The sequence below is a fragment of the Mustela erminea genome, chromosome 1, assembly GCF_009829155.1.
Source record: "Mustela erminea isolate mMusErm1 chromosome 1, mMusErm1.Pri, whole genome shotgun sequence".
Taxonomy (NCBI): Eukaryota; Metazoa; Chordata; class Mammalia; order Carnivora; family Mustelidae; genus Mustela; species Mustela erminea.
The window spans coordinates 182973695-183045783 of record NC_045614.1 but is presented as its reverse complement, the minus strand read 5'-3'; positions in this window follow the sequence as shown (position 1 = coordinate 183045783).

The following is a 72089-nucleotide window of genomic DNA, read 5'->3' as shown; positions in this document are numbered from 1 at the left end:
GAGTCACTGGATTCTTTTCTTTCAGACATCTGAAGAATAATGAAAGGTGAAATAGAGATAACTTCTGCCCATATTCTATAGATTAGAATTTGTCTTATGGCTCTACCTAGATGCAAATGTGGGAAACATGGTCTCTGTCTAGAAGTAAAATGTAATGACTTGGTAAAGGCATAGCATGGTCTTTACCAATATCTTCATATTTTATTAACACTAATCCCCTAATTCACATGATTTTAGTTATTTTGATGTAACATATTCATTATTTCAAGGAGTGTGAATGAGGGACTTCAACAGAGATGATTTCATAATAATCATTCATTCTCCTTAGGTATGCTCCTTTGATCTGTGCAACAAGTTACAGATTTTCATATTTCTGATTCAAGAGTGGAAAATACCTTGTTCTGTGCTTAAGTGTGTTCTGTGTTTCAAAGGTGAAAGAGAATGAGATGAGAAGAATCAGTGATAGTTATCTATCCCATTTACTAAACTGACTGTTAGCTCTGCAACAGGCAAAGGGGTTTTTGAAAAAGCTGTGTTGTGTCACTATTATTTTGGATGAACACAATATACCATTTTATCATCTCACTATCTGTAATAATGAATGTAACACCCAAATTTTATAGAGAAATATTTAAAAATGTATTTTATTTGATGATATGTATAATGTATCATGAAGTATAGTTTGATCCTGCTCCTAAAACTAACATTGAAACTCAAAACTTGAACAGTTTCTTCTTCTAGAAAAGGAATTAATTTTTGGAACATGGCTAGTAATTCAGAAACCAAACAGTTGTCAGTTGTGGAAAAAGAAATCAAGAAGACTTAAAGGAGTTGAGCATCTAACTATAGTAAATTTGAATTTGATACAATTCACATGATTATTTGGATATTTAATTGTCACAATGGGAATTTATCAGATTTAGGTTGAGCTATCAAAATGTTTCTTCTTTAATATTGATTAAATGAAAATTAGCAATGATTTAATTGCTATCTCCCACTGACAAGACTTCCATTGAATTAAATAACATATAAAGAAATATGAGTATTAAAATGAAGAAAAATGAAATTAAATATAAGGAGCTTTATAAAAGGTCAAATGACTCATGAGTTTAATTACTGGCTAAAACATCATATCTTGGTTCCTGATTGAGGGATGAAGCTATAACCAAATTTTCTCTTCTCTTCCTTTTCAAGAAATTCAAAATTAACAACAGTTACAGCATGTTTGGCAGTTATGCTTCCCAGACTATCAGTCTGTTTACAATTATGTTAGGCTATTCCAATATGTACAGGCTATTTTGATTGAACTGTCCAGTCAGAGCAGTCCATTGATTTTCTCAAAGCACATTTTTGACTACAGTTTGCTTAGACTTCTGCTACTTCTACTATTTAGATTTTGGTACAGAGCAGAAACATGTAGGAAAAAGAAACAATTACAGTGTTATGTGAAATACATCTCTTAATGAATTCACATAGCTCATTCCATTGATTTAGGAAGAAATGAATAAAGAATACTAGACCTGATTTTGTCTAACATTAAAGTAAATATTGTATCCCCTACTTGTCAACCTGTTGAGTTCACTACACCCAACATCTGTCTGTGGTAAGCTTATAGTTCACTCTTCTCTTAATAGTGATCTGAATTATTTAATACCACAGTTGAAGGATGAACAAGAAAACATCCAGATCCCTTTCAGTTAGTACTTATTTTTTCAACTTTCTCCTACCCCACCCCCCACAAATCTTCTTTAGGGGCTAACTGTGAGACCATATGAAGACATTAGTTATTGAACATTGCACTTATAGCATTAATAATTTTCTAAGCTATTAAGGTATATGCAGTCCTATGGAAGATAAAACTCTCCTTTGAAAACTAAACTTTTACAGTATTAAAAACATCCATGAAAAGTCCTCTAAAGCTTGTACTGCTACATATTTTCACAATAGAGGTAAGATTTTTTAAATGTACAAAATTAGATTAAATTTCAAGATCTAGTTTACATATAGGAAGTACAAATGAAGACTAAGCATTTAACTGTACTCCTTACACTGTGAAAATTACATATGAAGTAGGATTGGAAACTCAAGATCACAAAAGAATAAAAATGCAAATAGTTTAACCTGAAGTGGGCCTTTACATGTACACAGTAGGCAGAGTAATCTAGAGAAAATATAATGATCAAAAATTTCCTCATTACTGCCAGAATAGTGGTCAGTGTAGTTAAGTCTTCTGTCTTCTGAGTTCTCTAAGTTGATTCATTAGACACTGCTTCTTAAGTAGAACACAAATTTATACCTTAAACCTTAACCTAGCAGTGTAAGCCTGATACCCACAGATGTGGAAGTCAGGACCGGTTTCAAGGTACAAATGTCCTAAGAATTAGGACAGTTACAGACACAGCAGGAGAAGATCAGAAAGATTTTACTTTACATTATGATCACATCCTAAATCTCATTCAGGCAGACGTTGTGGTTTTCATTTTACCTTATAATTTAAATTAAAATAATGATAATATGTTAACATTATAATGCCTTATATAATATACACATTAAAAGCATGGATCTTCTTTAGATTCATCTCCTTTCCATGTCCTGAAACTTCCAAAGGAACTCTGTCAGCCAAGACATAAAGTGAAATTGTTCCCTCATCATGATTTAAAATTTACCCAAAGAATATATCATTTGTATTTTTTCTCTTTTTCTTTTCTTTCTTTCTTTCTTTTTTTTTTTTTTTTTTTTTTTAAGTAACCTCTCTGTCCTACATGGGGCTTAAGTTCACAACCCCAAGATCATGAGGTGCATGCTCTACTGACTGAACTAGCTAGGCATCTCTGATATTTTTTAAATATGTGTCTTTTTTCATCTGATCTCTTTCTGGTAATAATATACTATTAGTAGTAGTGATAATAATAGATAATACTTATAGATTGCTTACTCGTGACAAGAGTATATAATACTGCATCACCTGTGTCCCACTATTTTTCACTGGCCAGAGCTATACAAGGTTGCAAAGAAGAATAAGCCTTTTAAAGAAATTTCCTTTTGTTCAGCCATTCCTTTGGAAAACATCTGCATCAATCTGCAGAAGAACTAACCATTAAGGACTATTGATTGGTTTAACTTTGTGTATAGTCAACAAGGAAGTTGATTGACTTCTAAGACATGTAGGTTAATGATTGTCTGTGAAACAGGTGATACCCAATGTCACAATCTCAACCTGTGAATTAACATTCTGAAAGTTTGGATTCCTGAGTTAGTTATCAAGGAAATTATTATGTGTAGTGTCTCCTGAGAGGATTATAGTTTTATTTATGACACTCAATTCACAAGCTTTATGTATTTGTTTAGAAAGTCCCCACAAAAAGCCATTAAAAATCCTATCCCTAAAAAGTTAAATGTGTCTACATTTATCTAGCCAACTTGTGTTGAATTACTACAAAGTACTGGGAGTTAAAATCTGTTATAAGCATAAATTTAATATTCATGCAAAACAATTTAGCTTTTGCTGTCTGGAGCCTCTCCATAGCACAAGAAGAGCCATGCATCACTGTACAGAGTGTGAAGAATGTCTCCATGGTTCCTTGAAATTAGATACACTAAGTTAGCTTCCATGTATTGAGATGGGGCCATTGTAGCAAGTGAAGAAATGTACCTCTTTTTATAGCAATATAGCAACTGCAATAATTTTAGGTCAGTAAACAGAGTCAGATTCAGGTATCAAAGGTAGTCTAATCTCATCAGCAGATAAACACGTTGACAGTTGATAACTAAAGAATATTTCACTGTGCTCACATCTTTCCAAGTGGAAATATAATAGTGTTATTAAAATTGGAAACAAACTCACTGGCCAAGAGTTCTATGTGATGGAAGCAAAACATGTTAATTTCTTGATAAACTGAAAATGCGGGATATAAATCCTTTAATTTACATTTGAATCTGGACCATTTCAAAATGAAGAAGGAACTTAAATTTATAAATACTTTCAGAGATACCCACTAACTCAGAGTACTTCAGGATATTCACAAGGTAATTAAAGAACAAAGTGATGTACATCTTGATTTTTTTGTGTAAGAAACAATAGACAAATTTTATACTGAAAAATATTTTATTTCAAAAGATGACTCTTCTAAAACTCTATTATAATCTTTCATCATAATGAAGAGCCACATATTTTTGCAATGTCTTCTTTATGCTGAAATATTGAGATTTTCAGTTTGGGCTTATTTATTTAAAAAATCCAGGACATGAATTTGAGGAATCTGGCTAGGATCCCAATCTAACTCTAATACTCTTATTTTTTTAAGATTTTATTTACTTGACAGAGAGAAAGAGATCACAAGTAGGCAGAGAGGCAGGCAGAGAGAGGGGGCAGCAGACTCTCCACCGGGCAGAGAGCTAGATGTGGGGCTCAATCCCAGTACCCTGAGATCATGACCCAAGCTGAAGGCAGAGGATTAACCCACTGAGCCACCCAGGCACCCCTAACTCTAATGTTCTTTGTATGGCAAGTATATCTGTGTACGAACCACATACTTTAAAAATCATTGAAAAGTGCAGAAAGGAAGTTTCATTAATTTTTTTCATAGTTTGGTTTAAAAAGTTTTAAAAGTCAAATGTTAAAACAAAAATAAAAAGAGATAAACAGTATGATCCATGTGTTTCTTACACTAAAGCCATTATAATTGAATCATTCTGTTCCCCTTCTTCCATTGAGATTATTATGGCTCCATATTATGTAAGCAAGTGAGACTAATAATAGCATTCATCCTCATAAGCATGCCATTAAGACAGAAGATGACAGTGGGAGCAAGAGAAGAAACAATACTATGTATAAATCACTCTGACCTAGAAGACTGAAGGAAACACAAAAATAAACTGTAAAAACAGGACTAGTAGCAGTCTCAAGAGATGTAACTGGGATGGGTCAGCTATCAGAAGCGCATCAGAGTGGCATGGCTTTTAAAACAATTGTGTGTATATATAGGGTACATCTACGAAACATCTCAGGGGGGAAAAATCTAGATATTAGTCATTAATAAAGCCACAAAAGTTTGCATTAGGCTTTCTACTAACCTCATAATTGAAAGAAACTATAAGAGTTCATTCCCACCCGGATTGATTCCATCTAAGTTATCCCATACTACCATTTTGGCAGCAAAATTGGACGGACCAGTGAACTGCAGTATACGGTCGTATTGATGATGTCAGATTTTAGGTGTTAGCCACTCCAGGATGTTATTGCATGACCACAGGATATATTCATAATCTTATATATCTTTTCAGTCCTGTTTCAAACATTATTTTTTTAAAAGTTTTTATTTATTTATTTGACAGAGAGACAGATCACAAGTAGGCAGAGAGGCAGGCAGAAAGAGAGAGGGAAACAGGCTTCTTGCTGAGTAGAGAGCCCCATGCAGGACTCGATCTCAGGACCCTGGGATCATGACCTGAGCCGAGCAGAGGCTTTAACCCACTGAGCCACCCAGGCGACCCACCAACATTATTTTATGAATGTTTTCTCAATGAACTTTTTTAAATTTTCGAAACATTCATATTGTTTGCAAAAGTTGGCCTGGTATAATAGATAGCAAAATCTACATCTCGAATAACTTTTTTAACTGGTGGATTTCAAAATCCATAATTAATTTGCTAAATGTATTAGTTGAAAATAATTACAAATAATTATCAAAAAGGTATGGCAAAGAAATGATGCTTGCCTTTTGATGGTTTAGGGCAGGGGTCAGCAATTTTTTCTCTAAAGGACCAGATAGTAAATATTTTCAGCTTTGAAGCCCATACGGGTCTCTGCCTGCTATGGTCTGAATGTTTGTTTTTCTCTAAAATTCATGTTTGCATTCTAACACTCAGTAGAGTGGTATCAGGAGGTAGGGCCCTTGGGAGCTGATTAGTGCTCTTAGAAAACAAATCATAGAGAACTTGCTATCCCCTTGTACTATATTAGTATATGGAAGGAATCAGTGACCTGGAAGAGGGCCTTCACCTGACTGTACTCTGTTCTCAGACTTTCAGCCTTATAAACTATGAGAAATAAATTTATACGCTGTGGTATTTTATTATAGCAGCCCAAATAGAGCAAGTAACTGACACAACTACTCAGCAATACCATTGTGTGCAAAAGAAGTCATGGACAACATGTCTTTTCCAAAAGAACTTTTTTTATAAAAACAAGCAGTGGGCCAGGTTTGGCCAATTGTCCTTAGTTTGCCCACCCATAATTTAAGAAAAGCTGAAAATAAAATAATAATTTAACTATGTTTCAAAGTCAAATTTACAAATGGCAAATTTATCCTCTACATAGTATGTTGCTTTCTTTCTAATAACAATATGGTAACTATTCCACTGAAATATTTTAAGTTCATTGTCTAATAATTTCTTTTAACTTTTTCTTAATTAAAACACAGATATATAGCCCAAAATAAAAATCCATAATATTTGGTAATACTGTGCTGATCTAAAGTGAAAAGATACACAAAGATTAAAGTGTTTAGGAATTAAACATATAGTATAAGTCGTATAAGTCATATATAAGTTCAGGTGTATACTAATGTTCAGGTATAGCCATACATATTATCACCCTAGCTGGAAGCTACTTAGGTTGAAGATGTTGTTCTTGAAAATGTCACTGTAGGTATATTTGTTCACCAGAATATGTGTTAGTTATTTAAACCCCTTCCAATTCTGTGCACTAGCTCATGCTGTGATGTTGCCATTGACGTCAGAATTTCAGAAGTATATAAAGATCTAGTAACCTTTTTTCAGATCATAAATTGTAATCTACTTACTAATTTCTAAATGATTGTAAATTGAAAGAATTCTCATTCAGGATACTGATCTTTTTTTTAAATTTCATTTTGACATTTAATGGCATAAAAATAAATTTATTTTTATTTCTGTTTTTAAGGGAACTACTCTTCACTCTTTTGAGGGGCAGAATATTTCACTGTGTGTCAGAATTTTCTGGTGCTCCACAGTAAATGGAAATTGTCATTCAATTAATAAAAAGTGTAAAGAAGCATAAAATTGTAAAAGTTACCATATAATGCATGATTCCCCTGGTTTATTCTAGTGTTCTCTCGTGGAATTTAGAATGATGAGCCCCTTATTTTCCTCATGTCACTTTTAGAGTCTTTTGTTGGTATTTTATTCTCTGTAAGATTTTTCCTGGTTATTCATTTTCATCAGCCAAAGTTGGATAGAAAATGCATTCTTCCTCTAACTTCTGGTGATGTAGTTCTCTGCTTATGCAGCACTGTCACTTTTCTTTATGGTATTTGTAGGTAATGAAAGCAGTTTTGTAAATGTATCTTCAAGGGGAGCAGACTATGCCACCCCAAATATGCCATAGTAGCATGTGGATTATTTTGAGCTGATGGCAATCAAATCCCAGCCAACTCAAGAAAAACTTATACCTCTTCCTTAACTACCTACAAGAATTTATATAGGGGACCTACACCAGAAAAACAGAGATGTGATTATTAGAGATAACTTTTTTATCTGGAATACCTATCTGCATGGCAAGGCAAACTTTTAATTACCAAACATTGCCCTCTCCCCTCTGAAGGAGCAGGCCTATATCCCATTCTTTAGCTCAGGATGGCATATAAGTTTTAATTTCCTGACTTGCCCTTGGGCTTCATATAGTTATGGGGCTCCCATATGTACAAAGTCTGTTTAATTTCCATTGATCTGTTTTAAGTCAGTTTAATTATAATACCAGACAAAGAACCTAGAAGAGAAGAAGGGAAAATTTTTCTATGCCTACTATCTCTGAATTAAAGGTTCCCTCCTGGGGCGCCTGGGTGGCTCAGTGGTTTAAGCCGCTGCCTTCGGCTCAGGTCATGATCTCAGGGTCCTGGGATTGGGTCCCGCATCGGGCTCTCTGCTCGGCAGAGAGCCTGCTTCCCTCTCTCTCTCTCTGCCTGCCTCTCCATCTACTTGTGATTTCTCTCTGTCAAATAAATAAATAAAAAAAATCTTAAAAAAAAAAAAAAAAAAAAAAAAAAAAAAGGTTCCCTCCTGAAAGTAGGAAATTTAGTTTTGTAATTCTCAGACTTTTCTAAAGGCCTAGGTCAGTATAGTTGGGGTTCAGTAGGGTAGCTACCCATTGGCAAAGATAGCTCTTTAAATTTTATTTTCTTGGGCGCCTGGGTGGCTCAGTGGGTTAAGCCGCTGCCTTCGGCTCAGGTCATGATCTCAGGGTCCTGGGATCGAGTCCCGCATCGGGCTCTCTGCTCAGCAGGGAGCCTGCTTCCTTCTCTCTCTCTCTCTGCCTGCCTCTCAGTATACTTGTAATTTCTCTCTGTCAAATAAATAAATAAAATCTTTAAAAAAAAATTTATTTTCTTGAATAACTTTACATAGGAAAAGCATAGAGGTGTCCATATGTAGAATGAATGCATGTGTTCTAAACAAGTTGAGTTTGTTTCAAATTCCGTTTGTCATTAACTTCTCTAGAAAAATTTAAGATGTTTTAGCCAGATCATTTGTATTAGAAAGGAATTATTATGATGATATCCTGAATGATAATATATATTAAGATGCATTGCAGTTTTATACTAGCAAAGAGTTTCAGGCCCAGTTTAACAGCTTAAGTTTTAATTCACAACATTTTTAGTAGTTGCTCAATTCTAGTTTATCCCTGTGTCCTATTGGCCATCACAGTTTCCCTCAAAACTATGGAATTTTCTCAGGTTTGAGGAACTCTTGATTTCTTCTGTGAATTATCGTAATTTCTGATACACTCATTTTTTTCCTGCTTGGGTGTTCTTGGAACTTGAAGATTCACAAAGCAATATCTAAACTTTATCATTAAATTTATCTTCTATAATTTGCTCTAAAAGTTTTTTAGCCCAGAAAATAATTATGTTAATAAAGGAAAAGAAAAAAACCTTCAGAAATACTCAAATTAATTATTTAAGTTATGTAGGGTCAGTCACAAATTGATATTATATTTAGAAAGCTCTTTTTAAAAATTCCATTAAACTGAATAGTTCAGAGACATGGAAACCTAAACTCTATTGTAGCTAGGGTCCTGATATGGTTCATGTTCTACCAGTTAGTTGATTGACATGTTGGCTGGAAGAGCTGAATATCACACAAATAAAAACCCATGCCTCTCAGGATGAATTCTTTATTCTAAAATCTTAGAGCATTTTCTATAATATTTTAATATTCAGTAAGAATTAAAGTAGGATTATACATATCTAGAGACTGAGGATATTTTATTATTTTATTTTATTTTATTTTATTATTATTATTTTTTAAGATTTTATTTATTTATTTGACAGACAGAGATCACAAGTAGGCAGAGAGAGAGAGAGGAGGAAGCAGGCTCCCCGCCAAGCAGAGAGCCCGATGCAGGGCTCGATCCCAGGACTCTGGGATCGTGACCTGAGCCGAAGGCAAAGGCTTTAACCCACTGAGCCACCCAGGCGCCCTGGATATTTTATTATTTTAAAGATTTTATTTCTTTATTTGAGACAGAGAGAGAGAGAGAGAAAGCACAAGCAGGGGGAGGGACAAATGGAAAGGGACAAGGAAACTCCCAGCTGAGCAGGGAGCCTGATGTGGTACTCAATCCCAGGACCTGGAGATCATGACCTGAGCCAAAAATGCTTAACCCACTCACTCACCCAGTCACCACAAGACTGAGAATTTAATTCTAATTTCTAAACAGTATGGTTCAAAGATAGAGATAGTTATTGGAATCAAATAAAGTATATATATTTTACATTTCACATATTCCCTTCAAATTTGTGTTCACATCACATTTAGTGGTAATAACCTTCTAATATTTGTGTATGAGAGCGTTTTCTATTGACTTTCAGTTAATTTCAAGCTATTCAAATTTAAAAAATATTCAGCTTTTATAAATATAAAGACAACTTTTATTAATGCACTTAACTTTGCCGTAACATCAGACTCATGCTCAACCCACAGATATTTTTTTTTTAAGATTTTATTTATTTGTCAGAGAGAGAGAGGGAAAGAGAGCGAGCACAGGCAGACAGAATGGCAGGCAGAGGCAGAGGGAGAAGCAGGCACCCTGCTGAGCAAGGAGCCCGATGTGGGACTCGATCCCAGGATGCTGGGATCATGACCTGAGCCGAAGGCAGCTGCTTAACCAACTGAGCCACCCAGGCATCCCTCAACCCACAGATATTGATTTAAAATTATTTTGCTGTTTACTTGAATTTTATTAATATTTTTGATTTTAATATATCATCAAGATTAAGAAATTCAGATATAATAGCAGTAATTCAGATATTTAGCAGAAATTTCTCTCTAAAAGAATTCTATTTATAAGTATTTTCAAAATTTTCAAATTAAAAAGATGCCTTGATGTGCATTTTACAACAGAGAAAAACTCATGATGAATAATATTGGTTCACTCTAATACTTAACTGAAAATAATTAGAATTGATTATAAAATTATAACTTACAAGAAATTCCACTGGTTCCAAGTAGTAAATGCCTAAGCAGAAATACACATGGAATCATTTCAGACATTCTATCAGACACTGTAACAAAAGCTAAATGTGAGCCTATAATTTTTTAAGTCAATGCTTAATGAAATTATTGTGTTGATTAATTATATATATTATTAAACATACTGACTCTATATATTTTATAGACATGTATTTTTATAGACATTTAGACTATTTTATAGACTATATATTTTTATAGACTTTTTTAAAACATGGAATATAAAAGTATTGCTACAAGATGCATTCATTCATTTACTCAACAATATACTTGTGAATTTGCAATTATTAAGATTTTTTGATGTATTATTATGGATAAAAATATTTAGAATAAACACACACATATAGTAGTCTCACTCTATGGATTATCACACAAGGGGGAAAGGTAAAAGTAAATACACGAAAATAATATACTTATAATAAGTGCTCTAATAGAGCAAAATTTGACTCAGATTTATCTAAAAATGCAAACTTAAAGCCCCTTCCTATCAACACAATGTAATTTTACTTAAAATAAGTATTTATGTTTAAGAAGAAAAAAAAAAAAAAAAGGGTGGCTGGGTGGCTGAACTGGTTAAGTGTCTGCTTCAGCCCAGGTCATGATCCCAGGGTCCTGGGATCCAGCCCCTCATTGGGCTTCCTGCTCATCAGAGCTTCTGCTTTTCCCTCTACCTGTGCCTCCCCACACCCCCGCTTGTGCATTTTCTCTCTCGCTCACATAAATAAATAAAATCTTTAATTAAAAAAAAAAAAAAAAAAAAGACAGGCTTGGGCGCCTGGGTGGTTCACTGGGTTAAAGCCTCTGCCTTCGGCTCAGGTCATGATCTCAGGGTCCTGGGATCAAGCCCCGCATCGGGCTTCTGCTCAGCAGGGGGCCTGCTTCCCTCTCTCTCTGCCTGCCTCTCTGCCTTCTTGTGATCTCTCTCTGTCAAATAAATAAAATGTTAAAAAAGAAGATGACAGGCTTATATCATTGTAATTATCATTTCAAATTTTGACTCTCTACAGTGCTATACTTAATCTTTCTACACACATCATTATACCATGTTCTAAGATTTTTTTGTTCTATTATCCAAGTTTTGTGATTTTAACGTGTTTAACTGCGAGGTTTTTCTTCCCTATATATATCAAATTCAGAGAGAAGCAGATAATAAATTAAATATCTCAGACTAATAGGAAAGGGCACTTCAGTGCAGTCCTAAAACAAGATCCAACACCTGTCACCTACACACACACACACACACACACACACACACACACACACACACATTTATATACTTACACTACACATACACATATGCATTAAAGCCTTCTTTTTGAAGGGACTTAACTGCTCTGCATACATGGCTCATCTTGAATAAGCATTAAAAAATAGATTCAATGTGGGGGGCCTGGGTGGCTCAGTGGGTTAAGCCGCTGCCTTCGGCTCAGGTCATGATCTCAGGGTCCTGGGATCGAGTCCCGCATCGGGCTCTCTGCTCAGCAGGGAGCCTGCTTCCCTCTCTCTCTCTCTGCCTGCCTCTCTGTCTGCTTGTGATCTCTGTCTGCCAAATCAACAAATAAAATCTTAAAAAAAAAAAATAGATTCAATGTGAGAACAAATGAGTAAATATTCAATGAAAACAGTTACTATATGTAATCAAAGTGTGTATGTGAAACAGTGGGTCTGAGTTTTTTGAAGGAGAAATTCTAGAATCAAGCTTAGTCAAAATACGAAATACTTTGAAAATCATAAAAATTACCTATGCAAGTTCTCTGTGCCATATGACCAAAGTGGAACTTTATAAAAGATTAGAGTGATAGCAGTATATAAGGTAGATTGAAATCAGAAGTAATGTAATCAGGCTGCTTATCCCAAGGCATAATATTATAAATAAATAAGTAAGACTCAAAAGAAACAATGAAATGGAGAAGGATTGGTATGTACCAAATAAGTGGGCACATCACTAAGGTTTTTGGTGAACATTTGGTCAAAAATTAAAATCCATGCACTTAAAAACTTTGTTTCTTGTATAGTTTTCTTGTATAGTTGATTTATTTCAATGCACAATATAAATTTATAAATCAAGGATGTTCATCCTGGGCACTATTGACATTCTGAGCTGGGTGCCAGCAGCGCTTCCTGATTTGTGACAATGAAAAATGTCTCTAGACATTGCCAAATGTCCCCTTGGGAACAAAATTTTTCCCAGTTAAGAATCTTGCTATACACTAATTTTTTTCTATTTTTTTTAAATTTTAATACTTAAACTATCCATAATCCCTCTTCACCAACTCTCTCAAATATCTAGTGGCTTCTTAAAACACATATCTTTTTTTCTCACTCAGAGATATATTTGCCAATGGGATTTGGCTGATCCTGGGGGGACTTAACTGGAGCCAGTCAGCCTGACTCTGGACTGTAGCTCAAGCTCAAGTATGCTTCTTGGAAGTGTTTTATATTAGGGTCTAGATTTAAGGGGCAATCATGGTGTATGTTTTTCTCATTATAATGTCAAGAGCCCAGCAAGACAGCCCAAATATGTATGCACATTTGAAGCTTTCACTTAATGTTGAGTCCTCTAACATCTAGTTGGCAAAAATCAAGTAATGTAGCTAAGACCTAGGGAAGAGCAGGGATATCATTCTTCCTACCATATAGCCATGGGAAAGGTATGGAGTAAAGACTTGGAACCAGCATTCAATCTGTTACATCTACCACCTAATCAAATAATATGTAAGGCTCTATCGTAGATTAAACCAGTTAATTCACTTCTATAATATTACATCACTGTATACAATTATTTAAATAACTGTTAATATATATTTATATATAGAACATATATGTATATATATATATCCAACACTAAATTGAGAGCTTTTTGGTGCCTAGTCCACTGCTAGACACATATATGTTTGAAGAATAAATATGGGGAACCTGGGTGGCTCAGTGGATCGAGTGTCCAACTCTTGATTTAGGCTCAGGTCATGAACTCAGAATAGTAGGATCAAGTCCTATATCTGACTTTGTGCTCAGCACAGAGTCTGCTTATCCTTCTCCCTCTGCTCCTTCCACCACTCACTCTCTCTCAAATAAACAAATAAATAAATAAGTAAAACCTAAAAAAATATATATATATATGAGGAAGATAATCATCACCATTATTTGAAAGTTTATATTTTTAAATTGTAAGTAAGACCTTTTAAGACATTGAGTAAATAGCATTGTATATATAACATTAAATGCCATTATATTAAAAAGAATCATGTTGAATATTTTTACTAATGGAAAAATCATAAAATGATGAGCCATTCTGTAATTTGTGGACAATTATGTTGTATGTGAAATGTACTAGTAACACATACTGCTACTTGGTAAGATATTGATTCTAATAATTACCTTGATAAGATCCTTGCTTTCATCATTTTCACTTACCTTAGTAAATTAAACCTTCTTTTATATATATCATTAAATAAATAGAAAAGAAATAAATAATCCTTACAACTTCTCTCCAAATACTTTTGACTTATGTGTACTACTTGCATGACTCATTATTGCTCACAAAATCTAGTTTCTCTGTTCTTCTTATACATCTATTGTCTCTTTTCTTAATAATTCTATAAATGCCCAGCTGTTTGGAAATCAAAAACAAGTGTTGGAATGACAACACAGCATGATTTTATATAATGAGTAAAGATAGTATTCAAATACAATGTCATTTCTCTTTGAAAAGAGAATTAGAATTTGAAAAAGTGTCTAACAAACTGAAGTAACAACTACTCTATTTTACTTTATTAGATAAGTCAAAAAGGTAACCAACAAATCTAAGCATTAATGTAGTAGAATTTGTAACTGAAAACTAACAAATAGCTGTAGGTATTTAATCATTTGTTCTTTCCCTGTGGTTATGTTCAATAATATATTGGGTTCACAAACTTAAATATACTGGGTACTTCATGTTTTGCTTTATATAAATAAGCTTACAGCCAGTTCCCAGCAATAAAAATAATACTAAATATTACAGACTATGTTTTAAAAATGTTAGATACTATTTAGAAAAGATTCACATTCCTTCTGGAAAAAAAAGATCAGTTTATTTCAGAAGACTTGAGAAAATTGCCACAATAAAATATGAATATAAACACATACTTTCAGTCATATAGGGATCTCACAGAAAAAAAGAGGCAAAGACAAAGAGGCAGAGAGAGATGTTTCTTAGGCTATATCTATTCATCACAAAGACCACAGCTTTTTAAAATCCATAAGGATTATGGGCAAAAAGAAACAACTGTAACTTATCAGTTCTTATTACATACCAACCATATTGTTCTTCTAATACCTATAGTCCTCACAATAACTCTTTGAGGTAGGTTTTATGATGGCTGGTTTGTGTGTTTAGTTTTATATAAGAAATGGGAATTTAAAAAAAAAAGAAATGGAACACAAAAAAGTAAAATGGCTTATTTTCCAAGTCAATAAAAAAAATAGTTTAAACTCTGGTGTCCAAGTTAGTTTGTCTCCAATGCAAATAATTATTTTTCCTATACCATGTTTCTTTTCCCTACATTGTGAATTATTTTCTACTTGGAATTGTTTTATATCCAACAATCTCTTGCCTGTACTTTCCTCAGAGAATAGGTCTCATTTACAATTCCACATGCTCTATTGCCTGCCGTTGATCTAATTCTTTGACTTGAACTCTGAAAAATATTCTTGAACCTGTGTTGTTATCAGATCACAAATCAAATCCAAACAGATGAACATCCCACATAGATTTAGCCATCTTTTCTATGAACTCTAGTAGGAACAACTTAAAAAAAAATTCTTTTTTAAAACACCTACATCATTGACTGGAAGGCCTCCAGTAAGGAATATACCATAGAACCAATACACAGAAATTTAGTTTTTACCAACACAATTACCTTTCCAATGAAAACTCCTCTCCAGAAACTTCCTTCTTATGCCCTGTACCCTTCAAGTCTCAAATATTTTACTTTTTTTTTTTTAAAGATTTTATTTATTTATTTGACAGAGAGAGATCACAAGTAGATGGAGAGGCAGGCAGAGAGAGAGAGAGAGAAGCATGCTCCCTGCTGAGCAGAGAGCCCGATGTGGGACTCGATCCCAGGACCCTGAGACCATGACCTGAGCTGAAGGCAGCGGCTTTAACCCACTGAGCCACCCAGGCGCCCTCAAATATTTTAGATGTCTTTTCTCAGTTTGCCATCCATTTTCTTTTATTTAATGTACCTAATAACTATATATTTTTAATTATATGTTTAATAAGGGGTGTTGTGCACACACATACACACATAAAACTGTAAGTTGGATGTAACTGGTTATTATAGATATTATTATAAATAGAAAGTTTTTCTTATTGTCACAATTTTATTATATTAATTAAGGTTACCCATCTTCCCTGATCTGCTAGTAAAACACATACACAAATGCTTAGATATCCTGCCATTCTTTTGATTCTATTGACCTATGGCCTTTCTCAGATTGTGAAAAATAGGAATCAAGTAACTTCTTGGATATATAATCAAACATGTTTCAAAAATCTTCTTTATCTGGCTGTAGGGTAGTATTTCTTTAAAAAATAAAAATTAAGTCAAATTTCTACGCTAATTTCACTAATATCAGAAATAATTTCCTTATGGAGAAATAAAAATAAAAATAAACTATTGGGACTAAATCAAAATAAAAAGCTTGCCCAGCAAAACTTAGTCAACAAAACTATAACACAATTTACTCAATAGGAGAGATATTTGCAAATGCCATGACCAGTAGTTAGTCTCCAAAATATGTAACAAACTTAAACAACTCAATGCACACGTAAAAACAACCCAATTAAAAACTGACAGAAGACATGAACAGACATTTCTCAGAAGAAGACATGCAGATAGCCAACAGAAACATGAAAATATACTCAGCATCACTTATAATCAGAGAAATGCAAATCAAAACTACAATGAGATATCACCTTATATCCATCAGAAATCAAAAACACAAGAAACAAGTATTTGCAAGGATGTGGAGAAAGGGAACCCTTATGAACTGTTGTTGAGAATACAAACTTGTACAGCCACTGTGGAAAACAATTTTGCATGTTCCTCAAAAAGTTAAATAGAACTACCCAATGATCAAATTGAACTACTGGGTATTTACCCTAAAAATAAAAAAAAAAAAACAATAATTCAAAGGGATACATACACCCCAATCTTTATAGCAGCATTATTTAGGATAGCCAAATTATGGAAGCAGCCCAAGTGTCTGTCAGCTAAGGAATGGATAAAAAATGTGGTGTATATATCCAGTGGAATATTATTCAGCCATTAAAAAAAGAATAAAATCTTGCCATTTCAACAACATGGATGGAGCTGGACAGTATAATGTTAAGCAAAATAAGTCAGAGAAAGACAAATACCATATGATTTCACTCATATTTGGAATTTAAGAAAAAAACAAATGAGCTAAAGAAATAAAAAAGAGGGAGAGAGACTAATCAAGAGACAGACTCTTTTACAGCAAGCAAACTTGTGGTTACCAGAGAGGAGGTCAGGGGATGGATGAAACAGGTGACAAGGATTAAGGAGTGCACTTGTTGTGATGAGCATTTGGTGATATATGGACATATTATATATATATGGAACCATGTATATCTATATCTATATCCATATCTATATCTATATCTATATACATGGAACTATATATGTATAGGTCAATCGCTGTATTATACACCTGACATGAATATAACTCAATATGTTAACTATATTGAAATTAAAACAAAAACTTAATAAATTAAAAGAATAATAATTTCCATGTGAAAACACTCTATGGGATATATCTAGGGTCTAGGCAAAGATGTACTCATATTTTTCCACAAGAAAGTAAATTCTTTTAGGAGGATTCCATTAGGAGGGCATGAGCTGGGGGATTAATTTTCCAGGTCTTTCCTCTCCATTACATTCTAAGGAAATCCTCTTTGTTTCAACAGCTTGGTACACCATGTAAAGTACCCAAGAGTCATTGTCTATTTGAGCTACATTTGCTCCAAATGGCAGTTATATTCATGAGCTCTTAGCCTGCAGATTTTTCTTAGTTCTATTCTTATCATACAGAATTATATATCCATAAACCTGTTTCAAGAATGACGACAAACAAACATATTCAAAATAAGTAAAAATATTTATCACCAACTGAACTACACTAAAGAAACTGCTAATGTATGTACTACAATGAGAATTAAAAATAACCCCCCCCAAAAAAGGTGTGAAAAGTTAGTCATTAAGAATAACAAAGAGGCGTGCCTGGGTGGCTCAGTCAGTTAAGTTTCTGCCTTCGGCTTAGGTCATGATCTCAGGGTCCTGGGAAGAAGCCCCACATCAGGCTCCCTGCTCAGCAGGGCGTCTGCTTCTCCCTCTCTCTGTTCTCATTCTCTACCCACTTGTTCTCATTCTCTCTATCTCTCAAATAAATAAATAAAATATTTTTTTTAAAAAAAGAATAACAATAAGTAAGACAAAACCAGATAAAATGTTTCAATGAAAATTAATAATGTTAATAATTGGGATTAAAAAAGAATGCAAAACTAAAACACTGAAAAAATAGCATATAATTCAGAAGATTTATGTACTTTTATGAGATAAAATTAAGCAACTGAAGTTATGAATGGAACTGTTATTAATGTAACTCTGGATGGTAAGATCTTGAGTGTAACTAATTTATAAAGGAAATTAAGCAAGCAGGATTTAGAGTAGTATATTATTTTCAAATCAGAAGGTAGATAACAGATGAATAAAAAATTTAAAACAAAAAATTACTAAAAATAAAGAGCAAGCAAAAGACCAAGAATAGCCAAAAGAATATTGAAAAGGAACAAAGTCAGAGGACTGATACAACAAATTTCAAGGCTTTTTAAAAAGCAAAGGTAGTCAAAACAATGGCATTAGTGAAAGAATAGATAAATCAATGGAACAGAGAACCCAGTGAGTGTTCACATAAATATAGTCCATCCATTGATCTTTGATAAAGGAGTAAAAACAGTAAAAGAGAGAAAAGAATATTTTTTTCAAAAAATGGTGCTGAAAAAATTGAAAATTCACATACAAAAAAAATGAATCTAAACAGAAATCTTACAACATTCACAAAAACTAACTCAAAATGTGTCCTACTTGCAAGTTTAAAGAATAAAACTGTAAAACTCTTAAAAGATAACATAAAATCTATTTGATCTTATGGATCGTGATGACTTTTTAGATACAGCACCAAAGGCAGGTTCAGTGAAATAAATAATTTTAATTTTATTAAAATTAAAAATTTTTGTTCTAGTGTGTGTGTGTGTGTGTGTGTGTATATATATATATATATTTTAAAGAACTCTTAAAGAACTCTTAGAATTCTTAAAACTCAATAGTAAGAAAAATGAACATTATTAAAAAATGGGCAAAAGACCTGAACAGACACCTCATCAAGAAGATACACAGTTAGAAAGTAAGCATATGAAAAGATGTTCCATTATATAACATCAGGGAATCACAAATTTAAATCGTTACTACACACTTATCAAAAAGGCCAGAATCTGCAATACTGACAAACTAAATGTTGACAAATATATGGAACAACAGGAATTCCTTATTCATCACCAGTGGGAATGCAAAATGTTATAACCATTTGGAAGAAGTTTAGCAGTTTCCTACAAAACAATTTTACCATACAACCCAGCTATTGTGTTTCTTGATATTTACCCAAAGGAGCTGAAAACATGTCTACACAAAAACCTGCAAACAGATGTTCATAGTAGCTTAAGAAGCAATGTAGATGTCCTTTAATACATTACCAGGTAAACTGTGATACATTCAGTCAATAGAATAATGGAGTAATGGAATAAATTATTCAGTCAATGGAATAATATTCAGGGATAAAAAGAAAGGAGCTATTAAGCCATGAAAAGATATCACAGAAATTTAAAAGTGTATCACTAAGTAAAAGAAGCCAATCTAAAAAGTCTATATGTGTAAGGGCCTGGTTGGCCAGAGGGAGTCATTTTGTGTTTATGTAGTGAACTTAGATTGACCCCACCCCTCCCAGAGGAACTTACTTGCAAAGCCTAGATACAAGGGCGGGTCAGGCCAGGTAAAGACATCCAATCAGTGGGGCGCACATATATCTTCTAGGGTAAATTGAAATTCAATTGGCCACCCGTGTGTTACCTAGCAGTTTTTTTCTGTGTGTGGCAGACCTAGCATGATGGTGCAGTTTTCTCTGTGTATTGCAACCTCATTGGCCACCTGTGTATAGCCTGGCTAAACTACCTCTATAAAAGTACGTCTGTGAGGCTGGGAGGGGTCGCCTCTTTGCAAGAGATGGCTGTGACTGGTCAGTTTGATATCTCGATGATTGTTGCGAAATAAAGCTTTGCTTGACCTTTGCTTTGTATCAGTCTTGCTCCTTTGATTACGGACCCTAACATTAGAGGGGGCACCCAGACCAAACGATGAGAATTGAGCCAGCATTGGAATTTTTGGGTAAAGCCTCTGGAGGCATTGGGATCTTGGGTATTGGGATCTTGTCTGTCTGGTTGGAGCTCCAGGGTACGGCCCACCAGGGAGAAGCTTGACGCAGCCATGCTCCCCAGAGCTGGAGTGGATACAGGGCCACACCATCCCTCTGCTGATAGATCAACAGGGGGTTCGAGTCCCCCTGGGCAGATGGGGGATTCAAGTCCCCCTAGATGGTCAGGGGGTTCAAATACCCCTGGTCTGTCTCTGGGTGTTCGAATCCCCATGGGCAGTCAGGGGATTGCTGGGGGATTCAAGTCCCTCTGGATGGTGGCCATGGGGTTCAAGCCCTCTAGATGGTTGAGGGGTTTGAGTCTCCCTAGGTGGTTGGGCAATAAAGAAAGCCCCCACCAGTGGCAGGTTCTGGTTAAGAATCATTGGGCCTGCGGTTGTCTTTGCCTGGTTCTCTTGTTGTCTGTTGTGTTGTTTGTTGTATTTGGAGAAATGGGACAAACGGGGAATTCCTTGCCTTTTCTGGCCTAATGTGGACTACCTAGCCCCTCCCCCTTGCTGGTGGGAGAGCATTGCATCTGAAGTGGAGATGGTTATTTGTCTGTCTCAAGGTTTTAATGGGTAATTGTTAAAGTGGCTTCCAAAGTCTTTGGTAATCTGAAACTGTGAAAGGTTGCTTGAATGACAAATGGAATTAAATTTGTTGGACATCAAGGTCTTAACCAAATGGGATAAAATACTAGAGAGTTGGCTGCTGGAACTGGGTTTGTGCTTTTGAAATCTGCTGGTGAACACGTTTTGTGCTTAACTGATTCATAAATTTGCCTTCTAAGAATTCTCTTGTAAAATGACTTCTGCCTTAAAGGAAATTCATATGGAAAGACTTTCAGAACAAATACTGGTCTTTGATACATTGAAATCCTGGTACTGAAATGGGTAAGAATTTACAGAAGTAAAAGCTGCATTTGGACTAAACCAGAATTATTAACATGGGACTAGGTGAACTGAAAGATTGTAATGTTGTATCTCTTGATGTTTTGTCTTATTTTAAATATTAATGGTTCTTTAATGTTTGCTCTTCCAGACTAGGGAAACTTTTTCTTAAGTTATCTATAACTTACAGAGATAAAAATATAGTCATTTGTAAACAAATCAAGGTATTCAACTCTTTCCCTCTATCTGAACCCTATGAAACCAAAAGGTCTCAACAATTATTCTTTCTTCCATGGCAATCAGTTATTTGCATAAGTTCAATAAGAATCTCTTCTCCTTGTAACAGGACACCATTGGAAACACTGGTTATTTTACCATGGCATTGACTGGAATGTCATATTTGAAAAGACTCAGATATGACTAGACAGCTTAAAGGAACTAGGGTTGACTTTATAAAACCTGGAACCGTAAAGCCCTTTGGAACTGTTGGCCTGATACCTTGCTTACAGAATTCCCAGCAGCCTCACCAGGTGAGTAAAGGATGTTACTTCCTGGCAGGTGCAGGAACCTCAGGATTCTTTGGGGGCCTCAGGAAAAGGAATTTGCCCAAATCAACAGGTATTGTAGGCAGGTGTGATGTCAAGTATGTAGCTTGGCTTCTGGCCTGGAGAGGCTATTATAAGTTCAACCTAGAGATTCCTTATGAGAAGTTCCAGCAAAGCAGATTCTAAAAGATTTATATGATCCCTCACTGTTCTTGCTGAGCTTATGTAAATAATTAGGTCAAGCTTGTTAAAACTGGACTTGTTTTTCAAATAAATTAGTCCTGATTTGGCTATCTCTGAAAACGAGGGCTATTTTAGAGAGTAGAATTATGTTTTAATAACACACCTTTATAGATGTTAAATTCTAGATTCGATTGTCTTTAAATGTTTGTTTACTTAAGCTAGACAACATGAGGTAAACTTCAGGGAAGTTGCACGATAGCTCATTTAGATGATCTTGCTTTGCTAGTCAGTCAGCCCCAGATATAGGAAACTTCAGAAAATTGAAGGATTTGAAGGGAAGAATCTGACTGAGTTAGTGGGAATAGCAGAAAAGTTGTTTAACAACAGGGGTGCACAAGAGGATGAAAAACAGACCAAAAAAAAAAAAAAAAAAAAAAACTGGTTAAGGTTTTGGCATTACATGAGGTGGGGAGGAGACGGGTAGGGGATAGTAAATGGAAGGAAAAGCCTAAGCACAGAGAAGGCAGGCGGGAAGACTTAGATTCAGATCAGTGTGCTTACTGTAAGGAAAAAGGACACTGGGCCAGGGAGTGCCCCAGAAGGAAGACAGCAACAATTGCCATCAGAGACTGAAGGGGCCATGGTTCAGAACGCCTCCCTGAACCTTGGGTAAAAATTGAAGTGGAGGGGAAATCAGTTGATTTTTTTGGTGGACACAGGAGCCCAATTTTCATCATTACTAAACCTATGGGAAAACTATCTGGAGAGGAAGTTTGGGTACAAAGAGTAAATGGCACAGAGACATAAATGGACAACAGAAAGGACTTTAAATTTGGCCTCGGGAGTAGTTAAACATCGATTTTTGGTCCTCCCTAATGCTCCATATAACTTGATGGGAAGAGATCTCCTCCACAAGTTAAGAGCTGGCATTCAGTTCTTGGAAGGAGGCATGACTGTAACCTTGAGACAACCCACTGTACAAGTGCTTATGGCAGCAGTAGATGAATACCTCCTTTACGAGCCAGTCTCAAAACCAGAGGAGACAAAGGCGGGGAGCTTTCTCCAAATCCTACAGGAAGAGTTTCCCGAGGTCTGGGCAGAAGGGAAGCCCCCTGGCTTGGCCAAGGAACAACCTCCAGTGGTGGTACAATTAAAGGTGACAGCTATGGCTGTTCATGTTTGGCAGTACCCCCTTCCCCAGGAAGCAAAGGAAGGGATCAGAAAACACATTAACCACCTCCAAGGAGATGGGATCCTAGTTCCTTGCAAATCTCCATGGAACACACCTTAGCTGCCCGTCAAAAGGCCGAAACTGGGGAGTACTGACCCGTCCAGGACTTGTGGGAAGTTAATAAACAGGTTGAAGATATCCACCCAACGGTGCCTAACCCCTATACCCTACTCTCCCTCCTGGGCCCTAGAAGAACTGTGTATACTATCTTAGATCTCAAGGATGCATTTTTTCGCATGTCTTTAGCAAAGGAATTCTCAGCACCATTTTTGCTTTTGAGTGGTCCAACCCACAGGAAGGATTCCAAGGTCAGTTCACCTGGACAAGACTTCGCCCACTATTTTCGACGAGGCCCTACATGAGGATTTGCATAAGTACAGAACTTCCAACCCAGGAGTCACTCTGTTACAGTACATTGATAACTTGCTAGTAGCCACTGAGGACTATGAGTCATGTTTGTGGGGGACAAGAACTCTCTTACAGACTCTGCAGGAAAACGGGTATCAGATGTCAGCGAAGAAAGCACAGCTCTGTCAGAGCCATGCCACTTATCTAGGCTTTGATCTCCACAAGGGAGTGCGTTCACTGTCTGAGTCCAGGAAACAGGTGATCACCTGATACCCCCGCCCCACCGCGTCCCAACAAGTGAGGGAGTTTCTTGGGATGGTGGGCTATTGTAGGCTGTGGATACCGCGGTTTGCAGAGATTGCCCAACCTCTATGAACTGGCAAAAGGAGGGCTCACTATAAGAGAGTGGACAGCTGAGTCAGAAGGAGCATTTTGGGAATTACAAACAGCCTTACTGAGTGCCCCAGCATTGGCCATCCCAGATGTTACCAAGCCCTTCTACTTGTATGTGGATGAAAAAGCAGGGATGGCCAAAGGAGTTTTAACTTCGACTCTGAAGCCTTGGCAAAGGCCAGCAGCCTATCTTAGCAAGAAACTAGATCCAATAGCAGCTGGGTTCCCCCTGTGCCTCTGCATAATTGCTGCCATGGTCAAGGATGCAACTAAATTGACTTTGGGTCAAAATCTCATCTTGACCACCATCCACGTTATCGAGGGCCTTCTCCAGACTCCACCCGACTGATGGATGATGAACACCCGAGTGACAGGGTATTAGGCCCTCCTCCTCAACAAACCAAGAGTGACCTTCCAGCCCCCGGTGGTGCTAAATCCAGAAAGGGGCCTATTAACAGCAGAAGGAAAAGGAATTAAAAACAGAGAAGAAATATTGGCTCTCCTCCAGGCTATTTGGGACCCAAAGAGGTGGCTGTTATGCATTGTTTGGGACACCCAAAGGGGACTGATCTGATTTCAAAAGGAAACCACTTAGCAGATCAAGCCACAAAGCAAGCAGCCTGAGAAACAGTGTAAAAACTGATTACACTCCCAGCTCCAGCCCTACCAGAAAATCTGAACTATTCAAAAGAAGATTTAAAGTATTTACAGAAATGGGTTAAATTGGACTATGAAGGGACTGGGCTAAGACTAAAACAGGAAAAGTAATTCTTCCTCGAAGACTAGGTAAGAAGTTAGTGGACCAGATACATCAGGGTACTCATTTGGGGATACGCAAACTCAAGGACCTTATAGGCAAGCAATTCCAGTTTCTAAATTAGGGCATATGGTTCAGGATGTAGTTGATATATGTGCTCAATGCCAGGCAGTTAATGTGGGAAGAACTAAAATGGGAAGAGGGAAAGGAGAAAGAGGTAAGGAACCAGGAATTTATTGGGAAATAGATTTTACAGAAATGAAACCTGGAAAATATGGGCACAAGTATATGTTAGTTTTTGTAGATACCTTTTCAGGCTGGGTAGAGGCTTTTTCCACCAAACATGAGACAGCAGGAGTGGTAGCCAAAAAGCTACTAGAAGAAATAATTCCTAGGTTTGGGCTGCCTCTTGCGATCGGGTCAGACAATGGCCCTGCATTTGTGAGTTCAGTCTCACAGGCATTGGCCAAGGCTGTGGGCACAAATTGGAAACTACATTGTGCCTATTGGTCCCAGAGTTCCGGAGAAGTAGAGAGAATGAACCAGACTCTTAAAGAGACCTTGACAAAACTAATTCTGGAGACTGGCAGTGGATGGGTAGATCTCCTTCCTTTCGCCCTCCTCAGGGCACGATGTGCATCCTGTTTGAACAGGGTGACCCCATTTGAGATTGTCTTTGGGAGACCCCCCCCACCATACTTGGCTACAAGAGGTTGCCCTAACAGAAATGACTGATCAGTCTGTACTCCAGTCACTGCAGGCATTATAGTCTGTCTTAAATAAAGCCCATGCAGGGATCCGGACTACCCACACTGGTACAGAGACAGAGGTGGAACCACATCCTTACCAACCCAGGGACTTGGTTTGGATACGTCACTATCAAGTGGGGAACTTGGAGACTCACTGGAAGGGACCATTTACTATTATCCTGACTACCCCCGTGGCAGTAAAAGTAGAAGGCATTAGAGCCTGGGTTCACGTGGGTCACGTCAAATGAGCTGAGAGTAAGGATGCCCCCCAGAGGTGGAAGTTGCAGCCGACAGACCCTGCTGACCATGGACTAAAGCTAAGACTAAAAAAACTGTGAGTTCATTGTTGCTCCTATTGTTACCTGTTTATGTAAAGTATAGGTAGGAAATTAGGAAAAATGGAAAAGGTTCTATGAAGCGGTAAATTGCTAACTCATCAGCCGACTGTGTACTAGTGTCATTTGTACAAAAGAAAACTAGAGTGATAAAAATGTTAGACTTACATGCTCAATATAACCCCTTACAACCAGAGAACATAGAACTGGCTGAAAAGTCAAGGATTTGACTAATCTCCAAAGAAAAGGGAGGAATGTAAGGGCCTGGTTGGCCAGAGGGAGTCATTTTGTGTTTATGTAGTGAACTTAGATTGACCCCACCCCTCCCAGAGGAACTTACTTGCAAAGCCTAGATACAAGGGCGGGTCAGGCCAGGTAAAGACATCCAATCAGTGGGGCGCACATATATCTTCTAGGGTAAATTGAAATTCAATTGGCCACCCGTGTGTTACCTAGCAGTTTTTTTCTGTGTGTGGCAGACCTAGCATGATGGTGCAGTTTTCTCTGTGTATTGCAACCTCATTGGCCACCTGTGTATAGCCTGGCTAAACTACCTCTATAAAAGTACGTCTGTGAGGCTGGGAGGGGTTGCTTCTTTGCAAGAGATGGCTGTGACTGGTCAGTTTGATATCTCGATGCTTGGTGCAAAATAAAGCTTTGCTTGACCTCTGCTTTGTATCAGTCTCGCTCCTTTGATTATGGACCCTAACAATATGTTCTATGATTCCAACTATATAACATTTTTGGAAAAGGAAAAACTATGGAATAGTAGAAATGTCAGTAGTTACTAGGGGTTATGGTGGAAAGAAGGGTAAATAGGCAAAGCACAGAAGATTTTTAGGTCAGTGAAAGTACTCTGTATGATATCATAATGGTAGATACATGTCATCATACATTTGTCCAAACCCATGTAATGTGTAGCACCAAGAGTGAACCTTTGATATATACTATAGACTCTGAGTGATAATTACATCTCAATGTAGATTTATCAGTTGTAAAAAATGTACCACTCTGGAGGGGAAGTTGATAGTAGGAAAAGACACTGCAGAGGGAGGGGACAGGGAATGTATGGAACTCTCCATAATTTTAGTTCAATATTTCTTTGAATCTAAAACTAATCTAAAAATAGTATGTTAAAAAATAAAGGGGAGCAGAAAGGGGAGAAAGGAACATAGAAAAAGCAGGAGAAGGGGAAAGTAAAAGATTCTTTAAAAATCTAAATAATTGACAAACCAAAATAAATGTAAATCCATAGAATTTATCAATTAAGGCAGATAACGTAAGAATAAAATAAAAAATAAATCCATTAAATAATATTTGAAAGAGGCTCGCCCAAATTCTGAGATAATAATAATAAATGGTAGGGGCACCTGGGTGGCTCAGTGGGTTAAAGCCTCTGCCTTCAGCTTGGGTTGTGGTCTCAGGATCCTGGGATCCAACCCTGCATCGAGGTCTCTGCTCAGCGGGGAGCTCGCTTCCTCCTCTCTCTGCCTGCCTCTCTGCCTGCTTGTGATCTCTGTCTGTCAAGTAAATTAAAATAATAATAATAATAAATGGTAAAACATTGAAAGTTTTAGGAAGAAAGATAAAATTTTAAACACACCAGGGTATGTTAAAAAATAGATTCAAATTAAAGATATTGGATTATTTTCCTACACTGTGTAACAAATTACCATAAACTTAGTTGCTTAAAAATGCAATTTATCATCTTACAATTTTTTTATGGATCAAGAGATTGGGCCCTGCTTCTCTGGATCTATTCAGAATACCTTCTAATGTCATGTAGGACAGTGATCTCAGATGAGTTTTATGCTTATCTGAGTTTTATTTTATTATATGAGTTTTGTGCTTTTCTTCTAAACTCCTATGGTTTTCGGTAGAATTTATTTATGTATTTAATTAATTGATTACTAATTAATGAATTAATTTGTAGCTATAGAATTGATGGTAGCTAGCTCTCTCAAGGACAGCAATGAAGAGAGAGAAAGTGTGTTTTTCAGGTCTTATACCTTTAGAACCTCTTTATTTAATAAAAAAATTATGTTTGAGTATAGTTGACAGTCATGTTACATTAGTTTCAGGTATATAACATAGTGATTCAACTCTGTTCACTGCAAGAATAGCTACTGTTTGCCATTTGTACACAATAGTACAACACTATTACATTATCATTGACTCTATTCCCTAAGCTGTGCCTTTTATTCCCATATCTTATTCACTCCAATAACTGAAATCCTGTTTCTCTTAATTCCTTTTACCTATTTTGCCTATCCTCCTTTTCCCTGGCAAGAAATAACAAGTGTTGACAAGGATGCACAAAAAAAGGAACCCTTGTGTGTTGTTGCAAGTAATGTAAATTAGTATAGCTACTGTGTAAAACAGTACGATGTCTCTTCAAAACATTAAAAGTAGAAATATAATATGCTCTGGTAATCCTACTACTGAGTATTTACCTAAAGAAAATGAAAACGCTAATTTTAAAAATGCATGCATGCACCCCTATATTTATTTCAGCATTATTTACTATAGCCAATATATGCAAGCAACTTAAGTGATCATTGATAGATGAATAAAATGAATAAAGAGGACGTGGTAAAGAGGACACACACACACACACACACACATACACACAAACACACACAAATATTATACAGCCATAAAAAAGGATGAGACTGTGTCATTTGTGGCAACTTGGATGGACACAGAGGGTATTATGCTAAGTGAAATAAATCAGACTGAGAAAGAAAAATACCATATGATTTCACTTACATGTAAAATCTTTTCAAAATAAAACAAATGAATAAACAAATAAAAAGCAGTATCATAAATACAGAGAACAACCTAATGGTAGACCCTCTTTTAAAAGTCCTTATCTGGTTATGTCAAAACAATAGGGAAATTTCCTTTCATTAACTCAAAATTAACTGATTTAGTTCCTTATCACATCTTCAAAATAATTTCATTTTTGCATTATAGTACAGTTGACTCTTGAACAACATGGATTTCAATTTTATGGGTCTCCTTATATGCAGATTTTTTAATAAATGCAGCAAAGTACTATAAATGTATTGTATCTTCTTTATGCTTTTCTTTCTTTTTTTAATATTTTATTTATTTATCACAAGTAGGCAGAGAGGCAGACAGAGAGAGAGGAAGAATCAGGCTCCCTGCTAAGCAGAGACCCCCATGTGGGGTTGGATCCCAGGACACTGGGATCATGATCTGAGCCCAAGGCAGAGGCTTTAACCTACTGAGCCACCCAGGTGCCCCTTCTTTATGCTTTTCTTAATAACATTTTTCTTTAGCTTACTTTACTATAAAGATATTGTACATACTATAATCAACTGTTAACCAACAGTTTATGTTATCTGTAAAGCATCTGGTCAATGGTGGGCTAAGTTTTAGGGGAGTCAAAGGTGATATACAGATTTTTAATTGCATGGGGAGGTGAGCAACTCTAACTCTTGCATTGTTCAAGGGTCAACTGTGTAACATGTTTTACAGGAGCATCTTAGAAAAATTTCAAGGAACAAGTCATTTCAATCTGACAAAAACACTTCTATGAATATAATAGAAGTTTATTTTAGAAAATCTATTGATAGATATTATCATATTAATTAAAGGAGAAATCCCTATTATCATTTCAAAAGGTACAATAAAAATACCTGATATTAGGTAATACCAATTCAATTAAATGTGAATTCAGTTTTTTTAAGATCTTGCAAAGTTGACTCTACATTTTCTATAGAAGTAGAAGGTTCAAGAATAGTTAAGTCACTTTTGAAGAAGAATAAGTATATGTGTTGGGATAAAAGAGATATTTGTTATTCCTGACATCATATAGAGCTATAGTGATTGAAACACTGTGTTTGATGCAAGAATACATTGATTCATGAAATGAATAGAGTCCAGATAGCCATAGATCTATGAAATTTAAAGTGTAACCTAAGTAACATTGTAATTTACTGGGAAAAAAATACACAATTTAATAAGTGAAATTGAGACATTTTACTATTGAAGATAGTAAATTGACTAGGAGCTATTCTTACTGCCTCTTAGTATACCTTTCCCTATCATAGCACCTAGGAAGCTAAATACCAAACTTTATAAACTCTTGCAGTACGGTCCTAATATGATTCATTTTCTACCAATTAGTTGATTGACATGAAATTTAAATTTGGGACTAAATGAAGAAGCATAGAGAAAATAATTTGTGTTCAAGGCATCCAGTGTGATGGTGTGTCAATGGACCATGCAGCTAATGAACCAGCCATCTAATTCTCAAAATACAGCTAATGTGGTACTATCCTGAAGACAGCAATGTCACAAAAAGTCTTATTCTATTGCTTTCTCATTGTAGCAGAAGTAGTTATTTTTTTAGTTGTGTATGTATTGATTTGTTGATAATCATTCCTGGAGGCCCAGTCTAGAACTTGTTTCTCCAACTCTTCCATGATTTTTGAATGCATATAATTCACTGTATTACATCTCTCTCTCTCTCTTTTTTTTTTAATAGGCTCCATGCTGGGCCTGGAGTTTAACATGGGGCTTGAACTCACAACCCTAAGATCAAGGCCTGAGCTGAGATTGAGTCAGATGCTGAACCAACTGAGCCACCCAGGCACCCCCTTTCTTATTAATATAAGGTGTTAACAACAACAGCAACAACAACAAAATTCTGACTTACATAATTTTGAAAGTGTGACAATATGCAGTTGGATCCCTACTGCATGATATACTAAGTAAATTCAATAAGGAAAAAAACTTAAATGTGAAAGACAAAATTATGTAAGCATTAGAAGAAAATATAAGATAGAACACTAATATTCTCAAGATGCAGAATTTTAAGAGAAAATAAAAGTATTAACAATAAGGAAAAGATGGATAAATTTGAATACATTAAAATTAAGAACTGTAGTCTATAAAAAAGAGTAAAACAAGACAAAAACTAGGAGAAAATGTTTGAGGACATATTAATAAAAAGGAAAAAGTACCTAGGTTACATGGGGAAGAAAAGATTGTTTGAAATGTGAGTAAAAGGAATTTCACAGAAGAGAATACACTAATGGCCAAATACACATGAAAAGATGCCTAACTCATTTAACAATTAATGAAATGTTAATTAAAATCACAGTGAGATATCATTTTACATATAATATATGGTCCAAACTTACAAAATCCGGTAATGTTAATTATTGGCAGGGTACAAAGCAAGGGAAATACTTAAATACTACTAGTTGCATAAAATATTTGTTAGAAGAAAAGGGCAGCAAGAGAAAATGAAAGACAAAAATGTATTAAGAAAGACATTGTGAGAATCGAGTGTATATGCAGTGGAAGTTCTGAAAACAGATTGGTCAAAGAAGACTTATAAATAAGGAAGAATTGCATTAATGGATGGCTTCTGAACTGTAGTACATCAGCATGACCTCAGGTACTGTTTGAAAAATGAAACCAGTTGATATATTTTATAAGGATAATTAGAACTCAGGAACTTGGATGAAGGAGAAATAAAAAAAAAGGAAAGTGAAACTGAGCACAGGTGTTCTAATAGCATTCCACAAAACAAAGAAACTTGAAGCAAAAGGTGGGAGGTCGGGGTACCAGGTGGTGGTTATTATAGAGGGCACGGATTGCATGGAGCACTGGGTGTGGTGAAAAAATAATGATACTGTTATGCTGAAAATAAATAAATGAGAAAAAAAAAAGAGAGATATCATGCCTTGTAATTACATTGCCACCCTGCAGGTTTGGGGAGAAGTGACTGTTGAACAGAAGGTGCTGGAAGCATTAGCATTCTTTAGTGTTCTGACATGAGGTTATATTAAGTGGAAGAGTTGGGTTTTGACCCATTTACGTATGACTGGGGGCAAGTGGTCAAATAGAACAATAGTTCTATTTGACAAAAGTTCTATAGAACAAGAGTTCTATAGACAAGAGCTAAAGCTCTTTCTACCTTCCATGCTTGCCTTATTCTACATCTACAAAACACACTAATAAATTAGGGAAGCAACATCTAGAGCACATTATAATTTTCATACTGAAATTAATAGTCCAGATTAAAATCACACATTAAATAAATTACACAATAGTTTCAGTTCCTTCATAAGATTAATGTGAAATATTTCAGACAGAATTAAAAGTCATTATTTTATTCCTCTAAAATACAGATATAAAAACCCTCTTTGACACATCACATTTAGTCAATTGAAAACGAAATTATTTTAATTTTGATATTTTCATTTTATTTTTACTTCAAGTTTTTATTTAAGTTCTAGTCAGTTAACATATATGGTAACATTGGTTTCAGGTATACAATTTAGTAATTCATTGCTTACATACAACACCCTGTGCTCATCGTAAGTGCCCTCTTTAATACTCATCACCCATTTAGCCCATCCCCCACCAGTCTCCCACCATCAACACTCTCTCTCTCTCTTTTTTTTTTTTTTTTAAGACATTTATTTATTTGAGAGAGTGAAAAAGTGAGCAAGTGTGGGGAGGGGCAAAAGGAGAAGGAGAAAAGAATCTCAAGCACAGTCTCCACTTAGCACAAAGTCCCACAAAGGACTCAATCCTACAACTCCGAGATCATTACTGAGATCAAAAGTCCAATGCTTATCTAACTGAGCTACCCAAGAGTCCCTCCATCAATCCTCTTAACTTAGATATTTTATTTAAATATCTAAAAATTTCCAATTGCAAATGTTAGGTTCTCAGAACTAGATGGCAAGATTTGACTTGATAAGAGAAGAAAGATATAGTTCTCATGGAGTCTGTTCCTTTTATTTGGGAGAATGACCATCTGAGTCTTTACACAACCTCTCTACACACAAGTAGCTTTGTTGTAGTCTCTCTTTTTCTCTCTCGCTCTCTCTTACCTTCAGATAAATTATTTCTTCGTGCTTCCTGGCCAGTATACTTTTTAATTAATTGATTAATTGATTAATTTGAGAGAGAGCACACACTTGCACTCTCAAAAGTGGGAGGAGGGGAAGAGGGAGAACAGGACTGTGAGATCATGACCTGAGCTGAAATCAACAGTCTGTCACTCAACTGACTGAACCCACCCAGGCTACCTGGTGACCAATACATCTGACATCATACCCTGGTTGTTATTGGGTTCCTGCCATAAAGTATCATTGAAGGTTGCCTAATCATCAAGGGAAAAGGAAATTCTTTAGACCAGTAATTACCTAAACCTTTAAAGAATTACAATTCTTTTCCCAGTGGCTATTCCAACACCCATTGCACAATTGCACAACTGCCTTCCTCTTCCCAAGAAGTGAAGCTTATGTAATACTCAGAGCATTGTCATTCCAGTAGACATTTGTTCCTGCAAAGTGAGAGAAAGTGGTCCCATCTTAATCTTTAAAACCAAAAACTTAAAATATATATAAAACAATCTTTTCTGGGTGTACAAATTAACATTAACTATCAGTTTTCAATTAAAAAAGCTTTAATCTTTTGTATTTAGAAAATAATGTTATCATAAGTTAAGTTTCCTAAAAACAGAGCCAGAAACATATTTATATGTTCTTCAGGATAAACCTGAGAGTGAGGGAAATAAAATAGGAAAAGGGAAAGATACCAACAAAAATGTAGTCTTGGTAAAAATCTGGTTGTGGGCAGATCAAAGGGAACACAAGGGGACTCAGTATCACAAAACTCACCAGAATGGGCCTGCCTTGAAGCAAGGGTACCAGCCTTTGCTCAATAAATAACTCATAGTCTACTGTCTGGGGTTAAGAGGGATAATTTTCCAGGTGGTCTAATCAAGGCTACTCCCATCAGTCCAGTTGTACGCCTCACTCAGAATCAGGGCTGACCTCATGAGAGTGCAATCTGTGTAGTCACATAGGACCCTGCACTCAGAAACACCCCATACTTTGTTCAATGATCTCCTATCCCTGTCTTCAAAATTTTAGTAATATTATTTTTGAACTTGAGAATTTTGGTGAGACAATGGAGTATGTGAATGAGCAGAGGAATTTCATATAACATATTACATGAAATTCCTCTGCTCATTCACATACTCCATTGTCTCACCGAAATTCTCAAGTGTGTGTTCCCCATTTCTTGCTGCTCCATTTGCATATAACATTTATAATGTCCTGTGGGCATGGAATTACAGTGGAGCCATGACATCTCGATTCAGTGAGAATCAACCAAATGCTTTGAATTAAAAATGGCAGTTATGTTCTTTAGAAACACAAATGACAAAACAAACAAACAAACAAAAAACCTTCATATCATTTTTTATTCCTGTTACTTCTCTGTATTGACCAGCTATTACTCTGAAAATGATGAAAGAAGGAAAGGGAAAGAAAGAGCCACAAATAATTTTCCTTTTCTTTTTAATCCTTCCTTACTCATGAAAAGGATAGAATGTTGAGAGAATGTAAGCAAATCAAGAAGTAAAATAAAAGCAGTTGAGTTGGGCACCTGGGTGGCTCAGTGGGTTCAAGCCTCTGCCCTTAGCTGAGGTCATGATCCCAGAGTCCTGGGACTGAGCCCAACATCAGGCTCTCTGCTCAGCAGGGAGCCTGCTTCCTCCTCCTCCTCTCTCTCTGCCTGCCTCTCTGCCTACTTGTGATCTCTGTCTGTCAAATAAATAAATAAAAGCCTAAAAAAAAAAAAAAGCAGTTGAGTTAGTGTTATGCTTTTCCACTTTTCTGGTAAGAATGAAATGCATATGTATGTATGAGTTATGAAATCTGAATCGGATAATTTTGGTGTTTCTAAAAATGACTTAAATGCTCTAATATTTGCATTTAAAACTGGAATTGTACAATATAAAGATGAATGATAAAATAAATGATAAAATTCATGCAAATAGTTAAAATTTTTAATTTTAAATAGCAAATAAAAAAACTTTAGAACAAGAGAAAGATCATAAAAAAAGAGAAAGCTTTATATATTAGTTCCTTTAATGCCATTCTTCCATGCTTTTTGAACAAAGGCCCCACATCTGTATTTTTCACTGGACTGTGAGAATTATGTAACAGGTCATGGCCAAAGCCAGGTTTCTAAACAAGGCCTCAGGTATATACCATTAGCTTCAGCATGCCTCAGAAGTCATAGAAGCTAGGGAGAAAAGGTATGGCAATAACATTTCTTTCAGTTTGCTCCTTTCCAACACTGATATACCTACTTAATTTACAAATTAAGTTCACTCTAAGAAGACATAGAATCCCAAGGATAATGGTTGGTCACAATTTCTAGGAAAATTTTTTATAAGAGAATGATGGTGGGCAAGCTACAACCCTGATGCTGCGGTTGGTTTAGAGAGTTTAACTAATACTCATTTAATTTCTACCCATCTTTCGTAATTTATTGAAGTTCCCTACAGCTATAACTTCTTATTGTCTAAGTAGCTAGCCTGGGTTGACTCAGACCTCCACTTTGAGGCATAAGAATAAGAGTTTAAGTATTATATACACACTGCAGGATGCTGTAAAAGTGACACTTGAAGGAAACTGGGAAATGATGAGGGAAAAGACTGGACTCAGTGGACCTACTATAATACAGTCCTAGACTAAGACTCCATTTATCACCTAATTCCCATGCACTAGTTCTCTAACAGGCATGACAAAAAGATGATACATTTTTGTCTTTGGTGTAAATGCAGAATGTCTGTTCAAAAGCCTTTAATAGGTCTAGGTATTCTCTTTTCCTCAATGAATTATTACTGAATAAATGAACCTAAGTCTCTGTGGAGAACAGTTGGGGGAATCTTTATATACTGACCCTTCCTCAAGGGGCCCTAATATCTCCATTAGCTAATGAAATCCAAGTGTGAACATGTGCTCAAGTCTGGAACATGGGGAAGAGATAGCAACTGTTCCAGAGGGGCTGGTTGACCATACCTTACCATTCTTCTTCTTCTTCTTCTTCTTCTTCTTTTTAATTGTGTTATGTTAGTCACCATAAAAACCTTTAATTATATGTATTAAACAATTCTGTGGGCTGGCCATCTTCTCTCTAAGATAAATGTGCCAGGAATAACAAATAAAAACACAAAGCATCAATTAAATTAGGATTCAGATAAATAGAGTATCTTTAAACATAAACATGTTTGTTTATGTATCTTTAAGCATAAACATGTATCTTTAAACATAAACAATATTTGATACATACTTAGACTAAAAAATTGAGCATTGTTTATCTGGAATTGAAATATAACTGTATGCCTTATATTTTATTTGGCATTGCCTCTCTAGAAAAACCATAATTTGGAATTGTTACAGATCCCCAACAGTCATGTCACCATGGCTGACACTCAGAAATTGATGGCCATTAGGATGATAATGACCATCTTACTTCTGATTGTTAGTTGTTGCCACTTGGCATTTCCTATTTGAGATGTTACTGATCAGTTATGGGTCAGAATTTCCTACCATAAGTATCAGCCTATGGAGCCTCTCAATGTCACTATTGTCCCCCTTGACTTGTACATCCTTTGCTCTCTTAACAAATGAGGGTTCTTCCAAACAACATATTCAGCTGGTGGGTCTCCTGGTATTATATAAATAATTCACTAATATGCCTACTTCTCTGAGTAATTTTGTCCCTTCTTCCATGGCTTCCAAGCAATTCTGGCATTTCTACTTCATATAATGCTGACTATTACCTATCTGCACCTTGCCTCCCAGTTTCCAAGAGCCATTATCATCAACACTGAATTAGAATGAGTCACCCTCTCTTTGCTGTCTTGGCCAGAATGTTATATCTTATTTGGTAGGAAATTGTCCCCATATCACAAACACCCTATCCAGGTTTATATTCCACTCCTATTGATCTAATTTCATCAGCATGCTTTCTCACGTATACTCTTATTTCTGGTCAATAAAACATAGCCAAGACAAATAGTTTATTATCCCTCACACTATAATCCTTCTGTCCCTTTCTTTTCTCTCAGCATTTCACCAGTTGGGCCACGTTGAAATTTTCTGAAATAGATTTTTTTTTTCTTTTTGGTGGTCTGTACAGGAAGCTGGGGGAAGATCTTAACTCAGGAAGCATTATCCTATAAGGCACTTCACTGATTTGAGGCCTCTGAAAGAACTAAAAGTAAAGGAAATGGGAGGTGGAGATATTATTTGCTACCCTTTGACATGATGGAGTTGGCCCCGTCTACAAGCCCAGTGTCAAGGGAATCTGGGTGTTCAATGTTCTCAAGTGCATATATACAGATATCCCCGTTTTTCAATCTCAGTCCAGCTTTTTTCCTGTTAGGCATAAGGGACTTGCTGGAGGTGAGAAATGAACTTTTTCTGGAGTTCTGTTTCTGCATAAAGTTCCCAAGCCTGCTCTTCAGTGTGTTCAAAGCTCAGTTACAGGAAAATGACTGTATCTTTAAACACTGCCATTGAGGCCCTCTGATTTTCACATTTTGTATAAAATTGGTGATTAATCCCCCAGGGTTTATAATTTTCTCTCTTATAAGCATCCTTGGTGCTCAGCAATAACCACCCAGTTTCCATGTCCTGATGATAAATATGTTTCCTGTTCTTTTCAAATATCTATTGCATGAATGCATGCACTTCCTCCATCTCTATCTTTCCCAGTTCACCACAATAAATTCTTAATGATAAACTTCTATAGAATGATAAGAAATGTTAATATTTCACTTACCTAGAGTGACAGAGTGCTCATTGTTAGCTAGCTAGCTGATAAGCCATCTCTGAAATCAAATCTTTTGTGTCTTTCCCAGAACCATTTTTGATACTAACTCTCTAATGTTAGGCACCACACAAGCAAAGCCAGGCTGGAGTCAGGGATTAAGGTGCATGAGATTAAGAAAATCATCATCAAGAAAATGAGAGAAGCAATATTAGGAAAGGGAAGGAGTTGAGCAAGAGTCTAGTCTCACATAAATTTTAGCCTAGATCTGATTCATGAGCTTGCTTTGGCACATAAATCACATTGCAGATTCATCCTCCTGAGGCAAGGCAAATAGACCACAGTGCCCCCATACAGTAAGTCACTGACTGCACTGGGGTTCAGAGTTTAACAAGTGTCCCAAGTGTAAGATGTTAACACAGCCCCCCACAGCTAGGTAGATGGGCATACCAGCCAATAAAGAAGATATGGGCAAGGAACACCAGCAATACCTACTACAATCATATTATATAGTCAGTTATAACTACACTTAGACTTTATACAGTATCTTGAATCACCCTAATACAGTAAAATATGGTTACTATGCCTCCTTTTGCATAACGCAATTTCTCTCTATAAATCATTTTTTTAGTCTCAGAGCCAGTTCTGCTAATCATAGTGTCTAAATTGCCCAAAACTTTTTTTTTTAACCCACTACTAGTATAATCAACCTAAAAAATGTAGGTTGATAATATATAGCTACTTCCCTTCTTTAAGAGGATAGCGTCTGTCCCTAATTAGGTTGTGTCTCATTTAATAATTGTCCTGGGGTCTATTTAGACTTTCATATTCTATTTTATGCTTTGACTCAATTATTTATTCATTTTTATTTTTCTGCATATCAGTGGCAAATTTCTTGTTTGCTACCATTCTGACCCCTGCTTACTATTCCTCACCTATAGATTATCCTTACAAATATAATCTAATATATATATTGGGTTTTACATATATATATATATATATATATATATATATATTACTTTCTCCAACTCTAAAGTAAATCATAAACACTCTCTACAAGCACTTTTAACTAAAAGGGGCAAAATGCTGTAGAATAGGTAAAACAAACATTCTTCATAACTTTTTCTTTCAGAAATCGTTATCCCTCTGGGAAGTAGGGTATTGTATGTCTAAATTATCTTTATTATAGAAGCATAATGTGTGTATATTGTGCCAGGATACCCCAAGTGTTTTTGGAACCAGACTAACTGCTAAGATTTACATATTAAGCTGAGAGATAATCTCCATGAAGGAAATATTTTAAATGACAAATGATAATACTAACGGAATGTAAGATAACTGATTTACTTTTGTTTGGGTTTAATTTTGGTCTTGCTTATAATAATCATCTTCATTGATATATTTCTTTGCAATGCATTTTTTTTCAGCCAGGAATAATCTTACTTAGCATAGTTGACTATAATAAAAAAGAAATCCAGTGTAATTTAATGTTATTTAAATGGTACAATATTACACATTACCATTAAAAATTGCACTTAACATAGTGCAATACACATAAGATTGTATCTTCATTTGGGTACCTATTTACCAAAATAATTTGCCTTTTTAGTTGAAAATACAGATCTGCATAAAACATATTGATCTCTTCAATATGTTCTAGTTGTTATTGTTTATTCTCTTTTCTCTGTTCTTTATCTTTCTAATTTAATGCCATATCATAGCTATGAAAATAGTGATTAGCAGATAAACTATGTAGAATAAATGTCTTCTGTGCCCAAACATCTGAGATACTTTTATGAGCATTTATCAAAACCATACCTGTGTATGTTAAGTGTAATGAAATCCCCAAGATGCTAAATATCTCCAAAAATATAAGAGGCTTTATTGGCCCAAATGAATAGGCAAAATAGAGAAGAGATTATTTTCTCATAATCTTTGTTATGCTGGTGAAAAAAAAATACTAAAGTTGAATAAGGTAATTTTAAAAATTGTATCTATTGTCATGTCAAATGAAAATATCCCCCAATACTGAGACCTTTCAAATAGAGAAATAGTTCAGATCAATCATACGATTTTAAGAATTAATGTTTCGGGGCGCCTGGGTGGCTCAGTGGTTTGGGCTGCTGCCTTCGGCTCGAGTCATGATCTCAGGGTCCTGGGATCGAGCCCCGCATCGGGCTCCCTGCTCCGCAGGAAGCCTGCTTCCCTCTTTCTCTCTCTCTCTCTCTGCCTGCCTCTCTGCCTACTTGTGATCTCTGTCTGTCAAATAAATAAATAAAATCTTTAAAAAAAAAAAAGAATTAATGTTTCTGGGACAACTAGGTAGTTTATTCAAAGGAATGCATTATGTATGATTCAGCACTACTAGACAATCCCTTCAAATACTGTAAGAAACATTAAAAATCAAAGGAGATAATATTTTAAATTTTCTACGTATTTTAAGAGAATCTTTTATTCCCTACTAGGGTACTAAGTATGTTACACAAGGCTTAATGAAAAAGAGGATGAGTACAGAATAAGAACTGAAAGGTGGGAGATACATAAGTATAATAATTTGGGTTTAAAAAAAATAAAACTTTAGATAAAATAACCATTATTAGTTTTGTTGTCCTTGTAGAAAAAAAGATAAAATAAAAAATAAAAGTCATCATGGACTCAGTACAGAAAGGGTACTAATCAAGGGAACAGGAGCAGCATAAGATTAAGAGATGATAAAACTTTACTCAAATAACCACCATTTATTGTCACCAACAGGGACCCATGGGGAAGATAAGGCAGTGCTCAGTGAACATCCAGTTCAGGCTACCATTTAAATGCAGTCAGCATATGTCCACTTGAGTGACCAGCAAGAGCAGGAATGCATCAGCTTTTGTGGCTCATTATGTTTATACAGTGTTGTTGCTCCATCCCACTTTTTTGAAGAAAAAGAATATGTGAATATGTTGCCTCCTCCAGCAACTTGAAGGGACTTAGGCTAGTGAACCTCCATGAAGTTTCATTAAGCTTTAAGTAAATTCATTAGCTTGAGTTCATTAACTTTATGGTAAATCTACCTCTGAGACAGAGTGATGACGGTTTCTTCCCCCAGACTTTGCTCAGTTCCCACCCTGACATTGCACTTCCATCAAGGACGTAGGACCCACATAAGACTTTTCTTTATATCTATGAGTGAAAAAGAGAGCAATGAAACCAAGGAACAGGGATAGTGGTGAGAAGAGAAGGTAGCTGTACCTACTCCTACTCTAACCCTAAGTGAGGATGATGTTGAAATGCACCATCATTGTTTCAAGTAGTATCTTCTGTGTCCATAGAAGAACCAGCCAATAAGGTTAGAAAAAGAAGAACTAAATAAATCATTTAATTATATTTGTGAATCATAATGATATTTGTTATCTTGTCAACTAAAAAGGAAATGCAGAAGGACTTTTCTTTCTTAAATATTTGTGATTACATTCAGAAATTTCTTGTGCTATTGTGTTCTAAAGAGACTGAACTTTAAAAAAGAATCATTAATTGGTTAAAGTAATAAGAGCAGCAGAGAACTGCAGAGCTGGATAGTACCTTAGAGATTGACAAAACCAACTCTTGCATTGTCTAGTTGAGGAAACTGGCAGTTTGGAGATGTTTAGAGACTGAATAAAAATTTCGCAGCCAGAGAGTAGCAACATCAGAATTAGAGCTAAGGTAATAACTCCAAGACAAGCTACCTGTGTAGATAGATTATAAGATATACAATTTAATTAAAGATACCTTTTTCTATTATTTCTGAGCTCTCTCCTTTCTCAACTTCTAACAAAATAAAAGTACATGAATGGAAGTTGACTCTAGGAAAAGACAGAATGATGAATCAAAAGAAGTCCTGAATTAGAGTCTAAGCTGTAGTGATGCCAAAAAGACAGACAGGTACAAATTCTAAGGTTTAATTCTCTTACTTGTTCAATCAAAGAAAAATATTTTCCCTGTAGGTGTCCGACAGCTCTTGTAAGAGTCAAAAGAAATAGTTGTGAAAATGTTTTGTAAACTATGAAGCCAGTTTTACAATTATTTAAAAAAAAAAAAAAAAAAAGGTTGTGAGGAATAACATACTGAGACTGAGCAATCATACTATTTAGGCATTATCACTTTGGATTTTATTTTCCTTAACTCAAGTATTGTGATCTTTTACTATATAAAAGCAAATTCACAGTAAGAAAACAAACAACTGAATTCAAACAAAAATGAGGCAACCTGTGCTTCAGATTATATTTCTCTTCTCCCTTGCAAAGTCATCCTTGTAAAAAATTGGGGTGTATTACAACTCACTTCAGTCTAGTTGCATTCCTTGTAACTCTACTAAATGACTTATTTGGAGCACCTGGGTGGCTCAATCACTTAAGCTCTGCCTTCAGCTCATCATCTCCAGGTCCAGAGATTGAGTCCTGGGATTGAGTCCCTCCTTTTCCTTCTCCCTCTGCCCCGCCACACTGCTTGTGCGCACGAGTGCTCTCTCTCTCTCTCTCTCTCTCTCTCGCAAATACAAAACATGATCTTAAAAAAAAAAAACAAAAAACTCCATTCTTACCAATGCTTTTGAGAAACCATTGATAATCATGTCTTTTTTTTTTTTTTCTGATTACCCATTATTTACTTTCTTTTCTGAGAACATTTTTTTTTTCCTCTCTGGCTACTCCTCTACTGAAATTTTTTTTTTTTTAAATCAGTCTTTCAAATACTGTATCATTCATGAACACTTGGTGTTGTATGTAAGTGATGGATCACTAAATTCTACTTCTAAAAAACTAATATTACACGGTATGTTAACTAACTGGAATTTAAATAAAAACTTGAAACAAACAGAACTAACTAAATAAATACTGTATCCTTCAAATTTCTATCTTACACTCTTTTTCTTTTTCTAACTCTGCTTATACTTTCTATGTTCTCACCCTTCTCTATTGTTTTAAATGCCATTTGTATGTTGTTGTCTCCTAAACCTGGCTCTCCATCCCAGAACTGACAGAATGTTGAAACATGTTCTTATATATTGAATATTTTTACTTGAATCTGCTATTGGCACCTCAGACTTAATATTTCAAAAAACAAATGTTTCATCTTCAGTCTCAAAAGTATTTTTTTAAAGATTTTATTTATTTGACACACAGAAGAAGATTACAATTCAGCAGAGAGGCAGGCAGAGAGAGGAGGAAGCAGGCTCCCTGCTGAGCAGAAAGCCCGATGTGGGACTCGATGCCAGGACCCTGGGATCATGACCCGAGCTGAAGGCAGAGACTTTAACCCACTGAGCCACCCAGGCACCCCTCAAATCTACTTTTATGTTCTAGTCCCTGTCCTGAAGAATGACATATATTTCCTCCTAACTGCCAAAGACAAATCTCCATATCATTCCTTCTTCATTTTTTTCCCATACCCATTCAACTACAAATTCCATGAATTTTACATAATTCCATAGGAATTTACTTCTGTCTATTTACACTGCAACTACCAATAGCCCCCACGAAATTATTTCTCACCTGGTAATTTTAACTTCTTTGTAACTCCTTACTTAACTTTCTTCTTGTCAATTTTCCATGCATCAAACTGAATTATATTTCTAACACAGAAGTCTGATATTTTTTTTTCTTCAAATCCAAAGTTTATCAATGACTTCCCATGCTTTTGTGTGTAATTTTAAACTTTGTATTATGTCCTGCAAGATTCCTCATCACCTAGCTTCTGATAATATCTTCAATAGCAAATTATTTCACTTCCATGAAAGTAGATATTCTCCTTAACTCTAAACATTTAATTTTCCTGAAACACCTTCCTAAATCCTTTTGGCCCATGCCTATTTCCAACTGACTAATTTCAATTCTTCATTCAATTTAGACATCCACTAAAAAGAATTCCTTTCCTGATGTTTGAAATCTTCTTCAAAATGCTCTCTAAAGCAAACTGTATTTCCCTCACTGGCATACTTCTCACATTGTCTTTTATTTGTCTGTGTGATTGTCTCTATCCACTATTAGAATGCTGGCAGGATGTATATCTGTCTCATTTACCATTTCTTGGAACCAGTTCTAGGAAGTAGATAATAATCAATAAACATTTGTGGAACAGAAAAAGTATCTATGAGAACAAAATAATACTATCAAACTTCTAAGGTTATTAGAAAAACAAAGGGAAACTGAAAAAGAACAATTATTATAATTATATACTGAAACAGAGATTTGTATGTCGGACTTAAAATTTTTCAATTCAATTGGAATATATGTAGAACCAATCTAAATTAGTTTAGTGCTGATCATGAGCCTTTGGAGTTACAGGTAAAATAACATGTGCACTGATTTCTAACTATCTGCTCCTTGTCACAATCCCATGGAAATGACCAATAAAAAATTTTAAAAAATAGAATTCACCTTTTATGTTAGAGATTAGCTAAAGTTATACAATACCTGTTGCAGTAAATCACTGCAGGTGCTGCTGCTGTATTGAAACTCTTATTACCTGGGAAGAATGAATGTTAGTACAAATGTCAAGACCATAAAAATGTTCACTCTTTTTGACACAGTCATTCCAAATCTAAGAAGATATATTAAGAATATTATGAGAGTTATATGCAAAGATTTACATATAAAGACATTCTGTCTTACAGAAGGTTCCCTTGAAGACAATCCTATGTCTGAGAATTCATCTGCAAGTGACTTATTGAGAAAGTGCTCCCCAAAGAAACCAGTAAAGAAGTGGATTCATAGGACAAGGAAGAGGAAATAAAACTAGGCAAGATTTCAGGCCACACACAAAATTTAATCCCTCAAGGTTGTTCTAGACCAGAATCTAGAGTATAAATAAAAAGTGTCTTGATTGGACAGGAATTAGGCACTTATGTTCTAGCTCTCGTAATTATGGAAGTATCATCTACTAGACCTATTCTCTTTTCTGCTTGCAGATGAACGTCTCCTATATTGTATGGCAGTCTCTCAAGAAATTTTATACTAGTGGGTCATTAGAAGTAAAATAAGAGAAATTTTGGAAGGGAGCAATGGGCATACAAAAATGATAAATGGTATCTGTAGGGATCTAAATCAAATATGAATTGATGAACGTAAACATTTATGTTTAATCCTAGTGAAATGGAAGAAATGTGAGTAGCAATGAATCTGTAGTTTTATAAAACACTTGTGTGATGAATTTCTAACCAGTCTTAAATCTTATTTCTGCTTTTAATGTCTAATGATATGAAGTGCTCATTTAACTTTAAGACATGGGAAGAGAAAGAAGTTAAAAAGAAAAACTTTATAGACAGTATAGTCTCCAAATGTCAAACTATAGCATATATGTGTGTGTCTATGTATTATATTATAAATGGTGTAGAACAAATACACAATCTCTAGCTCATAAAAGCCTATATTTTAAAGTACGAAATTTAAAGAAATCTCAAAAAAAAAAAAAAACACCCAGAATGCAAGTTTAATTATGGCTCTTTTAATAAAATAGCATATAACCTTACAAAAATGAGAAACTTCTTTGGCTCAAATAAATAAACAGAAAGTCATATAGCAAATACTGAAGTTTGTAGACTTTAAAGATAAACTGTCTTGGTTCGAATGTCTTTTCTGTCACTTAGTACTTATATGCCCTTGAGCAAGTTATTTCACTTTTGCAAGTCTGAGTTTTCTTATCTACAAAATAGGAAAAATAGTAGTACTTCAGAATATTGTTGTGAGAATTAAATAAGATCCACAGGAAAATTACTTTGAATTGTGGTTGGCATATAGAAGGCACTCAATAGATGATAGAAATTATTATTATTATTTTATTATTTTTAATTTTTTATAAACATATAATGTATTATTAGCTCCAGGAGTACAGGTCTGTGAATCGCCAGGTTTACACACCTCACAGTACTCACCACAGCACATACCCTCCCCAATGGCCTTAACCCCATTATCCTCTCTCTACACCCCTCACCCCGGCCACCCTCAGTTTGTTTTGTGACATTAAGAGTCTCTTATAGTTTGCCTCCCTCCCGATCCCATCTTGTTTCATTTATTCTTTTCCTACCACTCAAACCCCCCACATTGCATCTCCACTTCCTCATATCAGGGAGATCATATGATTGTTGTCTTTCTCCAATTGACTTATTTCACTCAGCATAATGCCCTCGAGTTCCATCCACTTCATTGCAAATGGCAAGATTTCATTTCTTTTGATGGCTGCATAGTATTCCATTGTATATATATATATATATACCACTTCTTCTTTATCCATTCATCTGTTGATGGACATATAGGTCCTTTCCATAGTTTGGCTATTGTGGACATTGCTGCTATAAACATTCGGGTGCATGTGCCCCTTTGGATCACTATGCTTGTATCTTTAGGGTAAATACCCAGTAGTGCAATTGCTGGGTTATAAGGTAGCTCTATTTTCAACTTTTTGAGGAACCTCCATGCTGTTTTCCAGAGTGGTTGCACCAGCTTTCATTCCCACCAAGAGTGTAGAAGGATTCCCCTTTCTCTGCATCCTCACCAGGATCTGTCCTTTCCTGACTTGTTAATTTTAGTCATTCTGACTGGTGTGAGGTAGTATCCCATTGTGACTTTGATTTGTATTTCCCCGATGCCAAGTGATGTGGAACACTTTTTCATGTGTCTGTTGTCCATCTAGATGTCTTCTTTGCAGAAATGTCTGTTCATGTCCTCTGTCCATTTCTTGATTTGATTATTTGTTCTTTGGGTGTTGAGTTTGATACATTCTTTACAGATTTGGATACTAGCCCTTTATCTTATATGTCATTTGCAAATATCCTCTCCCATTCTGTCAGTTGTCTTTTGTCTTGTCAACTGTTTCCTTTGCTGTGAAAAGCTTTTCATCTTGATGAAGTCCCCATAGTTCATTTTTGCCCTTGCTTCCCTTGCTTTTGGCATTGTTCCTAGGAAGAATTTGCTGCGGCTGAAGTCGAAGAGGTTGCTGCCTGTGTTCTCCTCAAGGATTTTGATGTTTCCCTGTCTCACATTGAGGTCTTTCATCCATTTTGAGTATATTTTCATGTGTGGTATAAGGAAATGGTCCAGTTTCATTTTTCTGCATGTGGCTGTCCAATTTTCCCAACACCATTTGTTGAAGAGGCTGTCTTTTTTCCACTGGACATTCTTTCCTGCTTTGTCGAAGATTAGTTGACCATAGAGGTAAGGGTCTATTTCTGGGCTCTCTATTCTGTTCCATTGATCCATGTGTCTGTTTTTGTGCCAGTACCATACTGTCTTGATGATGATGGCTTTGTAATAGAGCTCGAAGTCCGGAATTGTGATGCCACCATCATTGACTTTCTTCTTCAATATTCCTTTGGCTATTCGAGGTCTTTAGAACAATATTTCTTTTGTACTTTTTGAGTCTGTCTGCCAAAAATATCCTGTTCTTACCTGATCACCTGCCCATATTGTTTAGTGAACCTACTACCTTTGTAGCACTCAAACAAGCATAATATGTACATCATTAGCAGTTTACATTTTAAAACTTCATCCAAAAATCTTTTTTAAGGAATTATGAAGTTGTTCTCTTGAAGAACTTTAATTTACAACCAGCTTGATCCACAAGGTGAAACAGTCCCACTATTAGAAACACTGGCAAACAATAAATGGAAGTAAATCAGTATAGTAGAGTAAGGGGAAATTTGATCTGAAATTTAGGGTAACTGATAGTCTTGAGTGTGCAGTTTACAGAATGCATAATCAACAACATCTCCCAATTTAATGAATAAGGATATTGATCTAGATAATCTCAAAATTCCCTTCCATTCTCTTTATAACATTTACATAATATATATTTTCTTGTTTATCTGTCTTTGTTACAGAACTGTTGAGTTCCAAGTGGTCAAATCCTCAATATTTGTCAAGTGACATGTATCAGTTGATAAATCCTCAATACATATGTGTTTAATAAATTAATAATGTTCAGGAATATTAAAAGTTAGGTATTCAAACATATCTTCTAACTGAAAGTAACACAAGATGCTGAATAAAATTAAAACCTTTCTGTTAAAATGACTGAAGTATTGAAAGATAGTAAAGAAATACAAGCCAAACTCTGAATAAAGGCTGTACTCCAAAGATATAAGTTGATCACTAAAGGCATTTTTGCCCAAAGAGCATCTACCATACTGAAAATGTAAGCTATGATTTACAAAGCTATTTTGGTTATAAGGAGAAAAAGAAAGTCAAGTCTTGCCCAAGTTGTAGAGTAAAATATCAGATACTCTTCTTAAAAATTAAGAACCCGAGGAGTCAAGATGGCGGAGAAGTAGCAGGCTGAGACTACTTGAGCTAGCAGGAGATCAGCTAGATAGCTTATCTAAAGATTGCAAACACCTGCAAATCCATCAGCAGATCGAAGAGAAGAAGAACAGCAATTCTGGAAACAGAAAAACAACCACTTTCTGAAAGGTAGGACTGGCGGAGAAGTGAATCCAAAGCAACGGGAAGATAGACCCCGGGGGGAGGTGCCGGCTCCCAGCAAGCAGCGGAGCAACGGAGCACAAAATCAGGACTTTTAAAGGTCTGTTCCGCTGAGGGACATCGCTCCAGAGGCTAAACTGGGGCGAAGCCCACGCGGGGTCAGTGTGGCCTCAGGTCCCGCAGGGTCACAGAAGGATTGGGGGTGTCTGAGTGTTGCAGAGCTTGTGGGTATTGGAACGGGAAAGCCGGCTACAGAGACAGAGCCGCCAGTAAGCTCAGAGCTCGGGGTTATATTGAACCAGCCGCAAGCTCGGTGAACTCAGAGCCCGGCTGGAGGTCAGGCAGACGGGAGTAACTGGGCGCTGTTCTCTGAGGGCACACTGAGGAGTGGGGCCCCGGGCTCTCGGGTCCTCCAGGACAGAGACCAGGAGGCCAACATTTGTATTCCCATCCTCCAGAACTCTACGGAAAGCGCTCAGGGAACAAAAGCTCCTGAAAGCAAACCCAAGCGGATTACTCAGCCTGGCCCCTGGTAAGGGCGGTGCAATTCTGCCTGGGGCAAAGACACTTGAGAATCACTACACCAGGCCCCTCCCCCAGGAGATCAACAAGAAATCCAGCCAAGACCAAGTTCACCTACCAAGGAGTGTGGTTTCAATACCAAGGAGAGCAGCAGAATTCCAGAGGAGGAGAAAGCAAAGCACGGAACTCATGGCTTTCTCCCTGTGATTTTTTTTAGTCTTGCAGTTAATTTAATTTTTTTCTTTTTCATTTTTTTTTCTCTTCTTCTGCTAAATTTTTTTAACCTTTACCCTTTTCTTTTTTAACGTTTTTTAACTAGTTTATCTAATATATATATATATTTTTCTTTTTTATATTTTTCTTTATTCGTTTTCTTTTTTTAAATTCTTTTCTTTTCTTTTTTTTTTCTTTTTGAACCTCTTTTTATCCCCATTCTCCCCCCTCACGATTTGTGATCTCTTCTGATTTGGTTAAAGCATGTTTTCCTGGGGTTGTTGCCACCCTTTTAGTATTTTACTTGCTCCTTCATATACTCTTATCTGGACAAAATGACAAGGTGGAAAAATTCACCACAAAAAAAAGAACAAGAGGCAGTACCGAAGGCTAGGGACCTAATCAATACAGACATTGGTAATATGTCAGATCTAGAGTTCAGAATGACAATTCTCAAGGTTCTAGCCGGGCTCAAAAAAGGCATGGAAGATATTAGAGAAACCCTCTCGGGAGATATAAAAGCCCTTTCTGGAGAAATAAAAGAACTAAAATCTAACCAAGTTGAAATCAAAAAAGCTATTAATGAGGTGCAATAAAAAATGGAGGCTCTCACTGCTAGGATAAATGAGGCAGAAGAAAGAATTAGTGATATAGAAGACCAAATGACAGAGAATAAAGAATATGAGCAAAAGAGGGACAAACAGCTACTGGACCACGAGGGGAGAATTCGAGAGATAAGTGACACCATAAGACGAAACAACATTAGAATAATTGGGATTCCAGAAGAAGAAGAAAGAGAGAGGGGAGCAGAAGGTATACTGGAGAGAATTATTGGGGAGAATTTCCCCAATATGGCAAAGGGAACGAGCATCAAAATTCAGGAGGTTCAGAGAATGCCCCTCAAAATCAATAAGAATAGACCGACACCCCGTCATCTAATAGTAAAATTTTCAAGTCTTAGTGACAAAGAGAAAATCCTGAAAGCAGCCCGGGAAAAGAAGTCTGTAACATACAATGGTAAAAAATTTGATTGGCAGCTGACTTATCCACAGAAACCTGGCAGGCCAGAAAGAGCTGGTGTGATCTTTTCAGAGCACTAAATGAGAAAAACATGCAGTCAAGAATACTATATCCAGCTAGGCTATCATTGAAAATAGAAGGAGAGATTGAAAGCTTCCAGGACAAACAAAAACTGAAAGAATTTGCAAACACCAAAGCAGCTCTACAGGAAATATTGAAAGAGGTCCTCTAAGCAAAGAGAGAGCCTACATGTGGTGGATCAGTAAGAAACAGAGACAATATACAGTAACAGTCACCTTACAGGAAATACAATGGCACTAAATTCATACCTCTCAATAGTTACCCTGAATGTTAATGGGCTTAATGCCCCTATCAAAAGACACAGGGTATCAGAATGGATAAAAAAACAAAACCCATCTATATGTTGCCTCCAAGAAACTCATTTTAAGCCTGAAGACACCTCCAGATTTAAAGTGAGGGGGTGGAAAAGAATTTACCATGCTAATGGACATCAGAAGAAAGCAGGAGTGGCAATCCTTATATCAGATCAATTAGATTTTAAGCCAAAGGCTATAATAAGAGATGAGGAAGGACACTATATCATACTCAAAGGGTCTGTACTACAAGAAGATCTAACAATTTTAAATATCTATGCCCCAACATGGGAGCAGCCAACTATATAAACCAATTAATAACAAAATCAAAGAAATACATCAACAATAATACAATAATAGTAGGGGACTTTAACACTCCCCTCACTGAAATGGATAGAACATCCAAGCAAAAGATCAGCAAGGAAATAAAGGCCTTAAATGACACACTTGACCAGATGGACATCACAGATATATTCTGAACATTTCATCCCAAAGCAACAGAACACATTCTTCTCTAGTGGACATGGAACATTCTCCAGAATAGATCACATCCTCGGTCCTAAATCAGGACTCAACCGGTATCAAAAGATTGGGATCATTCCCTGCATTTTTTCAGACCATAATGATCTGAAGCTAGAACTCAACCACTACAGGAAGTTTGGAAAGAACCCAAATACATGGAGACTAAACAGCATCCTTCTAAAGAATGAACGGGTCAACCAGGAAATTAAAGAAGAATTGAAAAAAATCATGGAAACAAGTGATAATGAAAATACAACGGTTCAAAATCTGTGGGACACAACAAAGGCAGTCCTGAGAGGAAAATATATAGTGGTACAAGCCTTTCTCAAGAAACAAGAAAGGTCTCAGGTACACAACCTAACCCTACACCTAAAGGAGCTGGAGAAAGAACAAGAAAGAAACCCTAAGCCCAGCAGAAGAAGAGAAATCATAAAGATCTGAGCAGAAATCAATGAAATAGAAACCAAAAAGACAATAGAGCAAATCAACGAAACTAGGAGCTGGTTCTTTGAAAGAATTAATAAAATTGATAAACCCCTGGCCAGACTTATCAAAAAGAAAAGAGAAAGGACCCAAATAAATAAAATCATGAATGAAAGAGGAGAGATCACAACTAACACCAAAGAAATACAAACTATTATAAGAACATACTATGAGCAACTCTAGGCCAACAAATTTGACAATCTGGAAGAAATGGATGCATTCCTAGAAACATATAAACTACCACAACTGAACCAGGAAGAAATAGAAAGCCTGAACAGACCCATAACCAGTAAGGAGATTGAAACAGTCATTAAAAATCTCCAAACAAACAAAAGCCCAGGGCCAGACGGCTTCCCGGGGGAATTCTACCAAACATTTAAAGAAGAACTAATTCCTATTCTCCTGAAAATGTTCGAAAAAATAGAAATGGAAGGAAAACTTCCAAACTCATTTTATGAGGCCAGCATCACCTTGATCCCAAAACCAGACAAGGATCCCATCAAAAAAGAGAGCTATGACCAATATCCTTGATGAATACAGATGCGAAAATTCTCACCAAAATACTAGCCAATAGGATTCAACAGTACATTAAAAGGATTATTCACCTCGACCAAGTGGGATTTATTCCAGGGCTGCAAGTTTGGTTCAACATCCGCAAATCAGTCAATGTGATACAACACATCAATAAAAGAAAGAACAAGAACCACATGATACTCTCAATAGATGCTGAAAAAGCGTTTGACAAATTACAGCATCCCTTCCTGATCAAAACTCTTCAAAGTGTAGGGATAGAGGGCACATACCCTCAATATCATCAAAGCCATCTATGAAAAACCCACCGCAAATATCATTCTCAATGGAGAAAAACTGAAAGCTTTTCCGCTAACGTCAGGAACATGGCAGGGATGTCCATTATCACCACTACTATTCAACATAGTACTAGAAGTCCTAGCCTCCACAGTCAGACAACAAAAGGAAATTAAAGGCATCCAAATTGGCAAAGAAGAAGTCAAATTATCACTCTTCACAGATGATATGATACTATATGTGGAAAACCCAAAAGACTCCACTCCAAAACTGCTAGAACTTGTACAGGAATTCAGTAGTGTCAGGATATAAAATCAATGCACAGAAATCAGTTGCATTTCTCTACAACAACAACAAGACAGAAGAAAGAGAAATTAAGAAGTCAATCCCATTTACAATTGCACCCCAAACCATAAGATACCTAGGAATAAACCTAACCAAAGAGGCACAGAATCTATACTCGGAAAACTATAAAGTACTCATGAAAGAAATTGAGGAAAGATACAAAGAAATGGAAAAATGTTCCATGCTCCTGGATTGGAAGAATAAATATTGTGAAAATGTCTATGCTACCTAAAGCAATCTACACATTTAATGCAATTCCTATCAATGTACCATCCATCTTTTTCAAAGAAATGGAACAAATAATCCTAAAATTTATATGGAACCTGAAAAGACCTCGAAGAGCCAAAGGGATATTGAAAAAGAAAGCCAACGTTGGTGGCATCACAATTCCAGACTTCAAGCTCTATTACAAAGCTGTCATCATCAAGATAACATGGTATGGCACAAAAACAGACACATAGATCAATGGAACAGAATAGAGAGCCCAGAAATAGACCCTTACCTCTATGGTCAACTAATCTTCGACAAAGCAGGAAAGAATGTCCAATGGAAAAAAGACAGCCTCTTTAATAAATGGCGTTGGGAAAATTGGACAGCCACATGCAGAAAAATGAAATTGGACCATTTCCTTACACCACACACGAAAATAGACTCAAAATGGATGAAGGACCTCAATGTGAGAAAGGAATCCATCAAAATCATTGAGGAGAACACAGGCATCAACCTCTTCAACCTCAGCCACAGCAACAACTTCCTAGGAACATCGCCAAAGGCAAGGGAAGCAAGGGCAAAAATGAACTATTGGGATTTCATCAAGATCAAAAGCTTTTGCACAACAAAGGAAACAGTTAACAAAATCAAAAGACAACCAACAGAATGGGAGAAGATATTTGCAAATGGCATATCAGATAAAGGACTAGTGTCCAAAAATCTATAAAGAACTTAGCAAACTCAACACCCAAAGAACAAATAATCCAATCAAGAAATGGACAGAGGACATGAACAGACATTTCTGCAAAGAAGACATCCAGATGGCCAACAGACACATGAAAAAGTGCTTCATATCACTCGGCATCAGGGAAATACAAATCAAAACCACAATGAGATATCACCTCACACCAGTCAGAATGGCTAAAATCAACAAGTCAGGAAATGACAGATGCTGGCGAGGATGCGGAGAAAGGGGAACCCTCCTACACTGTTGGTGGGAATGCAAGCTGGTGCAACCACTCTGGAAAACAGCATGGAGGTTCCTCAAAATGTTGAAAATAGAATTGCCCTATGACCCAGCAATTGCACTACTGGGTATTTACCCTAAAGATACAAACGTAGTGATCCAAAGGGGCTCGTGCACCCGAATGTTTATAGCAGCAATGTCCACAATAGCCAAACTATGGAAAGAACCTAGATGTCCATCAACAGATGAATGGATAAAGAAGACGTGGTGTATATACACAATGGAATACCATGCAGCCATCAAAAGAAATGAAATCTTGCCATTTGCAACAACATGGATGGAACTAGAGCGTATCATGCTTAGCGAAATAAGTCAAGCAGAGAAAGACAACTATCATATGATCTCCTTGATATGAGGAAGTGGTGATGCAACATGGGGGCTTAAGTGGGTAGGAGAAGAATCAATGAAACAAATTGGGATTGGGAGGGAGACAACCATAAGTGACTCTTAATCTCACAAAAGAAACTGAGGTTTGCTGGGAGGAGGGGGGTTGGGAGAAGGGGGGTGGGGTTATGGACATTGGGGAGGGTATGTGCTTTGGTGAGTGCTGTGAAGTGTGTAAACCTGGCGATTCACAGACCTGTACCCCTGGGGTTAAAAATATATGTTTATAAAAAATAAAAAGTTTTAAAAATAAGTTAAGAACCCAAAGCCTGTACCCTCAATTTAATTGTAAATCAGAAATAAATATGTCCTAACTGCATGTTAGAGTAACAATAATAAAAAAAATATTTAACACTAATTATGAAATTGGACAAATATTTATATAAATACATCATGTAAATTAAATTAATTCACTGTATTTGTGGATCTGAAAAATTACAACATCAACATGGTCAAAAACAAAGCAAAACAAAATTCAAGCACAAATATTTTAAAAAATTATTCCTGTTTAGCATTGCCACAAGTGGCTAGCAAAAGCAAGCACAAATACCTTCATACCAGAACAAAAGTCCCCCCCCTCAAAATAATCAAATTATATTTAAAAAATCAAACATGTAAACATGGTATTGTGAAGGAAAAAAATAAGAAGATAGAACAAAGCAGAAATAGACCAACATAATTTTTCTTATCAGTATTTCCAGAAAAGTTCATAAATAAGCTTGCAAGCTATGTTACAAGTAATAAATATAAAAATAATTGTAAACTTTTACCAGAAAGCCAAAATCAGATTCTAATAAAGTCAAACCAAACTTCTAGGGTAAAAAGTCATAATAATAACAAAACATTATGAATAGCTTTAGCAAGTATATAGATAGAGCCAAAAAGAGAATTCATGAACTGGTAGATAAATCGGGATGAAAGTATCACCAATAGAGCATATAAAGGCAATGATTTAGAAAATAAGAAATAACTATTAACACATATATTGTTGTTGTTTTCTGCCATAACAAATTACCACAATTTAGCAGTTTACACAACACAAATCATTACTTTTCAGTTCTGTTGTTTGGAAGTCCAGTACAGGGGTTACTGGATTAAAATCAAGGTATAGGGAGGCTCCATTTATTTCTGGAGGTTGTAAAGGAAAATCTGTTTCCTGTTCATCTTGTATTTTGGAAAAATTCAGTGCTTCTGTTACAGGACTGACATCCCTCTATTCTTGCTGGCTGCAGTATAAGGGTCATACATATCTGCGAGAGGCTGCCATATGTCTTGGCTCATGTTCCCCTTTCTATATCTCAAAGCCAGCAACTGTGGGGTAAGTCTTTCTCAAGTTGAATTTTTTGGAACTACTTTTTTATTTTGTGACCTCTCACTTGTAAGTACTCATGTATTTATATTGAAATCACTTTGATAATCCAGGACCTTCCCCTCTTAGGACCTTAGCCTTAATAAGATTCACAAAGTCTCTTTTGCCATGAAAGGTAACATATTCACAGGTCTGGGGCTTAGGAATATGGGCATCTCTGAATGATTATTATTCTATTTATTGAAACATATAACAAATCTAGAATTAGAAGGTCAACATATGTTTAACCAGAATTTCATAAAAAGGAAAAAAAATGTAAAAGAGAAAATGTGTAAGTGAACGATGGTTGGTAATTTTCCAAAAGGGTAAAGTTATTAATCCCCAAAGAAGTTCAGGAATCTCCAGACTTCCAGGCCTTGATAGCTTCACTGGTACATTATGTCCAATATCAAGTCTTTCAGAAAATTAAGGAAGACAGAATAGCTCTCAATGCACTTAGCGGGGCTTGCATACCTCTGATACTATATTCTGGTGATTATCCTACAACAAATGAAATACACAAATGATTCTTCAAAGAAGTTCTAGGAAACTCAAACAGGGATTCTGTTTCACCTTGTGGATCAAGCTGGTTGCAAATTAAAGTTCTTCAAGATAACAACTTCATAATTCCTTAAAAAAGATTTTTGGATGAAGTTTTAAAATGTAAACTGCTAATGATGTACATAGATAAATAGCAATTGTCATGTGATCTCATGTAGGATACAAAAATATAGAGAAAGATTTTTTATTTGATTGGTTTAAAGGAGTCAGAGAAAAAAAAAAATCTTACTACTTTTAAATTAGTAACCTTTACACTGATAGTTGGCTTATAAATACAAATAATAAGATGATAATCTAATGGACTTCTATCTTTAATATGCTGAGAGTAATTACTACTGATCTAGATTTATGTAAACAACTAATGGATTGAAGAAATGTTTATGTGTGTGGTAATTTTATACATGCAGAAAATTTATATACACAGGAAACACACATACATATACACAACAACAACAAAACCAAAAAAAGGAGAAAGGAAAAAAAAAAAAAAACCTTTCCACTGAGAAAGCTTTAGGCATTGATTCCTTCACTGATGCATTATGTCCAATATTTAAGGAACACTATCAATAATACTAGTCTTACATCAAGTCTCTAAGAAAATTAAGGAAGAAATAATAGCTCTCAATCTATTTGGGGGTTTTTCATAACTCTGATACTGAATTCTGGTCATTATCTCAAAACAAATGAAGTACACAAATGAGTATTACCTGTTTAACAGGATGCAGAAATGGTGTCAGCAAATTGAGTTCAGTGATGTATACTTAGGAAAATGCATCATGAGCAATTGAGATGTAGCATGAGAATGCATTAGAAATTTACCAATGATACAGCACATTATAAAGCAGGAAAATAATATACCACATTAATAGATGCTGAAAAAGTATTTGACTACATTTAGCGTGCACACACACACACACACACACACACACACACACACACAGTAAACTCTCAACAAGCTATGAAGAGAAGGGTACTTCCTCAATCTGGTAAAGAACAGCTATGAAAAAAATCCAACATTAGAATAAATGGTAAAAAATTTAAAACTTCCCACTAAGATAGGGAATATGGCAAAGATTAAATTACTAGTATTTGGCAATGTACTGGAGATTCTAGCCAGAAAACTAGAAGAAGAAAATAAATAAGATCCATAAATATTGTAGAGCAAGTAAAATGTCTTTATCAAGAGATGACATGATTATAAATTTAAAAAATCCAAAGCAGTCTAAAAGCAACTAGTAAAACTAGTAAGTACAGGGGTGCCTGGGTGGCTCAGTGGGTTAAAGCCTCTGCCTTCCCCTCAGGTCATGATCCCAGGGTCCTGGGATTGAGCCCCACATCGGGCTCTCTGCTCAGTGCAGAGCCTGCTTCTCTCTCTCTCTCTCTCTCTGCCTGCCTCTCTGCCTACTTGTGTTCTCTGTCTGTCAAATAAATAAATAAAATCTTAAAAAATTTTTTTCAAAAAAAAATAAATAAAAATAAAACTAGTAAGTACAATATTGCAAGATAAAAAAATAAAAGAAATTGATTATATTTCTATATACTAGCAGCAAGTGATTAGAAAATAAAAGTATAAAAACTATCATTTAAAATAGTATAAAAATTCTAAGAAATCAATTTAAGGAAAGATATACAAAACCTGTGTACTGAATATTACATAATATTTTTGAAATAAGTAAATAACTAAATGAATAGAGATATATTACATATTTAGTTATGGAATCAGTATTGTTATGAGCTCAGCTTTCTCTCAAACAAATATATTTTACTCAAACTTTCATCAGGCTTTTATGAAGAAATTGATAAAATTATTTTTAAATTAAGGAAAATACAAAGGACCTCTTGAGCTTATATCCTTCATGTAGTGACTTATTAATTCAGGAGGCAATGATCTTTAGCTCTGACTTCAAAACAGAAGTGTTCTTCCATAATAGTGACAAGAGGGGAGATAATTTCCCTGACTACAGAGTTCAGTTTGGAAATCATATTGACTGTGCTTACAATCTCTTGGTTCAGAACTGTCCTATGGCCCCACCTGGTTTCAAAGTCAATAAAATTTAACATTCTTCTATAGTACTCTCATGCCTGAAAGAAGAGGAAAACTGAAATTGAAAACATTAGAAATCCAGCATTGTGACTTGAGAAAGCATGCACAAATATGCAGAATAGCATGAACACAGCAATATTATTCACAATAACCAAAAATTTTAAATTACCCAAATACCATCACTGTTAGGATGTAGAAAAGAATAATGGAACATCAGTGGGAATGGAGGTCTTTTCAAAGACCTATGAAAATCTGTTCTTCCAGAAAAACAACACTGACAAAAAAAAAATTGTAAAAATTAAATTTTCAGTATTCTTGATGTTACCCAAAGAGTAGCAACAATCCATAGAGCTATCCAAGAAAAAAAGACTGCATCTCAGTAAAAACAGTGACCTTGGTTGTGTATTAACTTGCCCTGTTCCTATTCTGTTCTTCTTAGCTCAACGGTAGCCTCAAAAACTAACAGCCCTACTATTTTGATGAAAAGCAGCAGTTTAGCTGCTCACTAGAGAAAATACATTGATATTAGAACTCTCAAAAACATCATTTTCAGAAAATTATCATTACTTTATCTGTCTGGCAATTCCATGGAAACCTCCATTTGCAGAGCTAGTCTTTATTTGACTTAACTCAAAGCTAACTCAGTGCAAATAGCTTTTCCCCATGGGGTGAGGGGGATTGCCAAAAATAATCAACAGCAACTGTTTAAATCATAACTCCCTGAGACTATAAAAATAGTTGGGGCAAAAAAGAAGTGACCAAAAGCACTTAAAAGGAAAGTGAAGAATGTAATGTCCATTTGAAGCTTTGAATGGCCCTAACATATTCTTGGGGAACTAGAGCTCACTCACATGTGTAGCACTGTCCTCATATCTAGGGCTATGCAAGTGCTCAGGAAAGACGAGAAGGCCTTTACCTAAACTTAATCCTCTGCACAAACAAGAGTTAAAGGATAAGGAAATGTAAACTATCTGCCCGAACATTGAAGGTATACCGCAGCACATACACACAGCCCTTTGGCAATGGTTTGGAGACTTACTGATTTCCAGCCATTAAGAAAAGCTCTATCCAATGATTAGCTGAACACTAACTAACAAAGAAGATACTTCAATGGCCCCATACAACAAATAATAGATTTTTCAGAATTCGTTCAGGAAAGTCACTAAAACAAAAAGCAAAAACAACCATAGGAGCAACAACAAGTAGCAACAACAAATGCCAGAGATAGGAGATCTAATTTACAGATTTGAAACACTATATTGTTTAAATATCTAATATTTAACAAAATGAGATATACAAAAAATAAGAAGATATGGCTCGGGGGGGGAAATGGAAATAGAAACTGTCCCTGTGAAAGCCCATATTTTGAACTTACTAGACAAAACCATTAAATCATCTATTTTAAATAAGTTCAAATAGGAAACCTGGTCTAAAAAGAAAAGTTTCAGAAATTCTCACCAACTAGAAAATATCAATAAAGATATGGAAATTATGAAAAAGAGCCACATAGAAATTTTGAGGTTGAAACACACCATAGCTGAAATTTAAAAATTACTAGGCTGTTTAATAGTATATTTGAGTTATCAGAATAAAGAACCATTGAAATTTAAGACAGATCAATTGAGAACGTCCAGTCTGAGAAACACAAAGTAAACAGAACAAAAGAAAAATGAAGAGACCCTGAGAGACTTGAGGGTCACCATCAAGCATACAAACATATGCATAAAGAAAGTACTAGAAGGAAAGAAAAGAGATAAAGAGACAGAAATAATATCTTCAGGACAAAATGGCCAAATTTTTATGAAATATGAGAAACAGTCAAGCTCAATAAATTCCAAGTAAGATAAATTGAAAAAAATCCACATGTAGACTTCACTGTATACTGTTGGAAGACAGAAAGACTCTTGAAAACAGCAAAAGACAAAGGACTCATCACATATAAGGGATCCTCAATAAGATGAACAGTTAATTTCTTATAAGAATCCCAAAGATGTCAGAAATCAATAAGATGTCTTAGAGTGGTGGAAAAAAATAAAAAGACTCCCAACCATGAATTCCCCATTCAGCAAAACTTTCCTTCAAGAATGGAGAAATTAAGAAATAACCCAGACAAACAATAATGTCCCTAGAAGATGTGTCCTATAATAAATATCAAAGAGAGTCTTTCAGACCTAAATGAGAGAACACTAGACATCATTTCAAATCAACATGAAGAACTGAAGACCACTAGTAAAAGTCACTACATAACAAAACATATAAAGTAGTATTAATGCGTGTATTCTTTGTAACTATTTCCCCCTATCTGATTTAAAAGACAACTACAAAATAATAAATGTAAACCTGTGCTGATATGTATGTAACGTATAAATATATATTTTTTATGATAGTAGCACAAATGAGAAAGGATGGGGGATGGTGCTATCTAGAAGCAAAGTTTTTAGATAATATTGAAATTAAGTTGGTATTAATCCAAACTAGATTGGTTTATTTACTAAGTAAACCTCCTCGAAAATACCAGCGCAAGAACAAGAAAATAACTCAAAAACATATAGTAAAAGAAATGACAAGTGAACTAAAGTGGTAGATGAGAAAATATCTTTTTAATACAAAATAAGATAGTAGTGGAGAAATTGGGGAATTAAAAAGACACAGTCATATATAAAACATAGAGCAAAATGGTATATGTAAATCCAACCTTATTGTCAACTACACTAAATGTAAATGGGTGTGACATACTAATAAAAAGAAATGAGCAGAATGGATTAAAAAATCTATGATCCAACTATGTGTTGTCTATAAGAGGCGCATTTTATATTCTGTGGTACAAATAACTCAAAATTAAAAGATACAAATAGGTTGAAAGTGAAAGGATGGTTTAAAACAGATAATGCACACAGTGGCAAAAGAGAGTGGCTATATTAATATCAGACAAAGTAGATCTCAGGACAAAAAAAAATGTTGCTAGAGACAAAGTATAACATTTTATAACAATAAAAGAGTTAAACCACCCAGAAGACACAAGAATTATAAATGTATACAGGCATACTTCAGGTATATTGCAGGTTAAGTTCCAGACCACTGCATTAAGTAAATATTGCAATGAAACAAGTCAAATTAATTTTTTGTTTCCCAGGGCATATAAAAGTTATGTGTACACTATAAGTCTCTTAAGTGTGCCGTAACTTTATATCTAAAAAACAATGTACATACCTTAGTTTAAAAAGATTGCTAAAAATGTTAACAGTCATCTGAGATTTTAACAAGTCATACTCTTTTAGTTTCTGGAGGGTCTTGCCTCAATCTTAATGGCACTTACTGATCAGGTTTGTGGTTGCTGAGGTTGAAGTAGCTGTAGCCATGTTTTAAAATAAAACAATAATGGAGTTTGTTGCATCAATTGGACCCTTCCTTTTCTGAACAATTTCTCTGTAGCATGTGATTCTGTTTCACATGCTGTTTCATATGTAGAACCTCTTTCAAAAATTGGAGTTAATCCTCTCAAAAACAGCTGCTGCTTTATCAACTAAGTTTATGTAATGTTCTGAAGCCTCTGCTGTCATTTCAGTAATCTTCACAGCATCTTCACCAGGGGTAGATCCCTTCTTAAGAAATTGCTTTCTTTGCTCATCCATGAGAAGCAGCTCCTTAACCATTCTAGTTTTATCATGAGATCGCAGCATTTCAAACACATCTTTAGGCTCCACTTCTGCTTCTGTTATTTCCACCACATCTGTAGTTATTTCCTTCACTGAAGTCTTGAGACCCCTAAATTCATCATGAAGGTTGGGATTAACTTCTTTCAAATGCCTATTAATGTTGATGTTCTGATCTCTTTTCATGAACTGCGAATGTTCTCAATGGCATCTAGAATGGTGAATTATTCTCAGAAGGCTTTCAATTTACTTTGCCTGGATTCATCAAAGGAATCACTATTTATGGCAGCTAAAGCTTTTAAAGTGTATTTTTTAAATAATAAAACTTGAGAGTCAAAATAACTCTCTGATCCATGGGCTGCAGAATGGATGTTTTCTTAGCAGGCATGAAAACGACGTTAGTCTCATTATACACTTCAATCAGAGTTCTTAGGTAACTGGGTGCATTCTTGATGAACAGTCATATTTTGAAGGATTTTTTTTTTTCTTGTGCAGTAGGTGTCAACAGTGGGCTTAAGATACTGAGTAAACTATACTGTAAACAGATGTGCTGTCATACAGCTTTATAATAAGCATAAGCTTCAACTTAAAGTTGCATGATCCCCTAACAAGAGAATCAGCCTGTTCTTTGAAGCTTTGAAGCCAGCCTTCACTTCTCTCTAGCTATGAAAGCCCTTGTTGGAATCTTCTTCCAATAGATTGTTTTATCTGTGCTGAAAATATGTTTTTTAGTGTAGCTACCTTCATTGATTACCTTAGGTAGATCTGGAGAACCTGCTGTAGCTTCTACTTCAGTACAAGCTACTTCACCTTGCACTTCTATACTATGGAGACAGCTTCTTTCCTTAAACCACATGACCAGCCACTGTTAGCTTCCAACTTTTCTTCTGCAGCTTGCTCAGCTCTCTCAGCCTTCATAGGGATGACAGAACATGCTCTGGGTTAGGCTTTGACTTTAAGGAATGTTGTGGTTGGTTTGATCTTCTAATCCAGATCACTAAGACTCTCCATATTAACAGTTAAGGTTGTTTTACTTTCTTATTATTCATGTGTTCACTGGAGTAGCACTTTTAATTTCCTTCAAGAACTTTTTCTTTGTATTCACAATTTGGGTAACTGGCACAAGAAGCCTGGCTTTCACCCTATCTCAGTTTTTTACATTCCTCCTTTACTAAGCTTAATCATATCTAGCTTCTGATGTAAAGTGAGATATTTGTGATTCTTCCTTTCCCTTTAACAGTTAGAGGCCATTGTAGTGTTATTGATTGGCCTAATTTCAATATTGTTGTGTGTCAGGGAATAGGAAGGTCTAAGGAGAGGAAGAGAGATGGGGAATAGCCAGTCAGTGGAGCAGTGAGAACACACACATTTAATGATTAAATTTACCATCTTATATGGATGTGGTTTGTGACACCCCAGACCAGTAATAATAACATCTAAGATCACTAATCATCATAACAAATATAATAACAATGAATTTTTTTTAAATTGCAGGAATTACCAAATGTGACACAAAGACATGAAATGAGAGAATGCTGTTGGAAAGATGCACTGATAGACTTGTTCAACAAAAGTTGCCAAAACCCTGCAGTTTCTAAAAAAATGCAGTATCTGCTAAGTATAATAAAGCAAAGCACAGTTAAACAAGATATACTTGTATAAACCTATAAATAGAGCCCCCAAATTATGAAGTAAAAAACTGAGAGAATTTATAGGAAGAAAACCAGTTCAATATAATAGTGCAAAACTTCAATACACCACTTTCAGTCATGGATAAAACAACTAGGAAAAAAATCAACATGGGAATAGAATATTTGAAAAACACTATATAACAACTAGACCTAATAGACATCAATAGAACACTCCAACCAAGAATAGCAGAATATACATTCTTCTCAAGTGTGCATGGATATTCTCCAGGACTGATAATATATTAAGCTATAAAACAAGCCTTACTAAATTAAAAAGGATTGTGATCATACAAAGTATGTTCTATGATGCCAATGGAAGGGAATTAATAATAACAAAGAAATTTGGGGAGTTTAGAAATATATGGAAATTAAATACTTTTTCCTAAATAATCAATTAATCAAAGAACAAATTGCAATGGAATTTGTATTACTCTTCAAAATGAGTAAAAAAAAAGAAACACAGTATATAAAACTTAAGGAATATAGTTAGAATGGTGCTTTGAGGAAAATTTATACCTAAAAATAAACCTGTATTGGAAAAAAAAAAATCTCAAATCAATGACCTAAGCTATCACATTAAGAAACTATAAAAGGAAGAGTAAAATCAATGCAAATCAGCAGAATAAAGGAAATAATAAATATTAGAAAATAAATTTAAAAGACTAGAAAAATTTAAAAAATTAAACACAGAAATTGGCTCTTTGAAAAAAAATGATTTAAGCAAAAAAAAAAAAGAAAGAAACAAAGAAAAAGAAAAAAAGAGAGAGAGAGAGGTTTTTAAATTTCCACTATCAGAAATGAAAGACAATACATTACTACTGACCTTAAAGAAATAAAAAAAGATATAAGTTTGTACCATGAACAGTAGTATGGCAAGGACATATATACCCTATATGAAATGGACAAATTCTTCCAAAGACACAAATTACAGGATGTGATTCAAGAAGAAATAGGGAATGAATAAACCTAAAAGTAAAGTAAAGAAGTAAAATATTGAACAAGTAACTAAAAATAAATTAATAAATAAACATTCCATGAAGGAAGCCCAGGCTCAAAGACTAGTTGGGCAAATTCTTTGAAATGTTTAAAGGGGAATTAATATAAATCTTTACAAACACTTTCAGAAAGCAGAAGAGGAAGAAATTCTTCTTAATACATTGTATAAAACCAGTGTTGCCTTTATACTAAATCCATATAAAACCATCTTAAGGAAAAAAAAAAAGATGTACAGAAAAATTTTCTTAAGGAGAATAAGCACAAAAATCCTAAACAAAACAATAGCAAACTGAATCCAGCCATATATAAAAAGTAGTATAACCAGAGCTAAGTATGGAGGGCACATATTGCATGGATCACTGGGTATGGTGCATAAACAATGAATTTTGGAAAACTGAACATTTTAATTTAATTAAAAAGACATAGCTATGTAGGATTTATTATAAGAGTGCAAGGTTATTTCAATAAGAAAATAAGTCATTGTGGCAAAACACATACATAGAATAAGTTACAGTAAAACATACTATTATCTCAGTCATCACAGAAAAAAAAAGTGCAAAATCCCAAATCCTTTCATCATAAAAATAATCAGCAAACTAAAAGTACATGGAACTTAATCCTATGAAAAGAAGAAACAAACAAAAAATATCTAGCACTGACATTATACTTAATGAAAGACTATACAGTTTCTTCATAAGATCAGGAATAAGAGAACAATGTCCACTCTCAGTACATGTATTTAACATGAAACTGGAGGTTCTAGCCAAGGCAATTAACCAAGAAAATGAATTGAAAGGCATCCAGATAGAAAGGAAGAAGTAAAACTATACCTATTATAGGTGACATGATGTTAAATAAAGAAAATCCTTAGAGACTACAAATTAGATCAACAACAAAGTTTGTCAGTATGATTCAAAATCATTATAAAAAATCAGTTATATTTCAACACATTAGCAATAAACAATCTGAAAATGAAATTAAGAAAATAATTCCATTTACAATAGCATCAAAAATAAAAAAGTGCTTAAGATTAAATTTATGAGTGTTGTGGAAAGGGAGGTGGGTGGGGGCATGAGATAACTGCATGATGGGCATTAAGGAGGGCATGGGCATTAAGGAGGGCTTGTGATTGTGATGAGCACTGGGTCTTATACACAACTAATGAATCATTGATCATTATGTCTAAAACAAATGATGTATTATATGTTGGCTAGTTGAATTTAAATTAAAAAATAAAAAAGTGCAAGACTTGTACGCTGAAAACTATAAAATACTATTGAAAAAAATTAAAGAAACCTAAATAAATGGAATTCCATTCTGTTCCTGGATTTAAAAACTTAATGTTGATCTATAGATTTAATATTTCATATGAAATTTCAAACTCCATTTTTTTTTTTTGGCAGAACTTGACAAGCTGATACTAAAATTCAGTTGGAAATGGAAGGGGCCCCCAAACCAAAGGAATCTTTAAAAGGAACAAAAAGAATTTCAGAATGTAACATAAAGTGATAGTATCTAGACAATATGGTATGATAATAGGCTTATAGATCAATGAACAGAATTGGAAGCTCAGAAATAAATTTTTACATTTATGGTCAACTATTTTTCAATAAGGGTATATATACCAAGATAATTCAGTAAGGAACAATAGCCTTTTCAACAATTTTTTCTGAGATGACTAGAAATCCATGTTCAGAAAAATGGAATGTGAACCCTTAACAATAATAATAATAATAAACATATTTCATCAAAATTATAAACTAGTATGCTTCAAAAGATGCTATAAAAATGAAAAGAAAACCCACATAATGGAAGAATATTTTCAAATCAAATTTGATAATGGGCTAGTTTACAGAATATATAGAGAACCCTTACAATTTAATAAAAAGACAACCCAGTTAAAAATGGGCAATGCATTTGAATAAACATTTAGCACATGAAAATATGCTCAACATCATAAGTTATTAGGTAAATGCAAATCAAAACCACAATGAAATACCACTTCACACCCTTAAGATGGCTTTAATGATAATAATAAAAAGACACATAATAACAAGTGTTGACAAAGATTTGGAGAAATTGGAACACATTGTTCGTTGAAATGGAAGATGGTACATTTGATTTGTAAAACTTTGGCATTTCCAAGTAAAACAGAAAAAATTAAGGTCAGAAATAGAAGTTCAGTTTGTAATACCCTTCAAGCATATGAGTTTTATTTTATTTTCTAGGTTGAAATCTCAAAATTAAAAGCCATATCATATACTTGTTTGTACTTCCTTTTGGCGTCTTGGTTAGTTTTGAATACATATTAATTAGAGATGTTCTGGTAAAAGTTTAATAACTGGGTCTTGGCATGATGAAGGAAATTTGTAATTTTGTAATTTGTAATATGTAACATTGCCAAATTTCTCACTCCTATGATGAGTGGAATGATAAATAGAAAATACTTAGTAAAAATAATTTGCATATTTTAAATGCAAAATATTTTATCTTTTTTTAAAAGATTTTATTCATTTATTTGACAGAGATCACAAGTAGGCAGAGAGGCAGGCAGAGAGAGAGAGAGGAGGAAGCAGGCTCCCTGCTGAGCAGAGAGCCCAATGCGGGGCTCAATGCCAGGACCCTGGGATCATGACCTGAGGGGAAGGCAGAGGCTTTAACCCACTGAGCCACCAGGCGCCCTCTAAAATATTTTATCGTGAAAGAGAGAAAGAACAAGAGAAATCTACATGGGGAGTTAGTTTGACCTACAAAGTAGTTTATCAATAATTACAGAAGTATATTTTCCATACCAAAATCAATAAATTAGCTGTCACTATTGGTGTCTACATGGTGTCACTAAATATAGCTCAATCACTATTTTTATTCTGAAATGGTTATTTTTTAACCCATATGTAGCAAGTCTGAAAAAGAAAGTGATCTAATATACACTAAGTGTAAATGAGTCATTGGGAAGTTTGGGTACGGTCACCAAATTTGTCTACTTGTGTTGCCAACCAAATAATACCAAAGACTAGGTGACTTAAACAACAGAAATCTATTTTCTCATAATTCTGGAGGCTAGAAGTCCAAGATCGAGATGGGAAAATTCAGTTCCTGGTGAGAACTCTCTTCCTGGCTTCCAGACAACTATTTTCTCACTATGCCTTCACATGGTCTTTCCTTTGTACACACAGAAAGACACAGATCTCGGGTGTCTCTTCCTTTTCTTGAAAGGATATTGCTCATATTTGATCAGAGCCCCACCCTTATAAACTATTTAACCTTAATCACTTCCCAAAATCCCGTGTCCAAATAGTTTTTGGCTTCAATGTGTGGACTTAGGGGTGAGGAGTTGGGGCACCCTTCATTCCATAACACTTAGATAGTAAGTTTCCCATAAAAATATTTCTTCTCTCAGAGATCTATGTTAATGTGTTGTTGTGCAAAGTAGATGAAGCCTAAGTGTTTGAAGCAGAGTTAGGCAATTTATAAAAAAGTATTTTTACTCCAAGGCAAAACCTTTATATTTAAAAGTAGTCTAAGATGCCATATAGATATTTCCTTAGAGAAATATTTTTATTTGTTCTCTGGAAATTCTAGACAAAATTTCAATTTGGGGCGGGGAAGCAAAACAAAACATTTTCTTAGGTCTGTGGAAAATTACAATGTTATATATACGTCATATATTCATATAACATTGTGTGACATAAAGATGTGGCTATGAGCCTGTTATGTGGATCATCCAGGTTAGATAACTTGGGCCCAAATTCGCTTTCTTTTCTTGCTTGAATGAATCAATTTATCTGTTTAAATTGATAAAAGCCACCTTTCAGTTCTAGTATATTAGTCTCTACCTGACTGGGATTGATTTTCCGCATGACATCAGTTTTAGAAGAAAAGCTAAAAATTAGGTGGTTCAAATGTCCTTGCAAGACCAACCAAATGATTTCAGCCACTTTTTCCAAGTGTGATGAGTAATGAAATCATGTTTTCATTTAATCTGTGTGGTTTCTGTTTCCTTAAAGGTAGTTGATCTGATTTGACAGTATTTCTTCCATCCAGGGAAATGTGGTTGTCTTTGTTTATGTATAGGATTTCATAGCCCAAAGTGAAGTAAGGATTGACAATCATCTGAGTAATTTATAGTGTGGATATGCTATCTGAACAATGGAAACCAAACAGATTATATAGGATGTCTTTTGTTCACATGAATTTAAATTAAATTCCCAGTCACTATGTAGTTCTACATATTTAAGAATGATATGTAGATATGTAGATATCTACAGATCTAAGAAAATCAAAGTAAAGATTAATTTATGAATGTGAAATATTATGTAGAGATTTTATGTTGCTACTTCCCAACCCCAATCTTTTTTTCAGCAGCTGCGACTGTTGATGAGTAATGGCTCTCAGCTACAGCCTCAGCCAAATTGAAGCCATTTCCTCTGGGGGCTTGTTTCTCCTTTCCTCACCCCTTCCCCAATCAACTTGGCCAGTGGCTGACTGGTAAGAAGGTACAAAACTGGTATCCTTATTTTGAAATAGACTAACTCTCTGATATAGTTTGTGCTCCAGAACTTGCTTCTGGTATCAGACTTTAGCTGGTTCTTTAGCTAAAGCAAAAATTTAGGTCATTTATTTTTTAACTGTTCTTTTTCCCTTTATTTCTTTGAAAGACATGATTCCTTTTTTTCAGTGTACATTTTTATTCATCACCACCCTGGTTTTTGTTTGCTTCCTTATTTGTTGTGTTTTTTTTTAAACTTATTTTTTATTGATGTATAGTTGACACACATCGTTATAGTAATTTCAAGTGTACAACTTAGTCATTCAACAATTTTACTCTATGCTGTGCTTACCACAAGTGTAGCTATGATCTGTCACCATAAAATGCCATTACAATACCATTAACGGTATTTCCTATGCTTTACCTTTTATCCCTGTGCCTTATTCATTTTGTAATTGGAAACCTATACCCCCCACTTCCCTTTACACATCTTGCCCATCACCCCCACCCCGCTCCCCTCTAGCAACCATCAGTTTGTTCTCTGTATTATGGGTCTGTGTTTGCTTTTTATGTTTGTTTGTTTTCACTTGTTTTGTTCTTTAGATTCCTTTTAAGTGAAATAATATGGTATTTGTCTTTCTCTGACTTATTTCACTTAGCATGATGCCCTCTAGGTGCATCCATGTCAATGCAAATGGCAAGATAGCACCATTTTTATGGTGGAGTAATACTCCATTATATACATAATGTATATATTCCTGTGTGTGCGTGTATATACATATGTGTATACACATACACACACACATATATATATACATATCAGTCACATTTTCTTTATCCTTTTATAATTTCATCTATCAATGGGCACTTAGGTTGTTTTTCATGTCTTGGCTGTTGTAAATAATGCTTCAATAAACATAGAAGAACATATATCTTTTTGAAATAATGTTTTCATTATCTGTCAGTAAATACCCAGTAGTATAATTACTGGATCATAAGATATTTCTTTTTTTTCATTTTTTGAAGAACCTCCATTTTGTTTTCCACAGTGGTTGTACTAATTTACATTTCCACCAGCAATGCACTGTGGTTCCTTTTTCTACACATTCTTACCAACACCTATTTCTTATCCTTTTGATTCTACTTGATTTGGCAGGTGTACTATGTGATATCTCATTGCGGATTTTTTTGCATTTCCCTGATGATTAGTGATGTTGAACATATTTTCATGTGTTTATGGGCCATCTATAAGTCTTCTTGGGGAAAAAGGTCTATTTCTGTCTTCTGTTAATGTTTCAATTGCATTATTTCAGGATTGATTCTTTTTTTTTTTTTTTTTTTTTTTTGGTGTTCAGCTGTTAGATCTATCATTTGCAAATATCTTCTCCCATTTAGGAGTTAGCTTTTTCATTTTGTTGATGGTTTCTTTTGCTGTGCAAAAGCTTTTTATTTTGATGTAGTCTCAATAGTTTATGTTTGCTTTTGTTTTCCTTGCCTGAGGAGACTTCTCTAGAAAAACGTTCCTAAGGCCAGTGTCAAAAAATTACTCCCTATGTCTTTTTTAACACTTTCATGGCTTCCAGTCTCACACTTAGGTCTTTAATCCATTTTGTGTTTATTTTTGTGACTGCTGTAAGAAAGTGGTCCAGCTTCATTTTTATGCATATAACTGTCCAGTTTCTCCAGCACCATTTACTAAAAAGATTGGGATTTGGGTTAACTTTTCTACTCTATCTTAATTCCCTGATTACTCTTTGTCTGAGGGCATTCCCTCATTATTCGTTTTGAGATGATCTCCCATCCTGGGCTCTGCTTTTAGAAAACTCAACCTAAAGTAGGTGGTATTAGAAGTTGTTCTAGGAAACAGACTTTAAGAAGTGGTTTCTTCAGTCAGATTATTTACCACCTGGATAATAAAGAAGACTCTATTACTTGTAGTAGGTAAATATTGGTGGTCTCTGGCATGTTTTACCAGTTGAGGTTGCTAAAATTTTCAATTCTGATAAACTGGGATAAGATACAGGTGGAAGAAAGCACTAGTTGGTGCTGTATCTGGCGTCTTTGAGAAGTTTTAGAAAAATAACTAGAAGGACTTGACATTGAATGGCTGTTGGTGAGCACCACTGATGCTTTTAAAAGAAAAAAAATGTAGTTCAAATCTGTTAATTAACAATTTAAAACAACATGTGTAAGTTAGAGGTCCTCCTTGATAACACTTAGTCCCTTATCTCCAGCCTCTGAAGGTCAGACATGGCTAAGATCAAGCACAGAACTTAATTCTAAGTGTGCCAAAGCTGCAGAGAACACAGAATTTCCACCTTGAGCAAACCTCCTATGCTAAATCAAGACACTAATAGGAAAGAAATGAGATTCTGAGTCTTGAGATAGGTGTATAAAAGTTGCACCTAACACACTCAAAGCGAGATACTAATTTGGCATGATTATAGTAAATCACATCTGGGCTCAAATGGCAGGCAGGGGGCCTGACCTATTGGGAACTAGGGAGAAGACTCAGAACAATGCATTTTTAGAGGCAAGTTAAATGATTAGACTGATTCACTTTGAAGATGAAGAAAGCAATCATGAACAAGATGGCCACCAGAGGCTTAAAAAGGCAAAGAAGCAGATTCTGCCTTAGGGCCTCCAGAAGGAACTAGTCCTCTTAACACTTTGATTTTAGTCTAGTGAAACTTATTATGGACTACTGACCTCTGTAAGTGTATGATAATTTTTTTTAAATTTTTAGGGTTTTTTTAAGCCACTGAGTTCATGGTAACTATTTACAGCAGCAATAGGAAACTAAAAGAGATAAGAAATGGAATTCTGGCCAAGGTCCATCTTACTTTGGGTACATTGGGTCCACAACCTCACCTACTAGCCTTTTATATTTATTTCTAGATCTATATGCATATTTAAAGGTTTATATTTGGAAGTAACATAGAATATATCCCAAGTATATATTAATTCTCCTTCCTCTGTCATAATAAAATCAGAAGGGACTTGGCCATTAGTATATTCTAAAGATCAGATCCCATTGGTTCATTTTATGATATAGTACAAATCAATTCTGATGAACAAAGAAGTGTTAAGTTTTCTGGATTCCTTCATAAGACATAGTCTTATACTGAATGGGAATGAACCTACACAATTTTAGGACCAATGACATTAGCAAAGATTTTTGGGTCTAGTGCTCTGGACCATGCTAGAAATGTAAAAATTACTGTATTGAACTTTGCAACTTCTACCATTAAGAAAAGGTAATATATTCTGTGCTTGAAACCACCACTCAAGTACATTTGTTAGATAATGTGTATGTGTGCAACTGTTAAGTGACACCCCAAACAAGAAATAGAACTAAGTAGGTCCAAACTGCTATACAAATAAGACATGTGACTTGATAGATCCTATGGTATTAGAGGTGTCTCTGTTGGAGAAGGACAGGATGCCTCTGTCACAGCCCAGTAGGAAAGTCACAGTGTAGAACTCAAGCTCTAGAGTATGGTAATGATGTCTTTATCAGAGAACTATCGACTATTAAAAAAAAAAAAGTTTCTAATATGCTACAGAACTCTGATATATATGGAATGCTTTACAATGAGCTACCAAGTAGCTATGAAACCAAAACTGTTCTGGGTGAACTAAATACTATTATACATACCAGGGTCCAGTAGCTATCAGCCCTAAATCCAAAGTGAAAATTCTGAGATGAAACTGAATAGTTTTAGAAGACACAAATAAGCTATACAGAGATGGGGGTCTCACAGACCTCTTTGTTCCCTTCTATTGCATAAATATCTCTCCCTCAACTCAGACCATTGGCCTCATGGAAGGATTCCCTAAGATTAACTAATAGAGGAGGGGAAGAAAAAAC